At 35.6% G+C, this 72,089-nt stretch overlaps 6 protein-coding genes across 7 annotated transcripts in view; 4 read left to right on the top strand and 2 right to left on the bottom strand.

Moving 5' to 3' along the window:
• The window catches only part of LOC136217906 (uncharacterized), a 6,248-nt gene extending 5,325 nt beyond the window's left edge, over nt 1-923 (top strand). Inside the window, exon 7 of the mRNA XM_066004605.1 lies at nt 428-923. Within this exon, the coding sequence (XP_065860677.1) occupies nt 428-490 (63 nt within the window). The 3' untranslated portion in view covers nt 491-923. The remainder of the gene's footprint in view (nt 1-427) is intronic.
• Nucleotides 924-5,658: 4,735 nt separating this feature from the next.
• On the bottom strand, nt 5,659-9,604 carry LOC136217905 (zinc finger BED domain-containing protein DAYSLEEPER). 2 transcript variants are annotated; one of them, XM_066004603.1, is made up of 6 exons: nt 9,184-9,604; nt 9,025-9,089; nt 8,878-8,950; nt 8,099-8,317; nt 6,997-7,865; nt 5,659-6,836 (listed from the first exon to the last, which is right to left on the bottom strand). In XM_066004603.1, exons 2-6 carry the CDS (start codon nt 9,037-9,039, stop codon nt 5,922-5,924), a joined length of 2,091 nt encoding a protein of 696 aa, XP_065860675.1. In that variant the 5' UTR covers nt 9,040-9,089; nt 9,184-9,604; the 3' UTR covers nt 5,659-5,921. The 2 variants fall into 2 exon arrangements, with proteins under 2 accessions (XP_065860675.1, XP_065860676.1); XM_066004604.1 differs by having other exon boundaries at nt 8,878-8,946.
• Nucleotides 9,605-39,387: 29,783 nt separating this feature from the next.
• Nucleotides 39,388-45,186, top strand: LOC136217904 (protein YELLOW LEAF 1, choloroplastic-like). The gene is made up of 5 exons (XM_066004602.1): nt 39,388-39,546; nt 40,192-40,248; nt 41,598-41,812; nt 43,671-43,749; nt 44,126-45,186. Exons 2-5 carry the CDS (start codon nt 40,200-40,202, stop codon nt 44,317-44,319), a joined length of 537 nt encoding a protein of 178 aa, XP_065860674.1. The 5' UTR covers nt 39,388-39,546; nt 40,192-40,199; the 3' UTR covers nt 44,320-45,186.
• Nucleotides 45,187-46,784: 1,598 nt separating this feature from the next.
• On the bottom strand, nt 46,785-49,801 carry LOC136220335 (uncharacterized). The gene is made up of 4 exons (XM_066008145.1): nt 49,503-49,801; nt 49,281-49,402; nt 47,610-47,777; nt 46,785-47,140 (listed from the first exon to the last, which is right to left on the bottom strand). Exons 1-4 carry the CDS (start codon nt 49,716-49,718, stop codon nt 47,002-47,004), a joined length of 645 nt encoding a protein of 214 aa, XP_065864217.1. The 5' UTR covers nt 49,719-49,801; the 3' UTR covers nt 46,785-47,001.
• Nucleotides 49,802-58,854: 9,053 nt separating this feature from the next.
• Nucleotides 58,855-61,116, top strand: LOC136216882 (uncharacterized). Its single transcript, XM_066003426.1, has 4 exons — nt 58,855-59,307; nt 60,136-60,420; nt 60,514-60,597; nt 60,682-61,116. Exons 1-4 carry the CDS (start codon nt 58,855-58,857, stop codon nt 61,114-61,116), a joined length of 1,257 nt encoding a protein of 418 aa, XP_065859498.1.
• Nucleotides 61,117-64,584: 3,468 nt separating this feature from the next.
• On the top strand, nt 64,585-67,120 carry LOC136216881 (uncharacterized). The gene is made up of 5 exons (XM_066003425.1): nt 64,585-65,548; nt 65,735-65,865; nt 65,953-66,192; nt 66,281-66,634; nt 66,723-67,120. The coding sequence occupies exons 1-5, from the start codon at nt 64,585-64,587 to the stop codon at nt 67,053-67,055; spliced, it is 2,022 nt and encodes a 673-aa protein (XP_065859497.1). The 3' UTR covers nt 67,056-67,120.
• Nucleotides 67,121-72,089: the final 4,969 nt, after the last annotated feature.

The following is a 72,089-nucleotide window of genomic DNA, read 5'->3' as shown; positions in this document are numbered from 1 at the left end:
TTATAAGCATGTTATACATATAAAAATAATTAAATGAAGTGCAAAATAAAATTTTTGGTTTGCTTCTTTTGCAGTGTGTAAGAATGTACTTTTGGTTTTTGTTTGTTTGGCATAATAGTACCTGCATTTTATGTTACATAAACATAGAAAGTACAGGTTAGAGATTTATTACGACTCGAACTCAATATCCTCTTCTTAAAAATGCGAAACACATTGTTTTGTACTGTTCTCTTTTTTTATATATATATATATCTTTACAGCATTTTTGTGCTTATTTACTGTGGGTGATCCCACATTCCATATAGAACTGATTCTTAGGTTTCAACTGGAATGGTTATCTGGTTAAATGGTCAAGTTTTTTGGTTGTAATTCTTTTTTTTTGTTTCTCAAGTAATTTCTTTTCCCCCGTGTATTGATCTTATTATAGATCCCACCTACAAGTGTTCCTGTTATTGTACGAGAGTATCGGAGAGAACACCTGTGGATGTAGTTTCAATGCAGAAGTCTGTTTCATGGTTGAGTTGATTTCAGAATGCAGCTAATGACCTGGGGATTTCATGCATGAGATGATAATATTAATAAGACTTAGAATTGCTACAGCACGCAGATCAAATGTGAACTTTTGGTAATCTCAGCCCTAAATAATAATTTGGTGCCATATTGCAAGTGTCAGTTGTATAATTAATTGACTTGGTAAGTTAAACAGAAGGGTGGTTTTGTTTTGTCACCTTTTCTGACAGTTTTGGAGGTGTTTATCTTGTAACAATTTTGTCATTCCCAGTTGTATATTATATGCTTGCATTTTTTTTTTCTCTAGTCAAAATAACTGTAAAGAATTTTACCCTTAAGTAGCTCAATGGGTAATTATTTGGGAACAGAACAATGTCCATTTTGTGATAAAGAGTTTTTAGTTTATTCATTCATTTTGGTGGTTACATTTGATTTTGTTGATTTCAAGTTTGGGTTAGAATAAGGAATGCCCACTATTCCGAAAAAAAACAAACAAGGAATGCCCATTGCGATCTTATTTTGTTGGCTCGGGTTGACCTGGAATTACAGCTCAAAACGGTTTAATACAAGTAAATAATTTATTACTATATATATATTGAAATCAAAGGAAACTTATATTGAAGAGGCTTAAATGTTCTCATCAATTACAGAAGATAACTAATTTGGCATAATAAAAAACGTTAAACCGCTAGCATTGGAAAGGGCTCGTCTAACTATAAGATGGGTTACTCTATTCGATAGTCTAGAAACATACCGAATATGAATGACGTTGCATTAACTCCTTGCAATCCTCCTACAGATCCTCATATGTATTCAAAATCATTTTTATTAGAGTTGACCCCATCTGCTATAATTTTTGCATCTGTCTCAAAGGTTACTCTCTCCATCTCTTGATCCCGTGGCCACCAAAGGCTTGCCCGTAGTGCAATAGCTTCCACAACTCTAACTTCGTGAACTCCATCAACTATCCCACTTACCTCAGCCATAAATTGTCCCTTCTCACTATGCACCACTGTGCCCCCACCCATTACAATTTTGTTCCTGAAAAATTGCTTCGTCTACATTAACTTTCCACCAACCTCTGGTCGGATAAAGCCACCGTGATCCCTTCTGCTGGCCATCACGACTTCCACTTCCTCCGCCCTACTATAGCTAAGTGCGCTCCCTGTCGCTGGTGTTCTCCCTTCCGGCTCCTTGTTTACGCACATCTCTCTGGTCTGCTACATCATGCCACCGCCCGACCTGCTCCACACTAACGAGCCGCTGCTGTGAGCATCGTTCTGCTGTCGATTCCGACTTCTGCACCAGGACGTTGGACCGTCGCTATCCTTATTTTGTTGTTGTCATTCTCACCTTCTACCGCCGGGTCTTTATTCGAGTACTTGCATCAGCAACACTTCGACTTCCTTCCAAATCCCACCGATTTTCCTCATCTATCATGTGTTGTTGCTCCTCTTCCCTATTATTTATGTTCCCAACCTGCTGCCATTCCAGCAGAAATTGTCTTACCAATCTAAATCCATCACACGCATTTCTCGGCCGATTCTGCCATAACACACCATTCCAATGTTGCCAAATAGTATATAGGACACATACAATAATGACCAACACCTCATCTACTTCTGAGTTACATTTATCAGTAAGCCAAGCAACCACATCCTCAAAATCCCCATCCGGTGCATCCAGACCCGCCTCCTGCCAACAACTTATAGCATATGAACAAGCACAAAACAGATGTCACATCAGTTTCACACACTAAATAATTATTGGGCATGTTTATATGTCGTGATCTCAATAAGGATACCATTAGAAGACACTGAGAACACAACTTCCAAACAAACAATTTAATTTTTAGTGGAATTCTCACATCCATAGCTTACCCCAAGCCACTTTAGGCAACCTATCCCATCAATTTTCTTCCAATGCTCTGTACCCCGATTTAGTGGAATAGGAGCCATTTTTCGTACCTTGGCATACTAATCTATCTGGGATATCGCAAAACGGTAACACAATTTTACTAATAGCTTCCATTTTCTGATCAGAAAACAAACTCTCCAACTTACCCTTGTCCCAAACCTTTGACCCTTCCTTAAATAACTCTTTCACCTTCATCTTTTCCATTCCCACCGGGACCTAGACCTAAGCGATGAAATATTCCCTCCCTCAACCTAAGGGTCCCTCCAAACCCGAATTGTTTCCCTATCACATACCTTCCACCTTATCCCCAAATTCATAACCCCTATCGATTTCCACAATCCCTTCCAAATGAAATTAAGATTATTGCCCAGATTTGAAGTTAAAAAGTTACCTGAAGGAAAATATCTGGCTTTGAACAATCTACTTATTAAGGACTGTGGATTCGAAATCAACTTCCATCCCTGCTTACCCAATAAGGCCGGGTTAAATAATTCTAACTCCCAGTATCCCAACTCTCCCTAGTTTTTAGACCGACATAACTTATCCCACCCAAACCAGTGAATACGATTTTTCCCATCCTCCTTCCAACCCCACCAAAATGAATTCATCATTCTATGCAATTCTTCACAAATAGATTTAGGTAACAAAAATGTACTCATGCAAAACGTAGGTAATGCCTTAACAACAGTCTTAAGTAAAATGTCTTTACATGCACTAGATAGATATTTATACCCCTAACAACTAAATCTCTTCCTCCCAATTAATGATGGTAAACATAAGCATCTACCCGTGTTCAAGGGTGACCAGACTCCAAGCAATGCACACACCCCGTCTCTGATATCTTGTTTGATATTAGTACTGAAAAAGATACCTGGTTTATGAACATTTATTGCCTTACCAGATGCCTACTCGCCGTTAATATCTATTTGTCCTCTGGTCTACTCCTAGGGAAACGACCTCCACTGTCACAGTATTACTATCCCCAACTCTCTCAAAGGCTCTTTGAAAATATCCCCTCGCATGGATGGCCATATCATCATGATCCTCAAGTACACGACCCGTGTCATCCTCTAGTGCTACAATCAAATTGTGATTACGTCTTGCCATCACCGTGAATGAAAGAACTTCGTATTCAAGTCACCACCCTATAATCAGAATTGCTTTGCTTTCGTTGCTTCCAATGTCTATCTTCCTGATCTAGAACTTCGTTCACTTGAATTTGATCTCCCTTACCTGACAAACCGATTCCTCATCGACCCTGTCTCTATCTACCCAGTAGCCTTTAAGTGGTGAACTCTCCCTTTGAATCGGCTATGATAAACCACACCAAACTTTTCCATATCAGCCACACAAGCAACTAGTCGATCCTAGATATTTCTGGCTTTATTCACTACCTAGCTTTGTCTAACCAAACCCTTAAACTCCGGTTCCTTAATCCATGCCTGCCCAAACCGAAATCTCCTCTTGCTCAAATACCTTCAAATGTAATTTCTTATTTCTTTTAAAATTTTAATTATTAATATAAATTATTCAAATATTTAATATATATTATTTTAAGAAATATATAAAAAACTGAAAAATGGGAAATATGAAAGATGAAAAAAACACGAAAAATAGAAAAAACATTAAAAACGAAAAAACAATAAAAACATAACGGAAAAATTGTAAAAATACGAAAAAAGAGGTGGAAAATAGTAAAAACACAAAATGAAAAAAGAACATTAAAAACACAAAAAAAAAACGAAATAAAAGTGAAAAATGGTGAAAACGCGAAAAACATATAAATGAGTCAACATAAAAAAAACACGCAAAACATGAAATCACACAAAAAAAGTGCAAATGGTAAAACGCAAAAATAGGAAAAAATGTAGAAAAAACCCATGAAAACAACGAAATGCAAAAAAAAACACAAATAACGTGAAAAGATGTGGAAAACACGAAAATGTAAAAAACGTTAAAAATACAAAAACTTGAAAAATTATGGAAAACAGAAAAACGGAAAAAAAAAACGTGAAAATTTGTTAAAAACACGAAAATATGAACACAGTGGAAGAATGCAAAAATCATGAAAAGTAAAAAAAAATATTAAAAACGGGAAAACATGAAAACGTGGAAAAACACGAAAATGTGTTTATAACGTTTTTTTCATATTTTCGTGTTTTTGGCATATTTTTTACATTTTTTCTTTTTTTTTTTCAAGTTTTCTTGTTTTCGCGTTTGTTCACATTTTCGTATTTTCACGTTTTGTCACGTTTTCGTGTTATTTACGTTATTGTGTTTTTTGCATTTTTTCTTTTTCGTGTTTTCACGTTTTAGTTTTTCGGTTTTTCGTGTTTTCGTTTTTTTTCGTATTTTGTTACTTTTTCATGTTATTCATGTTTTTCGTATTTTTCACATTTTCGTGTTTTTTACGTTTTCGTGTTTTGTTTGCGTTTTTCGCATTTTCATGTTTTTCACATTTTTCATGAATTGTCACGTTTTTGTGTTTTAGCATTTTTCGCGTTTTCGTATTTTTTCACATGTCGTGTTTTTCGTATTTTCACCTTTTTGTATATTTCGTGTTTTGTCACTTTTTCGTGTTATTCCTGTTTTGTGTTTTTTCGTGTGTTTTTTTTTTTCGTTTTCGTGTTTTTCACGTTTGTTAATGGTTGATTTTTTTTGCGTTTTTTTTTATATTCTCATGTTTTATGACGTTTTCACGTTTATCACATTTTTTTAAATGTTTTCCTCATTTTTCCATTTTTCATGTTTTTTTATGATATACCAAAATTTTTAGGATTTGATTAATTGCCTAGAAAGAAGATTGAGGATTGGGAATAGCTATTCTTTAGGAATAGCTATTGTATTCCTCCATTGTTCGGCGAACCAAACGAACCTTAAGTGTATAGTTATGTATTAATCCAATAATATTAATAAAAAATAACTTATTTGAATTTTTTTGACTAACAGTGGTTTGAAGCCTTAGCTAAAAGAGAGGAAATAAAAACGTTATTATAACAGTCTGGTCCAATACCATGTAGCATATTATCCACTTTGAGCTAAATCCAACATTTTAAGCCTCACGACTTTAATATGCGTTTATATGTATTACAAATCCACCTTACTATAAGCTTCAGTCACTCGTTTTCCATTTCCGATGGAACTCAGTTCATTCCTATGTCATCCTTTAGAATTGCTCCTTACTCGTTACATTAATAGCAGACTAGGCAGGAATTACTTCACATTGTGAGATCTCATCGAAGTCCTAACATATCATGAGATTAAATTGTATGCTTACATGCTATCAACTTGTTAGCATTTCTCAGAATTTTCTTTTTTTTTCTGTACACAAGTAAATACATGGCATACTGTTACAACACTAAGAAGAGAATATCAAAAACAGTTTTCTCTCGCCACAGGTATACATAAATTCTAGATTACAGGCACAATATTGCCCTCTGCTTCCAATCTCTACTTGTTAATATATATCTCAATCTTCTGCCTTGTCTTTGTCATCACTTCTGTTTTTTCTCGGACCCGGCGCTGTTGTTATCTGCTGAAAAAGCAACTGCTAACTCCATCAACCTCTCATAGTCGATTTCGGTTGACTTATACTTCAACTTGATCCCTCCTTGAGTCCATGATCTAATACAAAGAATAGCTTGCATGCTATTGTGAGGCATACAGAACCGTTGCTTATCAATCTCATCGCCTTTACTGCAGAAGAGTTCTTCAGGTGCTACTGAAGTTGGCTGCACGGCCAAATAATCCCGAGCCATCACAGAAAGTCGAGGATAACGTGTGCTATTGACCTTCCACCACTCCAGGACATCTGTTGGTATTGGAGCAGGAGGCTCTGATAGATACTGTGTAAGCTCATCGGTGGCACTACTCAAGCTTGCTCTCCGTTTTTTCCTAGCAATTTCCTCTGCGAATGAAACATTGCCTCCATCTTCGATCTCTTGGCAACCGTACATGCTTGGCATGGATGAAAAATGGCTTGAAGAGTAGTTCCTTATGAAATGGTTTCTGGCTTCTTCTAGGAAATTTCCGGTGCTAAGACACTCAGGAATGAGCTCACATTTTATTCGGGGATCGAGAATTGCAGTCATGTAGGTGAATATATTGCAAACTTGATTGTTGTAGCTTCTTGCCTTCTTGGCCATGTCTTCTGCAGCAATTTTGAGCCAATCTGGATTGTGTCGGGACTCCCTGCATATGGTGATCATCTCGGAAATATGATCCATAAAGAAGAGAACCAATCCAATTGTGAGTAACTTGTTTGTGCATATGTTATTGGTGGTTTTGTAGAAAGGCTCTAAATAACTGTGCACAATTGAAACCGCATTCTTTTCGGCAGAGCTCAACACTATCCGTCCACCTAATGTCTCCTCGTACTTCCTGATAGTGCCATCCATAGACTTGCCAGCCTGCCATTGTAAATAAATTCCAAATTCAGAATGACTGTCTACACCCATTACTAAATGTGACTTAGCGTGCCCGTTTTTTTTTTTTTTTTATGTGTGAGGGTGAGAGTTCAAATAATTCCTTACATTATATGGCAGATGTGTCGGACGAAAGAGAAAGTACCTTGCGCACAATATCAAGCATTTGGTAATTGCCATTCCATCTTGCTGATGTTTCAAGTGGAAATTTCCAACTGCCTTCCTGATAAGCTGTTGCTAACTGGATAAAATCTTCAGCCATTTCGACTGAGGAATTCAACTCCAGCACAAACTCCCTGATCTTGGAAATAACTGGTTTTGTGGATCTTAATGCGTCATCTATTATCAAATTCAATGCGCGGGCAGCACAAGGAATATAGCAGAATGGCCCCACTTTCTGACCATCGAAATCCTCTTTCAGGGTGTGGCAAGCATGAATCACGTTCTGACTGTTATCATGTGTGCATGAAAGGACTCGAGCCTCAATGTTGTACATCTTAAGAACCTTAGTTAGAGAATGATATATCTCAGAACTGCCACAAGGATAAGGTATATGGCAAATGTCGAGAAGAACCTTCTGAAAGGACCAGTTTTCATCAATCCATTGACATGTGACACTCATATAAAAGATTTGCTCATACGAAGTCCAGAAATCCAGAACGATTGAGACCTTAGAAGAACCCTGTTCCAAATATGTCCGTACATCTTCCTGCATGCTCCTGAAAACTTCATGAAAGACTGCTTTATACTTGTCACCTGACCACATTTGTATTGATGGGTTCAGAAATTTAAATGAGTTTGCTAACCACTTTTCCTCCAAGGTTGAAGGAGGAAGAGCAGCTAAGATGAGCCACTTAATGAGCAACCAATTTAGATGATCATAATCCACCTGGGCTTTCCCTTGTGGTTGAGTTTTCTTAGTCACAGTGATTGGCTGAATTGCTGAACAAGTGGCAAAATCCCCAGACTTATCGTATCCAGGATGCCGATTACTGAGATGCCTTCCCAAATTTCCTTAACAAACAAAGAAGAACCATATATTCATAAACAAAAACAAAAGGAACTTATCAACAGATAGCCGACAAACTCAATCTGAAACTGCATTGCAAGGTTGAAATGCAAAAACCAGTTCATAACATAACTAGTTTTCAAATGTTAGGACAACAAAAGGTCAAACTTATGATGCGCGCTGCAACATTTGTATTCATGAGAGACAAGAAAGAGGAGAACAGACACAAGGAATGAACCTGTGGCAGTTGCAATAGAATAGCTTTGTCCACAAAACTTGCACCTCCGAGTCTTGCAATCAGGAGCAGTTTCAAAATACTTGAGATAAACCGAAGTCATTGTCTTCTTCCTTTTTGGTGGAACAACAGCATTTCCTTTCTCTGTAGACCCCAATGCAATATTTATTGGATCAACAGTTTGTATAATGCTCATATCCATCACAGCTTTGGGTTCCACATCTGTCCAGCAGTCAATTGCAGCCAAGGTTTAAGTATATAAAATGGAAACAATTGACTTAGTTAAAAACAATTACCATAATGCAAACACAAAAAGCACAACAAATTAACAGTTCTTCCTGATTCCTTAGCCACGACTAATGAGTTTGAAATCAACGAAGCAAAGATTGTGGCTACTACTTGCATAGTAAAAGGTTCAACCATGAGGACTTGCAGTGAGCAAGAAAAAAGAAAGAAAGAGAGAGATAAAACAAGTGGTTTGCTATAATGAATCATTAATTAATCCAGCACCAAAATAGGGAGAAAAACAGAATACATTTTAAGGCAAACATCCAGCAAATGATAAACAGTTCAAAGTACTCCACATATATGTAAATAAAGTATCTTATGATCTTATGGTTTGAGTGGTCACAGGCAAGGTATTAATAGTTAGAAATGTTTTAATCAAAGACATGCTGCATAAGAACACTGCAGAATTTAAATAATCACTCTTTCAAGAGACAAAATTGAAGTGAGACCCATATTTTTCATATATAATATTGAGTAAGAATAAGGAGGAGTACCTTTGTAAGTTTTAAAGGCGTTATTATTAACATTCCACTCCATTTGATTCACAGGTCTCCCACTAGTTCCTGTCTACAACATTTCCCCATTTAAACAAATTACAGCAAACAATGTAGCATCAGTTACCTAATTAGCAAAGCACTTACCACTCCAAAATTCATGAAAAGAACAAAAGAGTGACACCAAGAAAACCCCTTCCAGCAAGCAGAATCTGAAACCATAAAAAGAAAATTAAACAAGTTGAATTCGAAGTCAGAAAGTAAAATTGGGGAAAGTTTATGGTATTGGCTAGTGATTGTACTAACCACTGATCAACCAAATTGAGTGATTCTCCTTTCTTTCTCTTCCTCCTGGAAACCGAAGAGTTCATAAAGAAGCTGCAGAAACAGAGACGGAGAAAGGAGGCAAAGAAAGAAAAATGGAGGGAGATCAAAAGAAATTTTGGCTGCTCGGATCTAAGTAAGCCGGATCTGAGCCGAGCAAAGGAGTGGAGAGAAAATAATTGGAAAAGAAAAAAGGAAAAAGATGAGCTTTTTTCTGGTTTGGTGAGCCGCGACGCTGTTTGGAGTTGGAGATCTACATCTTAAAATCGTCTATAAAATTTCGTTTTGAAGACGGCTTGTTTTGACGCCATATGTGAGAGAAAGAAAAGGAAAGAGAGAGAAAGAAAGAAGAAAGGCTCGGCTGGTTTTCTCTTTCTGAGTGTTTGAGAAGAAAGTGGGTGAGAAATTCAATGAAATAAAGTAAGCAAAACTCGAGCTGAGTGGCTCAGAATATTACGGTTATAAATATAAATTTAAATTGTGAGCAGTTAAATACCGCACTCAAATTACTATCACCGCCTTCATTTGGACTTTTTTGCCATTCTCATAATTTTGATCAAAAACTAAAAATTCTCTCTCCAAAATCATAAACCCGAAAAACAATAATTGAAATTATGAAAATAATTAATGTGTAACAACCTGAACCACGAAAATGGACGATTACGAGTCGGAAACATTAAAATTTATGTTTTTTTATCAAAGAACTCATGAAAATAATACATATTTTTCATGACGATTTTGTATTTTTTGTCACAAAAAATTGGGGAATTTTAAATTTTTCGTCAACGATTTAGTATTTTTCGTCACTAAAAATTTTACGATTTTGCACATTCAAAATTTGGCCTAAACGGATGCGGCATCCGTTCGGCCCATGGTGGGGGCGGACGTGACACTCCGCCCCACCAATGGTGAGAACGGATGGCGCATCCGCCCGGCCTATGGTGGGGGCGGATGCGCCATCCGTTCTTGCCATGGGTTGGTCGGAGTGCCGCGTCCGCCCCCACCATGGGCCGAACGGATGCCGCATCCGTTTAGGCCAAATTTTAAATTTTTCTCTCAAATTTTGAATCAAAAATTATGCAAAGGGTAAAATTGTCAAAAGATGGCGGTAGTAAGGAATTTAAGGGCGGTAAATAGTAATACCCTTTAAATTACTAAAAAATCAGCAACTCAGGAGAATTTATTAGCCAGCTTTGTCTTAAAATTATAGTATTATATTTTTATTTTATTGCTTTCTAAAATTACACTTTGGCAGGAACACAATAAAAAGAGCGGTTTTGACCAACTTTAACGGTTTGACTACTAAAACCGCTGATTGAAGTGTTTGGTGGAGAGAGTTTTGGGATGAAAACGTTAATTTAGAAAAAGTTTTTTCAATTAGCGTTTTGCAATATTAAAATTAATGGACTTCTTTAACCCTAATAGATAGACTCCTCATCTTCTCCTGCGCCAAAATTAAAAAAGAAATGTCCTTATTCGTCTTTTTGCACAAACCGCTATTATCAATCAGCTAATTTTTACCAAACAGGTCTACACAAACAGCTAGTCAAATCAGCTAACAGCTAATTCCCAAACAGGGCCACAAAATGTTCTATTCAATTAACACAGTAAATTTAAACTTAATTGAATGTCCTAATTAGTGTCTTTTGATATAATTTATTATATAAATTTTGAAACTAATTTTAATTAAGGATTTGTTTAGTGTAGCAATTAATATGTACTAGTATATACTCAAATAGTAGTATAAATTTTGAAACTAATTTTAATTAAGAATTTAAACACACAAAACATGTCGTCCAGGACATATTGGGGGTTGATACACCACTCAATACGGTCCGTTACCGGGGTTTGCCATCTCTAATTGATCGTCGGAAGCGTGCTGTATTTAGCTACTTTAGGGAAAGGCTATGGCAGTGATTACACAGTTGGAGCAGTCGCTTTCTATCTCAGGCAGGACGAGAGGTCCTACTTAAAGCAGTGGCGCAAGCCATTCCCTCCTACTGCATGAGCATTTTCAAGTTGCCTCTTACGCTCTGTGATGAGCTTGATGAATTCTTTCTGGTGGAGATCGATCGGTAATAATTAAGAAATGTATTCACTGGACAACTTAGGAGAAGTTGTGTTCGCGGAAGGAGAATGGGGGGCTTGGTTTCAGACATCTACACTCCTTTAATTTGGCCCTTCAAGCAAGCCTGGAATCTGGTTTCTACTTATAATGCTTTAGCTTGTAAGATCTTTAAGAGCAAATATTTCCATTCAAGGATGTTTTAGACGGCAAATTTGGGCAATAACCCAAGCCTAGTTTGCTGAAGCATCTTAGAAGCTTGACATATCCTTATCGCTGGTTGTAGGTGGCGAATTGGTCAAAGAGTCGGTTGAATGAGTGGCGAGACCTATGGATACCAACTGTTGTGGGTTTCTGACCGGTGACTCCAATCAAGCTCGGATATGAGGAGGTGTGTGCGCGGGATTTGGTTGATATGGGGGGCAGAATGGAGCATGGTAGCCCTTGAAGACCTGTTCGATGGGCCTGATATGGAAAATATATTAAATATAACTATTAATCAGATGACAGAGCAGGACAGTCTGATTTGGCACTTTAAAAAACTAGGTTCTTATTCTGTTCGGTCAGCCTACCATGTTGCGTTTGATCTATAGACGGACCAGAAAGGAATGGACTTCTGCCTAAAATCCAAAACTTTATGTGGAGGGTCTGCTCGAATTTCTTACCATTGCGTACAAATCTATTTTTGAAAGGAATGGTGGTTGAGGGTCAGTGTGTCATCTACAACCAAGCCGATGAGCATACTCTGCACAGCTTTATTGACTACAACTATGTCGCAGCTTGCTGGAGCAGTTCTAGCTTGGATATTTTCAATATTCACATTGATGACTTCTTGCTATGGGTAGGGCAAATGCTTCAGTCCTTGGCGCAAATGGAGTTAAAGGTGCATTTTCGTGCGGTCTTGTGGCAGATCTGGTCACAGCGTAATAATATGTGGTGGAATAAGTAGTTAATACCCGCGAACTTAGTAGTGTGCATGGTCGGTGACCTGGTTCGGGAGTATGCAACTGCAAACTTTATTAGTAAATCATGGTATCGACCTCGTCTAGTGCCTAGTGCGAGATGAACTTGTCCGCCACAGGGGTGTGATGAAGATAAATACGGACATTGCAGTTTAACAAGCGCAGTATTATATCGGTTTCGGGGCGGTCTATCGGGATGAATATGGCCACATCTTTTGATGCTGGTCAACAGTGTCTCATAGGAACTGGGATGTTATAGTGGCTAAGGCAGTATGCATTCGTGAAATCCTCAGATGGGTCAAAGAGAAAGGCTGGAGCAATATTTGCCTTGAGACTGACTCCAATGACATGGTAGATGGCTTTCATAGTAAACAAACATATATCTCTGAACTCCGCTTAATCTTGAGTCAATGTCGTCAATTGCCTTAGGAATGTTAGCCTCTTCAGATTGTCCATATTAGAAGGAAAGCAAATAGGGTGGCTGATGCGTTAGCCAATGCGTCTTTTCATGGCCTAGCCAATCTTTTTGGGATGCAATACATCAATTTGTGAGGATGCTTACTGTATGTGATGTAATGCAATGATTGTATATGATGTAATGCAATGATTTTGAGTTATATAAGAATTCTTCATAAAGATAATATATATCCAAATAGTAAGATACTATATATACTGATATAAATAATATGGAATACGAAAAAGATAATAAATAAGTTGGAATAAATTATCTTTTCAAAAAAAAAAGATTGGAATAAATTAAATAACTTATTATTTATTTATTGAGAAATTATCTCTAAAAACTTATTTGACAAAATAAAGAATATCTTCTTCGTTGTCAAAAAAAAGAATATCTTCTTCTTTTATTAACTAGACACTTTCCTTAAATCTTGTACCGATTGTTTGAAATATCAGGATTATTTATTAACTAGTAGATTTTTTTTTCTTTTGAATAATTGTTTCCGAGTCAATGTTGTTAGACTGGGATCAGATCGGTTAGTCCAACCAGTTAGACTGTGAATCGCTCATGTTTTTAGTCTAAGTAATGTCGAGTTTGTTAATTTTCAACAAATCGACAAGAATCGGGATCAATCTGGAACTCAACGGTCCAACCGAGACCTGACTTGACCGTAGTTTTTATTTTATTTAAAAAGAGTTAATTTAAAAAATTAAAAAGTAAAAAAATAAAATAAAAACCATTACTTTTTAAAAAACTTTAGATCTTAAGATTTATTACTTTCACAATTTATTGACTTTTTTTTCTACCTAAATAATAAAACTTTTTTACGTTGAAATACTGATAGTTTGATATGGAAATTGTTGTAATGAGATTGAAATATGGTAGTGATGAATCCATAGAATTTATTAGGTTACATTTGAATAAAATAGTTCCAATTTCCAAGTGATATAAATTTGATCCCACTAATTTAATTCAAGTCATTTTCAAGTCATTTGATTGAATAAAGTGACTCATGATCCAATTATAAATTTGATTTGATGTTGGATTCAATTATGACAATATTAGTTTTAACTAAACATTTTTATTCTAGTAAGTTATGGAAAAAATAAAAACAAACAGATATTTATTATAAAATAAGAATATAAGAACGGTTTCAAAGAGATTGAAAGAAAGTAAGTGGATTCCCTGGATATCAACTTTTATGAATTGCATGCCAAAAAAGCTATACATATAAATATTTAAGTTACAATATAGAAGTTATACACTTTTCCTTGGATGTCTGTCCATACGAATAAAAATATTGCCTCATTAAAAATCTTACAAAGTAAAATCTAGTGGAACAAAATCATTAGTTAAGAGAAAAATAGTGCAATGTTTACTCCATTTATTTGTAATATTACTAAAAATATTTGAGATGACGCATTCTTATATCATAAGCCAACTTCTTAAAATTGTAAAAAGTAATATCTTTGTGAACAAATCTATCAGATTGTCACTTGATCGAATTTGTTTAATATTGATTTCACTATTCTTTTGAAAGACCATAAGTAATTTTTTTTTTTTTGTGAAATGTGTTTTTTTGTCTCCTTTAATGTATTCTTCATTCGACTAAGCAATACAAGCTGCATTATGTTCTATCGGACTTTAAGACATTAAACCCTAAACCAATCCAATCCAAGTATATCGATTAACTGTATTAATGGTTAATCGTAATTTTTGGTTGGTTTTAACCATTATCTCAACGGCTAACTAAAAACAACCGTTAACTATATTCTTATCCAAACCCAAATATATTGGTTAACCAAACAAGAATAGTTAACTGTAATTTTTTATCTGAATATTTAAACCAAGAGTCTAAGACCAATGATATTCTTTAGTCTTTTATATTCTTTATTTTTTTATTTTTTAAGCTTTTGATATAGAGATCCACGCCTAAGAGTCTAAGACTGTTGATGATTTACTGCTAACCATTTTTTAGTTTACTCCCAACCAGCATAATTTATATTAGTTAAGTATTTTTTTAAAGCACATTAATTAATAAGTAAAGTAAAAATTGTATATATATGTATATAATAATAATAATATAAATACTTCGGTTACCAAAACCGTCGGTTTTTTAAAATACAAAACCTAAACCTAAACTATTAACCGTTAAAATCAATATATACAAACCTAAACTATGTCCATCGATTCAGTTAACTAGATTTTTTTGTTCGAATTTTTGAATTTCGATTCGGATAACAATTTGTTCGGTTTTTTGCCCACTCCTATGTTTATCTAATGATCTACCATATAATTCTCGTATATGCTTGGTTAATGAATGTAGTCAAACACATTCTCGGATTGCTTCATGAATAGCTATTAACTAAGTATGATTTGGAGAATTAGTTGTAATAGTTTGCTTCGAATAGATTCAAGATACATTTGTACTTTCATATATGAATAAATAACTTGTTTGGAATCGAGTTTTATGTGGATCAAATAAGTAACTTGGATGCGCATATCCAACTAATTTAGGTATAGATTCATATGTATAAACAAACTCAAATCAACGGTTCATTGAAGATATCAATATATGATTATCATTCCAATGCCTCCGTATAGGTGCAGAGCTATATAATAAATTGACAGAAAAATAATATCGGGCCTCGTATTGTTTCAATATATATTAGTGCACCTATTTACACTAAAATATGGTACTTCAGGACCAAGAATCTCTTCCCGATCTTCCTGAGGTCGGAAAGGATCTTTATTTACATCAAGTGATCCAAAAATCATTAGGTTACTCAATGGATGTGCTTTATCCATGTAAAATCTTCTAAGGATCTTTTCTAGGTAAGTCAATTGGTGAATAAAAATTCTCTTTTCTAGGTGAGCGATTTGTAAGCCAAGATAAAAAAATTCTTTCTAAGATCTTTCATCTCAAAATCCTTTTTTTAAACAATCTACTAATTTTCGAATCTCTTTATTATTTAGGAGTCCCAATAATATTCAAATCATTTATACAAATACAAATGGTGAAAAATTCAGATCCCAATCTCTTTATGAAAACACATGGACAAATTTGATCATTCTTATAACCATCTTTCAACAAATATTCATTCACATGCGCCAAGATTTTTTAGTCCATATAAAGACCTTTATAACTTTATCGGATAAAACTTTTGTTTTTAATATTTTTCTCATAGTCTGATGAAGGCAAACTCTAGAATCTAGAGGCTTTAAGTTGAGTCGAAGTAAGACAGAATATTTGGAGTGTAAGTTTAGCGGCCGTAGGAGTAGGGAGGCAGGGACAATCACCCTAGATGGGAGAGTTGTTCAGGCCTCGGATTGCTTCCGGTATTTAGGATCTATTATCCAAACGGATGGAGAAGTAGATGGAGATGTTGCCCATAGGATTAAAGCTGGTTGGTCGAAGTGGAAGAGTGCTACGGGTTTCCTTTGTGATCCCGGCATGCCTAATAGATTGAAGGGAAAATTCTACCGGACGGCAATTAGACCAGCATTGTTATATGGTACGGAGTGTTGGGCAGTGAAACACTGCCACATCCATAAGATGTCGGTGGCGGAGATGCGTATGTTGAGATGGATGTGTGGTCACACGAGAAAGGACCGGGTGCGTAATGAAATAATTAGGACAAAAGTAGGGGTTACATCTATTGAGAATAAAATGAGAGAAAACCGACTAAGGTGGTTTGGCCATGTGAGACGTAGAGCGCTTGATGCGCCGGTTAGGAGAACCGAAGAGTGGCAAAGGGATGTAGTGGTGAGGGGTAGGGGAAGACCTAAGCAAACTTGGAGGAGGGTGATCGAGAGTGATATGAGTTTATTGGGAATTGAGGAAAATATGGTAGTGGATAGGACGGAGTGGAGGGAGCGAATCTGTGTCGCTGACACGACTTGATTTTCACGGTTTTATATGATGGTTCATGTTAGCCGACCCCGAATCATTTCGGGACTAAGGCTTTGTTGTTGTTGTTGTTGTTGTAGTCTGATGTCTTCGTGATTCACAAAGAGGATGCAGAGTGCGAGCGAATCTGTATGATTATTTGGTGCATGCGGAACCAGAGAAATAACCATGTCTGCTACACGATTATCAGGCGGCTCGTATTTTTCTGCAGAGGGCTGGTTTTCCTCGAGCGTCTGACCCTTGCTGTGTGGCTCGAACATGCTGATTGTTCCCTGCTGTGGGATGGGTCAAGGTCAATATAGATGCGACAGTGGAATTTGAAGGGAGACGGGTTGGTTTCGGTCATGTGTGTTGTGATTCACTTGGGCGTTTAAGTGCATGTCAGACTCGGGTGCGAAAATGGGCCTCGAATGCTTCCATTGTTGAAGCTATTAGACTTAGGTAGGCTTTGAGTTGGATTCGCTCGCTTGACCTGTTAAGGATATGCCTGGAAATGGACGCTAAAACTATTGTTGATAGTTTCCATTCCAACGTAACTAATATATCTGAGTTTGGGAGTATTATGGAGTCATATCGTGTCTTAGCTAGTAACTTGTTAGACTTTACGTTATTCTTCATTCCTTGTAATGTCAATAAGGTTGCAAACGTGTTGGTAAAGAGAGTTTTCTACTTGACTAGCCCCTCGTTTTGGGACTCAATCCCTGCCCGTATTCATTCTATTATTATTTCTGATGTAAAAGTGCCGATATCTCATTAGTACAATATCAGTTTTGCTTTAAAAAAAGAAGAGGGTTAAATTAGTATCAACCAAAATAAAACAATAATTTATTCGTAAGATATATTGAATTTGTTTTTCGCTTTTAATATCATTTTACTTTTATTTTAATGCTATCTTTTAGTAACTATTTTTTGCGAATTTAATTATAATTTGAATTTAACATGGTTTAGAGGTTCAACACCCCGAACTCGTGTAGCCTGCAGGTTGGATCGGGTTCTAAGCAATTTGGATTGGCGTTATTGTAAGTGTTGTATGCCCTAGGCCATTCCTTTTGTATATTATACAGTGTGAATTTTGTATCCAAATGGCAGTTAATAATATATGTATTAATGTATAATTATTTGTATTATTTAATTACTTAATGAATATATATATTAGTCCAAAGATTATTTACAAAGAGATAATATTATTAAGAGTTAATAATAATGAGATATATTTCTTTGGTAAAATAATAACCTTAAATGTTCATAGTCGGTGGATAATGAATTGGACACTCATCTATCCTTAGACTATCACCTCTGTTTATTTTCTCGATTAGTATGAGATATTAATCAGAAACAGAAAATCTCATTCTGTTTGATATGTTGATATCAGAATAAATATGTGGACATTCAAAGAGGTGAATGGTTCGAACTGTGACGTGAGATAATAATTGCACAAAGGTTTACTCCTAGTCAACATAATTATTATCTAGGTCATAATAGTGCATATAATCCTTTGACTTGAGGAAACTTAGTTGTTCTTGCGCAGGTAATTATAGTTTGTTCCTGCTTTGTACTGTGATCTTAATTCTGGTAATCCGGCAGTGAATCGCTATAGTTAGTTGAGTAGTGTAACAAGAGTTTGCTAATAGAGGATTCATTACTCTAAGTAAATAGAGATAAATCCTAAGATAGTTATTGATTAGTTTTTTGATGGAATGAGTTCCTGGTCAGGACAATAAGACTCATCTTATGAGATAAGTATCAAAGAATGATTCTTTGATAAGAGTCTTATTTTATCAAAGACTTAATCAATATTTCTTAGTATCTTGACGTTTAGAGCTTGACACTTTGTGACTCTAGTCAAGATTGGGATTTTTAATGAAAGGACTTTAGTGCATGGAAATTATGATCGATGGTTCATAATTAGTTTAATTATGAATTTACTTCAAGTAACTTCATTCTTTAATTGGGACGTCATGGCGCAGTGTGTTAGCTGGAGATCATGACCTTTAGAGGACTATAAGTATATATAAGCTGAGCTTATATAGGATACACTTATAGTACACGGAATTGGATTCCTAACATAATTAATAAGTGTTATTATTATGCCTCTAATGCCAGTTAAAGATGAACCTAGAAAGTCACACACATACAAGTTGTTTATATCATGCTTTAGTTAAATTGATTAATTAAAAGTGTTTTAATTAATTAATTGACACAATTGAATATGTCAATGGGATTGACAAAACATTCTAACATTGTTTGATATTCAATTGAAATGAGGAAATTATAAATAATTATTCTTGCTCAATTTAAGTTGATGGCTTTTTAAAATACAATAGTCAAGTGTTGATTGTTGGAATTGAGAGGTGTTTTAATTTAACGCCTCTAAGATTTTGTTAAAGGATATAATAGTAATTAATTATTATTATATTATATATATTTATTATAATAATAAATAATATAATTAATTATTAATATTTAATAATAAAATTTATTTTATTATTATATTTATTAATAATAATAATAATATTATTATATTATATATATAAGAAAGATGAAGTAGGACACTCATCATTCACATTATATATATATAGTTTTTGTAAGTTATCTTTAGAGATAACATTTCGCAAAAACTTATATATATATATAGGGGAGGGTTCAAGTGAGAACCCTCCCCTAAGTGAGAACTCACCTTAGGTGAGAACCACTCAAAACTACGTAGTTTTGAGTAGGAAAATTAAGAAAAAATGTTGTTGCTTATTAGGGGGTTCGAACCTAGGACATGTTCACCCACACTCCATGTTGTTTACCACTAAGTCAATTGCTTTTTTTGTATATTATTTCGCACGCTGATTTTTTTTTTTTTGGGTAAGAAAGGAAAGGAAAAAAACAAAACCAACAAAAAACCTACACTGGGATCAGTCTAGGAAGGCTGACCCCAATCATATCCTCTAGGAGAGAAGGCAAAAGAAAAGAAGGAGGAACAGAGAGGGTAGAAACACCTAACATTCTCCTATGCCCAGCAGCTGCTAAGCGATCCGCCACGCGGTTTTGCTCCCTAAAAATATGGGAGAAATTAAGATACTCAAAGGCAGGACGAAGCCTTAAAATAGCTTTGATGAGATTCTGGCTCTTCAGACAAACAACCTGGCTATCTGAAATCCTGTTAATAGCCTCCAGATTATCAGATTCCACCGAGAGCTTTTTAACACCCATGCGAATGGCGAGTTTAATACCTGACAAGATACCCCAGAGCTCCGCAGAAAAGGAGGAGCCCGTCCCCAAGTTATGGGTAAACCCCGCCATCCAATTGCCACCAGCATCCCGAAGAACTCCTCCAGCAGCAATTCTGCCATTGCTAAGGCATGAGCCATCAATATTCAACTTAGCAAACCCTTCTCTAGGCTTACTCCAGCCAACTAGCAGGATCTCTTTATCCGAGGAGGGGCGAACAAGGGAATCTCTTTCAAAGCTTTTAGTAATAACAAAGAGTTTCTTCGAGAAGAAAAACAGTAAATTAGGAATAAGGACAGCCTTACCCGCAAATAATTCTTCATTCCTCCACTTCCAGATTTGGTGACAAGTAATAGCAAAGAGGATGGCACCGTGCTCCATGTTGGCCAGCAAGTTCCCCTTGGCTCCTTGAGAGAACCAGTCCCCTTCAGAAAAGGCCATGAAGGAAGGGAGGATGTGATGAGGGAGGATCCCTTCCCAGATCTTCTTACTATTTGGGCAATCCCTCAAGGCATGGCACAAGGTTTCCACATTGCCTCTGCATCTACTACAGGCATTAGACTCAGTCAAGTGCCTTCTGTGCCTATCCGCATTCATAAGGAGCCTGTCTTTGATACCCAGCCAAAGGAAGCTCCTGATACGGTAAGGGATCTTGAGGGACCATATGGACTTCCAAATCTCCAAGGGAGGATCAGCCCTATTAGGGGTAAAAGCTTCATAGGCCGATTTACAAGAATAAGTACCATTATTCGTCAAGGCCCAGCAATGTCTATCCTTATCCTCCTCTTGATTGCTAATCTTCACTCCTCTAATGTTAAGAAGGGTCTCCAGACTAAAGAAAGAGTCGAACTTTGACCAGATCCAGTCTCCCTCCGAGTCCACCACATCAGCAATTTTCCAGGAAAGGAGATCAGCCGACGGAGGGGCATTACACACATCAATCAGCGGTTTATCACCAATCCAGGTGTCATACCAGAAGCTAATAGATCTACCATTACCCACCTCCAGGCCAATCCCCGTACAGAATTCAGCAAACACGGCACTGAGCCCTTTCCAGAGGAAGGAACAGCTAACAACCCTCTCCTTCGGGCCACCAAAGATTCTATCTTTCCGATACTTCCCGCACAAGAGACGGACCCAAAAGGAGGAGGGGCATTGCCACATTCTCCAAAGAAGATTCATTAACAGGACTTTATTATTGTCCTTTGCCTGCCTAATACCAAGACCCCCTGTTTTTAGGCTGGCAAGCTTCCTTCCACGGGACCAGGTGAACCTTTCTCCCATCTCCAGACTCACCCCACGGGAAACGCCGATTTATCTTATCCAGGTCACTAAGGACAGGCTCAGGAAGCTTACAGGCCTGCATGATGTAGTTCGGAGCAGCGCAGTTAACTGACTGGATCAAGGTAAGGCGACCTGCAAGGGAAAGAGAATTAGCTTTCCAGCTAGCACACAAACCATTAGTTTTGTCCAAAATATCCTTGAAAGAGGCTTTGGAAACCCTGTCACTGTGAAGAGGAACCCCAAGATACTTTCCCAAAGAGTTCGTCAGAGGTATGCCAAAGAGCTCACTTAGTCTTCTGCACAAGCTATTGTCCATATTTTTGGAACAAAGCATACGGGACTTTTGGATGTTAACCTTCTGGCCAGAAGCCTCGCAAAAACAATCAAGGATATCCATAACTGTTTTAATTTGCTCCTCATTACCCTCAACGAAAAGCATGACGTCATCAGCAAAGAGTAAATGGGTAATAGGGGGGCAATGTCTGTTGATAGAAACAGGGTGGAGAGTCCCTTTGCACACCGCCTCTTGGATCAGGTGAGACAGTCTTTCCATGGCAATAACAAAGAGGAAGGGACTCATAGGATCTCCTTGACGAATTCCTCTGGAGGGAGAAAACTCATCCGACATGTCCCCATTGATCATGACCTGGAAAATAGGAGAGGAGATACACTTCTCAATCAAAATCCTCCAGTTCTCCGGGATGCCAGCTTTGGCTAAACTATCCAGAAGAAAGCTCCAGTTCAATCTATCATAGGCTTTCTCCAGATCCAGTTTGAGGGCCACAATCCCTTTCTTACCTTTCTTAATCTTCATAGAATGGACAACCTCCTGGGCAATAACAACGTTATCCATCAATTGTCTACCAGGAACAAAGCTCCCTTGGTTCTGGCTAATTATATCCGGAAGGATCTTCCGGATTCTATTAGCCACAATCTTAGTAATAGCTTTATACAAAACATTACAAAGACTGATGGGTCTCATCTGGAGGAAGGAGGAAGGCTTAACAACCTTAGGAATCAAGACAATGAGGGTTTTATTAACCGACCTGATATCGTTAGAGCCACCAAAAACACCTAACACAAAACTGTATATGCCCTCCTTAACAGTATCCCAGTGTTTATGATAGAAACTAACGGGGATACCATCAATCCCAGGAGCCTTAGTGGACCCTATGCTAGAGAAGGCCAGATCAATCTCTTTAAAGTCAATAGGATGGAAAGCATCTTTAATAGCCTCCTCCCCCAAACGAGGAAAGGAAATACCAGAGTGGGCACTCTCCAAGTCCACAGCTTCCTCTCTAAACAGGTCCTTGTAGAAATCAAGGGCTGAGCGACGAATGTCTTCCTCCTCAAAAATCCACTCGCCACTAGCGTCCTTGATAGCATCAATCCTATTCCTCTGTCTCCTAATGATCGTAGAGAGATGAAAAAACCTGGTATTCCAATCCCCGTCTTGAATCCAGGCCTTCCTAGACTTCTGGAACCAAAGAAGCTCTTCCTGTCTAAGCACAGCTTCCAACTCGTTCTGGAGAGCTCTAAGGTGACCATTTAACCTATGGTCGAAACGAGCCTCCAAGCAACGCTGAACGCCTTCATCCTCCTCAAGAGTTTATTCTTCCTCCTGATAATATGGCCAAAGATGTTTTTATTCCAAACAACCACCTTCCTTCTGAATTCCTCAGCAGCGAGGAGAACATCAGAGTGGGGATGCCAATTGGTTTTCACGAAATTCCTAAAGTCGGGATGAGAATCCCAAGCCACAAGATATCTAAAGGGTCTGTTACCTTTCAGCCGGTTACCTTTGACCAAATTAATGAGGATAGGGCAATGGTCAGAGTGACGGAAGGGGAGATTCAGCACCTTGACCTCAGGAAATCTACAGATAGCCGCAACATTAGCATACACCTTATCCAACCTCACAAACAAGCTATTTCTTTTCCAGGTAAATTTGTGGCCAGCAGCACCCAGGTCTGAAAGCCCACACAGATCCATACTACGCTTGTGGTTAAGGCACGCTGATTAATATACCATCTCCCTTTTAGCTTCTATTGTTTTTTTTTTGTTTAATATTTGACGCATGCACTTATTAATATCGATTAAATATGCATAATAATGAATTATTAATAGAAAAAAGGAAATGTGCATAATAATGAATTATTAATAGAAAAAAAGAGAAATGTGCATAATAATGAATTATTAATAAAAAAAAAATCCAAGAACATGCTCTAATTTCTTATTTATTTAATTCCTTTATATTTTTATAATTTATGTTACATAGGAAAATATATTTTTTTAAACATACGTTAGGACATATATTTTAACTTTTAAAACACGAACTATGAAGTTTAGAACGTACGACATATTTTTTAGAACATACGTTATGTTTTTTAGAACATGTGTTATGTTTTTTCGAACATGAGTTATAAATTATATTATAGAACAAATGAAAAAACGATCCAGATATCTACTGATTTTTTAGAACATTATACTTAATTTTTAGAACACAAACTATATATTTTTTAAAACATACGTTATAACATATATTTTAACTTTTAAAGCACGAACTATGAAGTTAGAACGTACGACATATTTTTTAGAACATACGTTATGTTTTTTAGAACACGTGTTATGTTTTTTCGAACATGAGTTATAAATTATATTATAGAACAAGTGAAAAAACGATCGAAATATCTACTGATTTTTTTAGAACATTATACTTAATTTTTGGAACACAAACTATATATTTTTTTAAAACATACGTTATAACATATATTTTAACTTTTAAAACACGAACTATGAAGTTTAGAACGTACGACATATTTTTTAGAACATACGTTATGTTTTTTAGAACACGTGTTATGTTTTTTCGAACATGAGTTATAAATTATATTATAGAACAAATGAAAAACCGATCGAGATATCTACTGATTTTTTTAGAACATTATACTTAATTTTTGGAACACAAAATATAAACTTTAGAACATGCGTTATGTTTTTTAGAACATACATTATGTTATTTAGAATATGAGTGTTATAAATTATATTATAGAACAAATGTAAAAATGGTCCATATATTTACTATTTTTTAAAAAATTATACTTAATTTTTAGAACACAAATTATAAAGTTTAGAATATATGTAACAATATTTAGAAAATCGTCCTTAACATTTTAAAATATAAATTACAAAAATATAGAGGAATTAAATAAATAAGAAATTAGAGCATGTTTTTACATTTTTTTTCTATTAATAATTCATTATTATGCATATTTATTTTTTTATTAATAATTTATTATTATGCACATTTAATTGATATTAATAAGTGCATGCATCAAATATTAAACAATGGAAGCTAAAAGGGTCGTAATATATTAAGCAGCGCGACACATAGTACACAAGAAAGACAATTGGCTCAATGGTAAGTAGTGTAAAGTATAGATGTAGGGTCCCAGGTTTGATCCCCCTAGATAGTAGTGTTTTTTTTTTAAATTTTCTTACCCAAAACTACGTAGTTTTGGGTGGTTCTCACCTAAGGTGAGTTCTCACCTAGGAAAGGGTTCTCACAAGAGCCCTCTCCTATATATATATATATATATATATATCAATCAAAAGGATTTTGATTGTGTGGGTTCGTTAAATATTTGAGCAAGATTAATCAGTTTCTTCGAGACTTGATCTAATCGACTTAGTGGACTGACTAGAGGCTTCACCACTAGAGAAGCTTTAATACCGGATTGGAATCTACAAGAGGTATTTTTCCAATCTCGTAGTATAAATATCAATTTGATTATTGAAGAACTTAATGATCTTGGTTAAGGATTTGATGTCAGACATCGGGTGTTTGACTGTTTATCAGAGTGATTGAATCACACTGATTGTTTGTTTAGGGGAAATTTTTGAAATTCGTTCCTAAATACCAACATGCTTCCGCTTCAAATCCTTCAAGTGGTATCAGAGCCATCTAAGTTCTTTTATAGTTAATTGATGTTGTGTTCTCTTGATTGATATAATTATGGATTGTTGGGGCTTTGCTTTTATTATTTTGCTCTTGTTGTAATTTTGGAGCAAAATTGAAGAAACAGCGAAATTGACAGATTGTAGAATTTATGGCGCGGGCACACTGTAGGCAATTTTTAGTTGTCTAGTTTATATGTTGTCTAATGTTATAAAATTGAAATGTCATTAAAATTATATATTGGCCTTAAATGTAAGTGTTACATTTAGGAACAATTGATGGTCAATTGTACGAAAAGGGTCAATTATGTAATAAAATCAAGTTTGATTTTACTACATAAAAAATATGTAATTTTATTAATTACATGTTCAATTTTATCCAATCCATAATTATACCAATAAGACTAGATGAATGCTAAGTTTACACCACAAGGCATGTTATTGGATAATGTGCAAACATTAACTAATAAATTGAATTAAGTGTTAATTCAAGATAAATTTCTTTTATGCAAAAGTGCATGTTAGAAATTGAAATTGGTTAATGTGCAAAGTGAGACCTTAAGTTAAATTTAATTTAACTGCAAGACCGGAAATCTTCCAAATAAATATTAAATCCGATAAAGATTAGGGATGTAAACGGGGCGGGGCGGGGATTTGGTTTCCCATCCCCGTCCCCGCCTAAACGGGGATTCCCCGTCCCCGTCTAAACGGGGATTCCCCGTCCCCGTCCCCGCCAACTAAATGGGGACAAAAACTGTCCCCGTCCCCGCCCCACGGGGATCCCCGCGGGTACGGGGAATCCCCGTTTACCTATTTAGCTGAATTTTATGTTTAAAGTTGATTTTTTTTCTCATTAGAGACTTAATGTGACCTAAATTAAAAGTTAAAAACTTAATGTGTTTTAATAAAACAAATCAAGGTTTCATGAAACAAAAAAAATAAAAAATAAAAATGTATCAGGATGCTTTTTGCCTGATATTAATTATATTTTAACAATGTTTTAAATTTACAAACTAAATATGGTAGTGAAATTCATATTCCATTCAAGTATATTACAATTTTGATTCTATTGCATATTTCATTACATTATATTTTATGACACCCAGCCACTTTATTTTCTAACACGAATGATTTCCGATTGAATGGTATGCATTCTGTTTTCTTTAGTTAGATCTATTACTCCGATCACTAAGCTTTCATTTCCTTCACCGTCCATAAAAATTTTGTGTTGCCTTTCTGCTGCTGCTGTACTATATATGTCCAGATTTCTGGTTCAGATCTAAACGGGGTTTAAACGGGGAATCCCCGTCGGGGCATTATTGGTACGGGTACGGGGATCCCTGCGGGGCGGGGATACCATTTCCCGTCCCTGCCCCGTACCCGCCTACGGGGACCATATTGGTCCCCATCCCCGTCCCTGCCAAAAAACGGGACGGGGAATCCCCGCCCCATTGGGGCGGGGCCCCGACGGGTACCAGTATTCCCCGCCCCAGTTGCATCCCTAATAAAGATACAAGAATTGTATCGAGGCTCTCCACTGGTGCATTAATACACAAATAGTTTGTGTGATTAGTGTGAAAGTTAATTCCCATTGAATTAATTTGTGGGTTACATTAGGCAATTAACATTGTAAGAATGCCAATGTGAAGCTGAACAATGTTAATTCGGGCTTAATATAATCTGCTGATCTAGTGGGTTGGATTTATCTAGTGTTGAAATCCAAGAACGTCAAAGGAAAACTGAGGATTAAAACACTAGGAGCTAGAAAAGTGTTAAATTGAATTTCACAGCATAATGCAAGGTGATTGACAAGTGTTGTCAACTTATGAATTTATTAGTTATCCCAAGAATACCAATGTGAAGTTGAGGGAGAACCTAATAGAATTTATAAGAATTCGATTTACCCACTAGTAATTCATTCCAAAGAATTATCGTTTCCTATTTGGAAGTATAGGATTCGCCAAATTAGTGGGAAACCATTATGATAAAAGTCCATGTCATATTGGTTCGTTTAATTCACCTTAAATATATAACTAACTATCAATCTTTATTTTCTACGGTTACTCTTTGATTCCAAACATGTTATCAACACCTCTCCAATCGATATTAGACCGTAATAGGCTCACAGGGCCGAATTATGTGGACTGGCTGAGAAACCTTAAGGTTGTGTTAACTCATCAACGTTTATTATATGTAATTCTAAAGCCTAAGCCTGAATCCCCTAAAAAGGATGCAGAAAAGGCTTTACATGAGGCATATGATAAATGGGTAGATGATGATACCCATGCCAAATGCTATACTATTGCTTCTATGGATAATGAATTACAGAAGCATTATGAGAATATAGCAACATCTTATGAAATCTTATCGGGCTTAAAAGACCTGTATGGTGAGACCAGCAGGACTATTAGATATAAGATATCAAGTAAGCTCTTTAGGATGAAGATGAAAGAAAGCCAAAATGTTTCTGATCATGTTGGAGAAATGATCCATTTAATCCACTCTTTGAAAAATTTCGATTTTGCAATGGCTCATGAACTTCAAATTGATCTTGTGCTTTCTTCGCTCCCACGTTCATATGGAGGTTTTGTTTCAAACTTCCATTTAAACAAAGTGGAGTGTACTTTGGCTCAGTTGCTGCAGAATCTGGTTGTTCACCAACAGAATGTGGTGGACCTAGATAAAAAGAAAGATGACGTTGTGGTAGTGGTTGCATCTTCTTTTAAAAGGAAGGGTAAGACCCAACCTAAAAAGAAGAAAAAGAAAGTTCAAAAGACCACTAATACAAGTCCATCATTTGTGAGGCCAAAAGCCTCAACACAACTTAAGAGTGTTGTTAAGCAGGGATGTTTCCAATGTGGAATGGAAGGTCACTTTAAGAGAAATTGCCCAATCTTTCTGAAAAGTTTAGAGAAGGGTAAGGGTGCAGCTTCTGCATCAGGTATTTCTCTTAATAATTATTTAAATGTTGATTTAAATAATGATCTTTCTTATAACTCATCTAATGCCTGGATTTTAGACACTAGAGCAACTTCTCATATTTGTTCCTATGTTCAGGATCTGGCAAATAAAAGGTTGTTGGAAGATGGTGAAGTGGAACTCACACTGGGAAATGGTGCAAGGGTTGTAACCAGGGCAGTGGGAGATATTTCACTTATGTTAGACCATCATGTTTTGCTATTGAAAGATGTATTGTATATACCAGGAGCATATAAAAATGTAATATTTGTATCTAGTTTGACAAAAAGGAATTATGAATTCCGATTTTGTAATAAAGCTTGTACAGTATATTTTGATAATGTAATTATCGGTTCTGGTGTTTTACATCGTGGTTTATTTTATGTTGATAAAAATATACCAAATAACAAAAATGAAAATAAGCAAGTTTTGCTTGGCAACCTAAAAGAGATGAATAATAATTCCACCGATAAACAATCAGAATTTAATTCCAAATATTTGTGGCATCTCCGTCTAGGACATATTTCTAGTAATAGACTCACTAAGTTGGATAAGATGGGAATTTTGAAAAATCTAAATTCTCAATCTGATTATCCAACATGTGAATCATGTTTATAAGGAAAAATGACTAGAAAACCATTTGTGGGACAAATGAAGAGAGCCAATGAAATATTAGAATTAATACATTCTGATGTTTGCGGGCCATTTAGTGAAATAGCTCGTGGAGGTTATCACTACTTCGTAACCTTTATTGATGATAAATCAAGATATGGTTATTTGTATTTAATGAAATACAAATATGAAGTTTTTGAAAAATTCAAAGAATTCAAAGCCGAAGTAGAAAATCAAATTGGGAAAAATATTAAATCACTAAGGTCAGACCGAGGTGGTGAATATGTGAGTACTGAATTTGATGATTTCCTCAAGGAAAATGGAATTATCTCTGAACTCACTCCTCCTTACACACCACAACTAAATGGAGTGTCTGAAAGGAGGAATCAGACTTTGTTGGACATGGTTCGATCGATGATGAGTTACACTGATTTGCCTATCTCATTCTGGGGATATGCAATTGAGACAACACTTTACATTCTCAATCGTGTTCCTTCTAAATCTGTTTCTACCACACCATATGAAATATGGGCTGGAAGGGCACCAATTTTGAATCATATTAAAATTTGGGATTGCCCTGCTTATATAAAAAAGCAGAAAACAGAAAAATTAGAGGAACGGTCTACTAAAGGCCGATTTGTTGGATACCCTAAATCAAAAGGATATATGGGTTATTATTTCTATCTCCCTGATGAACAAATTGTTACTATCAGTAGGGATGCCATTTTTCTTGAGAAAGAGTTTCTGCAAGAAGGTGGTAAAGGTAGAAAGATTTTATTGGATGAGGAATCATCTAATAAAGAAATCCAACAAGCTGAACCAATACAAATTGATCAGCCAGATGAGCCTACCAAAACAACAGATATCATCACTCCAACTCTTAGGAGGTCTGAAAGGGTTTCACATCCTCCTGATAGGTATGGTTTAATTACTGACCACGAACAAGAGTTATTTGTTTTTGGTAGTACTGACCATCCTAATGATCCAGTTACTTATGAAGAAGCAGTATGTGATGCTGAATCTTCTAAGTGGTTGGAAGCAATGCAAAGTGAGATTGATTCCATGTATAAGAATGAAGTTTGGGAACTTGTTACTCCACCTGAAGGAATTGTTCTTATAGGTTGTAAGTGGGTATTCAAACGCAAACTGAATTCTGAAGGAATTGTGGATACTTATAAAGCAAGGCTTGTGGCAAAAGGTTATCGTCAACGGGAGGGAATTGATTTTGAAGAAACATTCTCACCCGTAGCTATGTTTAAAAGTATTCGAATAATCTTATCTATTGCAACACACTTTGATTTTGAGATTTGGCAAATGGATGTTAAAACTGCATTTCTCAATGGATTTCTTGAAGAAGAAATCTACATGGAACAACCGAAGGGTTTTATATCCAAGGAAAGTTCTCAAGTGCGTAAGCTTAAGAGATCCATTTATGGACTTAAGCAAGCTTCAAGGAGTTGGAATAAAAGATTTGATGAAGCCATATAGAGTTATGAGTTTGTCAAAAATCTTGATGAGCCATGTGTTTACAAGAAGGTTAGTGGGAGAGCGATCACTTTCCTTATCTTGTATGTTGATGATATTCTGTTAATTGGGAATGACATTGGTATGTTAACTAATGTTAAGGTCTGGTTATCCTTTACATTCTCTATGAAAGATTTGGGAGAAGCCGCCTATATTCTTGGTATTAAGCTTTATAGAAATAGAGCTAAAAGAATATTAGGGCTATCTCAAAAACTCTATTTGGAGAAAATTCTAAAGAGATTTAGAATGGAAGACTCTAAAAGAGGATTGATACCTGTTAGACATGGTTTGCAACTCTCCACGGAGCAATCACCTAAGACTCCAGCGGAGAGAGCAGAAATGGCCAAGATTCCTTATGCTTCTGCTATAGGAAGTCTAATGTATGCTATGTTGTGTACAAGGCCAGACATTGCATTTGCTGTCAGTTTAACAAGCAGATATCAATCAAATCCAGGTATGGCTCACTGGATTGCTGTTAAGGCTATCTTTAAGTACTTGAGAAGAACTAAAGATATGATCTTAACATATGGAGGAGGTGATCTGTTAATTGAAGGCTTTACAGATTCTAGCTTTCAATCAGATAAGGAGAAGCTTATATCCACTTCAGGATATGTGTTTACATATAATGGAGCTGCAGTTGTTTGGAAGAGTTCTAAATAAGATACTGTAGCTGATTCCACTACTGAGGCTGAATATATTGCTGCCTCAAGTGCCGCTAAAGAAGCAGTGTGGTTGAAGAACTTTATCACCGAACTTGGTGTGGTTCCTTCTATTGTTAGTCCAATCCCTTTGTATTGTGATAACAATGGAGCGATTGCACAATCCAAGGAACCAAGGTCTCACAAGAACTTCAAACACGTGCTTAGGTGGTATCACTTAATTAGAGAGATTGTTGGACGAGGAGATATCTCGGTGCAGAAAATAGCGTCAGCTGATCCATTTACTAAGCCAATGACTCAGTCACAGTTAGACCATCATCTTGAGAAGATAGGTCTTAAATATTATACTGAATGGCTCTAGTGCTAGTGGGAGATTGTAAGTGTTGTATGCCCTAGGCCATTCCTTTTGTATATTATACAATTTGAATTTTGTATCTAAATGGCAGTTAATAATATATGTATTCATGTATAATTATTTGTATTATTTAATTACTTAATGAATATATATATTAGTCCAAAGATTATTTACAAAGAGATAATATTATTAAGAGTTAATAATAATGAGATATATTTCTTTGGTAAAATAATAACCTTAAATGTTCATAGTCGGTGGATAATGAATTGGATACTCATCTATCCTTAGACTATCACCTCTGTTTATTTTCTCGATTAGTATGAGATATTAATCAGAAACAGAAAATCTCATTCTATTTGATATGTTGATATCAGAATAAATATGTGGACATTCAAAGAGGTGAATGGTTCGAACTGTGACGTGAGATAATAATTGCACAAAGGTTTACTCCTAGTCAACATAATTATTATCTACGTCATAATAGTGCATATAGTCCTTTGACTTGAAGAAACTTAGTTGTTCTTGCGCAGGTAATTATAGTTTGTTCCTGCTTTGTACTGGGATCTTAATTCTGGTAATCCGGCAGTGAATCGCTATAGTTAGTTGAGTAGTGTAACAAGAGTTTGCTAATAGAGGATTCATTACTCTAAGTAAATAGAGATAAATCCTAAGATAGTTATTGATTAGTTTTTTGATGGAATGAGTTCCTGGCCAGGACAATAAGACTCATCTTATGAGATAAGTATCAAAGAATGGTTCTTTGATAAGAGTCTTATTTTATCAAAGACTTAATCAATATTTCTTAGTATCTTGACGGTTAGAGCTTGACACTTTGTGACTCTAGTCAAGATTGGGATTTTTAATGAAAGGACTTTAGTGCATGGAAATTATGATCGATGGTTCATAATTAGTTTAATTATGAATTTACTTCAAGTAACTTCATTCTTTAATTGGGACGTCATGGCGCAGTGTGTTAGCTGGAGATCATGACCTTTAGAAGACTATAAGTATATATAAGCTAAACTTATATAGGATACACTTATAGTACACGGAATTGGATTCCTAACATAATTAATAAGTGTTATTATTATACCTCTAATGCCAGTTAAAGATGAACCTAGAAAGTTACACACATACAAGTTGTTTATATCATGTTTTAGTTAAATTGATTAGTTAAAAGTGTTTTAATTAATTAATTGACACAATTGAATATGTCAATGGGATTGACAAAACATTCTAACACTGTTTGATATTCAATTGAAATGAGGAAATTATAAATAATTATTCTTGCTCAATTTAAGTTGATGGCTTTTTCAAAATACATTAGTCAAGTGTTGACTGTTGGAATTGAGAGGTGTTTTAATTTAACGCCTCTAAGATTTTGTTAAAATATATAATAGTAATTAATTAATTATTATTATATTATATATATTTATTATAATAATAAATAATATAATTAATTATTAATATTTAATAATAAAATTTATTTTATTATTATATTTAATAATAATAATATTATTATTATTATATTATATTATATATCTATATATATAAGAAAGATGGAGTAGGACACTCATTCACATTATATATATATATAGTTTTTGTAAGTTATCTTTAGAGATAACATTTCGCAAACACTGATATATATATATATATATATATCAAAAGGATTTTGATTGTGTGGGTTCGTTAAATATTTGAGCAAGATTAATCAGTTTCTTCGAGGCTTGATCTAATCGACTTAGTGGACTGACTAGAGGCTTCACCACTAGAGAAGCTTTAATACCGGATTGGAATCTACAAGAGGTATTTTTCCAATCTCGTAGTATAAATATCAATTTGATTATTGAAGAACTTAATGATATTGGTTAAGGATTTGATGTCAGACATCGGATGTTTGACTGTTTATTAGAGTGATTGAATCACACTGATTGTTTGTTTAGGGAAAATTTTTGAAATTCGTTCCTAAATACCAACATGCTTCCGCTTCAAATCCTTCACTTCTTTCCCTGAGGCAAGTGTCCGACATCTTCCACGACTGAAATCTGACCACTGCTCGATCCTCCTGGATTTTTGGCCTTCAACTACACAGATTGCCAATAAATCATTCCGTTTTCATGCTGCATGGTTCGAACATTCTGATTTTCATAAGTTCTTTGATGCATACTGGAGTCTCACAGACACTGTTGGCAACTGCTTAGCTGCTCTTACCCCTTCTATTCAGGATTGGAATCACCATGTGTTTGGTAACATCTTTTATAAGAAACAGAGCCTCTACAAGAGAATTGATGGGATTCAAAGGTACCTAAGTAACAATGTTAACACGGGTTTGCTGCAGCTTGAATCTAAACTGACCTTTGAGCTTAATATGGTGCTTTACCAAGAAGAAATTCTGTGGTATCAAAAATCAAGGGTTAATTGACTGCAATTTGGTGATAGAAATTCTACCTTTTTTATGTTGCCACTGTGATTCATCGATGATGGAATAAATTGAAGGGCTTCGAGACAGCAACAGAATTTGGGTGTGGGAAGCTTCTGAGTTAAAGCAGTTGGCTCGAATTTTTTTTGCTAATCTGTACATGAAGGAACTATCCGCCTGACCCCCCCTTAATCACTCACTCCTCCTTTCCTTCTTGGGAGCCTCATTGCTTAACATATTTGGCTAAAGATTTTGAAGATTGGAAAGTAAGGACATCTCTTTTTTCAATGGCTCCTTATAAGGCTCCTGGTCCTGATGGATATCAAGTGGATTTTTTTCAAAAACTTTGGAGAAAAGTGGGAGAACAAGTTAGCAAAGCGGTCCTTATTACTCTGAATTCTGGGACCCTTGATCCTGCTTGGAATGAAACCTTAGTCACTTTAATCCCAAAGATCACTTGCCCGAAGTCTATCACACAATTCCAACCTATCAGCCTCTGCAACGTTCTTTATAAGTTGGTTACCAAATGCATCATGAACAGATTAAAACCATTCCTACGTACTATTGTTAGCCCCACCCAAAGCAGCTTCGTCCTAGGCAGACAAATTTCCGACAACATTATTTTGCTCCAAGAAACAATTCACTTGATGAGGAGTAAGAAAGGTCGAAAGGGCCTAATGGTGATGAAACTTGAATTAGAAAAAGCCTACGATCGTATCAGTTTGGATTTTCTGCAAGATACCCTGATTTTGCTCGGGCTTGACTCTCGGTTGATTCAGCTTATTATGAAGTGTATCTCGAATTCTGACATGCAATTGCTCTGGAACGGGGAAAAAATTACCAGGATTCACACCCTCTCGTGGTCTCTGCCGAGGCGATCCTCTCTCCCCCTATCTTTTTGTTCTCTGTTTAGAAAGGCTTAGTCATGTCATTTCTGATGTAATGAGCTCTAAGGCCTGGAAACCTATATACCTCTCTAGGGGTGGCCCTTAGTTGTCCCATATGTTTTTCGCCAATGACATCGTGCTCATAGCTGAAGCTAGTGTTGAATAAGCTTTGATCATAAGTGGTGTACTCCAGCATTTCTGCTCAAGCTTAAGTCAACGAGTCAGTAAAGACAAGTCCCGAATTTTCTTCTCCAAGAATGTCCCCGTAACTGTTTGCCAAAGCATCTGTGAGGCCCTTGGTTTCTAAAAAACCACTGACCTGGGTAAGTATCTCGGTATGCCCCTCCTCCATAAACGGGTCAATAAAGAAACCTACAGTTTTCTGGTTAATCAAGTCTGTAACGACTTCTATCCCAAGTTACACAATGCAAACCACTGCTCTTCCTCTGAGTATTTGTTGAAACACCTTTCCACATAATTTTGATTTGACAAAATTATTTAAGTGTAATTAAAAAATATTCTAAACACACTAAGTTTAAATGCTTTGATTTATTCTACTAATGTGTTTGTTCAATTTTGAGTTAAATTGTTTATAAGACACAAAGATTAAAAGGCCCAAAGCTCAATACGGAAGTCAAAGCCCAAGTCAAACAATTTAAGGCAACTCGGCCCGCGTATGTCAAAACGATGTCGTTATGTACAAAACGCAGCTCAGCGGAAGAAGGATCTAGAAGACCTTCGTGGAACAACTTCAGGACGAAGCTGCTGAGTTGATTCGACAAAGAGTACAAGACAGCAGCTGGCAAGAACAACTTCCAGACAAAGTGTTTCCACTTTGGGTAAAGTTCAGAAGAGACAGAATGCTGTCTAGTTGACCTTACCATAAATGGAGATACATTCTGCCGACCTGACCAAAAGCTGACCGAGGACAGAAGATACTCAAATCTGATTGGTCGAGAGCTCTGAGCAAGACAAGATGACAACGACAGGAAGTCGTTTCCCTTCAACGGTTATTTCGAAATTCGAAATGACCGATGCCTCAGACGTCTCTATAAATAGAGCCCTTCAGTTGCTTCATTTAATACAGAACTTGATCAAGCCATTACGCTGACCAAATCTCTACGTAAAGTTCTGCAAGAAAAAGCAAAGCAATCTTACACTAAATTTCATATCTTTTGTGTAAAAGTCTAGAGTGATTATTCAATCATTTAAGGTGTCTTAGCAATCGTTGTTTAAGACAAACACTTATCATTTCTAGAGATTAGAAAGGAGAGGCTGAGTACTCGGTTATAGTACTCAGCGAGAGATTAGGATTGAGTAGAGGTATAGAGGAAGATACTCTTGTTATACTCAGTTTCTAAGATTGTAAAAGGTTTGATGCTCTACCGTTAAAGAGCTCAGTAGAGAATTCGAAATCTCGGAACGTGTTCCGGGGACAGGACGTAGGCTTGGAGGCCAAACCTGGATAAATCTGCTGAGTAATATCTTTCTAACCTTAAACTCCTTTATTTATATATTGATTGCTTAAACAAAAACTGACCAAGTAAAGAGGTCAAGCTGAGTTGTGCGCATTGGATATCTGAGCTCATGAATAGACTCTAAGTGCTATCTCCTGACTCAAGTGGAGAAACTGACCTAGTCACCAGTTGACTAAGCCAGTATCTTGCTATTCACTCAGCGCCGCTGTTAAAACCTTTTTCTCACGAAAAAGAAGTCTGCCCTAACTTAAAATTTTTAAATAGTTCCTAACCCCCCCTTGGAACTATACTTGTAACGTTATAAGGGACCAACAAGTGGTATCAGAGCTTAAAAGCTCACTGTAAAAGGTTTAACCACCTTGAGCTGATCCCCACTATGGGCAAAAACAGCACTCGGTTTCTCCCAGGAAACCAAACAACTCAGATCTTACCTGAGGGGCTGTCCATTACTCGGCCTCCCCTATTCTTCGGGTCTAACTATACCTTCTGGAAGAATAGGATGAAAAATTTCATTCAGGCTACAAATATGAGTGCCTGGCTATCCATAGTCCAAGGCCCATTTATACCTGTTGAAGTTGTGGCTGGCCAAACAGTTGTTAAAGCTGAAGGCAAATGGACAGAGGATGATCTCAAGAAGCTACAAAATCATGCTTCGGCTATAAACATGCTTCACTGTGCGCTCGATGCTGCAGAATATAATAAAATCTCAGGTTGTGAGTCGGCGCAAGAGATCTGGAAGAAGCTGGAGGTCACATACGAAGGAACCAATAAAGTAAAGGAGTCCAAGGTGAACCAGCAGATGAGACTGTACGAGCTGTTCGAAATGAACAATGATGAGGGAATATCTGACATGAATGCAAGGTTTACCAATATCATCAATGAGCTCAAGAGACTTGGGAAGATCTTCACTGAGGAAGAACAAGTCAAGAAGATACTCAGGAGCCTTCCCAAAGACTGGCAAGCAAAAAAGACCGCTGTTGAGGAAGCTCAGGACTTAACCACCTACAAATATGATGAGCTCATCGGCTCGCTGCTGACCCATGAGATCCCGATGAAGAATTTCAAGGTAAAGGAAAAGTCTGAAGACAAGAAGCAAAAATCTCTTGTCATGAAAGTTGACTCCACTGATGGGAGCTCAACAGATGATGAGGAGATGGCTATGTTCACAAGGAAGATGAAAAGGCTGTTCAGAAAGAATGACAAATATTCTAAGAAGCCTTACAGAAAGTTTGATAAGTATAAAGCTGAGTCCAGCGACAGCAAATACAAGAAGGACAACTTAAAGCCCATTACATGCTTTGAATGTCATCAAACTGGCCATATCAAGTCAGGCTGCCCCACGCCGAGGAAAGAAAAGAAGAACGGCAAAAAGGCAATGGTGGCAACATGGAGCGACAGTGATGAGTCTTCATCAACAGAAGCTGAGGCAACCGAGTCAGCAAAGATATGCTTCAAGGCAATGGTGGCAACATGCCGGCTAATGCTATTCTCAATATTTCTTCAATTGTCCTCTTCCCTGGCATAGCAGATAGTGACAGTTGGTTCTGGGTTCGGAATCTAACTGGTCAGTTTTCCATCTCCTCAGGGTACGACCTTCTTCGTGGGACAGATGGTTGTGATGGGGATGAGAACCCGAGTTTATAAAAGTGTATTTGGGCATTGCAGGTCCAAGAGCGAGTCCCTTGCTTTCTTTGGTTGGTTGCAAATGGCGGTCTGATGTGTAATGATGTGCGTAGGAACAGACATCTTTGCACGGACGGAAACTGCAAGTTATGCGGCCAGAATGAGACGATTCTTCATGCCCTTCGTGACTGCACCCGGGCACGTAAGGTTTTGTCCTCTTTTATCCCAGGTAATGTCCAACCTTTCTTCTACTCCTTGTCGCTCTCTGCATGGCTGGAAATTAACTTAACTGCTAAAGTTTCTATCTGTATGGTCAATTGGACCCCTTTGTTTGCTGTTAGTTTGTGGTTTATTTGGAAACAACGGAATGACCATGTCTTTAATAACTCTTGTCAATTCCCCATCCGACCCAATCTTCTGATTTCACAAGTTTCTGACTATGTGAAAGCCTCTAAGAACCATGGTTTCAAAATGAATACACCTCGAACTATTTGGGTAAAGTGGCATCCCCCTGACCAAGGCTGGTCAAATTGAATACAGATGGAGCCTCAAAGGGTAACCCGGGGTTGATTTCGATCGGTGGTCTGATGCGGAATGCTAATAGTATGTGGATAGGAGGTTTTGTTGTGAAAACTAGGGTTGGTAATGCCTTCCTTGCTGAACTGTGGGGCTTATTTTTTGGATTCAAACTTGCTTGGGATACAGGTTATAGGAAGGTTTTAGTTGAGATGGATTCTCGTCTGGTTATAAGTTTCATGACACGAAGAAATGTCGTAACTCATCCGTATTTCTGGCTTATCAAAGGGTGTCAACAGTCGTGGGACCGTGATTGGGAGATTATCTTCTAACATACATATAGAGAAGGTAATCCCGCTGCTAACTGGATGACAAATTCCGCAGTATAGTCTTTCTTTTTGCTTCTGGGCGAATGCCCTCCTTTGTAACAAAAAAAAAAAAAAAATTAAAATAGTTTTACATATTCATTAAGTACATTATTCCCAAATTATTCTAAAATTTCTCTTTTTTTATCATTCAATATATTAGAAATTAAAATCTAAAAGTATTTTTTTTTGAAAGAGAGAAATAGTGTTAAAGTTTAAATTAGTAGTATTCGATTTCCCACTCCGTTAAAATTTAGCCCTCATTGGTAGATGCAGGGGCGGAACCAATGGGGGGTTAGGGGGGCTCGAGCCCCGACAGGCGGTCGGAGAATTGAGAATTTTTTTTTTAGCAATGGTGTCTGGTAATATTTTGGAGAGAATTATATTGACTCTATGTAGTATTATTTCAATGTTTAAAGGTAGATGAGATGGTTAGGGATGCTTACTTTTATTTGAGAGGTCCTATGTTTGACTCCCTTCAACCTTATTTTTTTTAAAAGTTTTAATTTTTTATTAGTTCAATGATAGTTTCTAAAAAAATTATAATATTTTTACAGTTTTAATGCGTTGGAGGCTAAAAAAATTCCGAATTTTTTTTTGACGTTTTGAATTTTTTTTACTGATATGTTTGAACCCCGGGTCATCCGGGGTCCTGGTTCCGCCACTGGATAGGTGATCTGTAAATTCCATTGTAAACACTCATCAAGGTCTGTGGTTTACTCTGACCTTGGAAGTTGGTAGACCTACCCTTAACAATTTCGATTTATTTTTTTTTTTTGAAACCAAGCAATTTCGATTTTTAATTGTACACTTTTTTTCATCAAATATTCATATGAAAATTTAGAAGAAATTAATCAAACGGTGTCGTTTCACTAGAAGCTCTTTAACCGACTTTCTTTTTAAACGTCAGGCCACCAGATATGTTAGCCGCCACATCCGTTCTCTTCTTTTTAAATGGTTCTCCTCTTGTTTCCTTCTTTTCACGGCCATTCCCTGGTTCGGTAGGGCAATTTTACGCTATCGTCAATTCTTTCTCTTTCCGGCGATTATTACAGTCCGGCGAGTTTCAACCTCATCATACTTGCCTCTCAATAATTTGTAATTTCATGGATCCCTATTTCTATTTACTTTCGGCATATTTCATTTTGTGGATGATTAAGATAAAACTGCACTTTTTTTTTTGGGGGGGGGGGGGGGGGGTTAATGTTTGGATGAACTTACTGAGAATTGTATGATTCTCTTTGTCTTCTGGCATTTCTTTGTCTCTAACTAATTCCTACCTTGAAACAATGTAAAAGTAAATGGATTGAAATTGATAGATGTCCCTTAATTGTTTTCATATCAATTATGTACTGTTCATTCTGATTGAATATGCTACTTACTAATGATCATTGCAACACCTGTCCAGCTGGTTCACTAATCAAAACGAGTTCGTAACTGCTTTTTTTCACGGTCTTCAGAATGGAACCAATGAACCTAAACTTTGATATGTTTTATATATTCTTGATCAGCTTTCACACTCCAATTTTGAATTGAATTTTGAGTGGATTGTGAAATATGTGTTGAGATTGTAGGGGTTCTATGTTTTGTTTGCAAGCCAGTGGTTTACGGTAGCATTGAAATTATATTTGAATATATTCTCCTTTCTGGATGTGTTTGTTAGTTTTTCAGGGAGAAAATTTTATAAAAAAATTTCTCCTGAGCATTGATTTCTTAATTTTCATGTTATTTATTTTCTTACAGTTGAGATTATGACATTCACTGCAAGTACTGCTGGTGCCTTACCTTTACTTACACCAGGTATTTTTCCTCCTGACATAGCTTTGGAAACTATTACATTTATGTGACAATGACTTGCATTTCCCTAAACCATAGAGTTCGGGGCTGGTTTGATGCTGTAAAATGTTTTTGGACAGGCATTGTATGGATTTGAATAGGTGAAAGGCAAATAATTATAAGCTTGGAAATTTTGTACTGCTGAGGATTATTTTTGGAGTATTATGCTTGAATGTTGCCTAAATGGATTGATGAAAGTATTTTGACTTGTTTGCTTTCATAAAATAAATCATAGGAATTGAGAATACAGATGTCTAATCGGTCATATTTATTATCTTCTCAGTCAGTGTTGTTAAAAGTGCTCAAGGCGCTTGCATAGGCGCCCAAGCGAGGCGAGATAGGAGAACCTTACATTCCCCTGGACAAGGCGCCTTCAAAGAGGCATTTCCTAGATGATCACCTTAATCCAGGTGCAAGGTGCTGAGAAAGGCATGCCTTTTTATTTTTGGACCCTTTTCAGATATATAAATACTGTTTTGAGAAGAGATGCAGTAATTTTTCATTAACTTTGATGTTGTTACCTTACACTTCAAATACAATTTTGACAGGGAATATATAAATTTAAGGAGCCTTGGCGCAACAGTAAATGTTGTTGTCGAGTGACCGAGAGGTCACGGGTTTGAGTCTTAGGAGCGACCTCTTGCCAAAAAAAAAAAAAAAAAAATTGGCAGAGGAAGCCTTGCCCCAGTACACCCTTGTGGTGGACCCCTCCCCGGACCCTCGCTTAGCGGGGACGCGTAGTGCACCGGGCCACCCTTTAAGGAACAATATAAAAGTTAACAATTTAGGTTTGGAAACCAAATTTTTATTCTCCTAAACCAAAAAGAAGAAGATATGACTTTTGTGGGATTAATTTATTTTCTGAAACTTCAACGTTGTTTATACCCTTTTTTAGTATACAACTTCACTCCACTTTAGCAATGGCCTAAGGTGGCGCCTAGTGCCTTCGTCGTTTTGAGGTCTCATCACCTTAACGTTATCTAGCACTTTTAACAACACTTGTGCAATTATTTGGCAAGACAAATCTCAGAGGAATTTGTATTTCTAACTACACTGATATTTAGACATGCTTGCTTGGCTGATACTTCTTTTTTCTATTAATTGCTTGTACAAGCTTCTCCTTCCAAGAAAGTCTCATATTTTAGGTGATGACTACTTGTATGTGACCTATCAAGAAGCTGGTGTCAATATTCCTTGCCATAAAATCCTTTAATGTTTATTCTTGATATGCTGATAATAACTATGATCAATCAATTCACTACTTTGCATTTTTATTACTTTTGTTTGTTTTTTTTTTTTAATTAATTATGCAGCCGAAACAAGAATTAGATTCAAGGATCGAACTAACCAACCAAGCTGTAGTCTAGTCAGTTTTCATACACAGTTTGGACCTTCTAATATCCAGAGTAGGTGTTACAAGCTTGCTGCATCAGGTCCAATTGGGCTTGGGAAGAAATTACAGCATATTAATGGAAGAAAAAATTGCCATAGAAAGCTATCTGCTTCTGTTACCTGTTCTGCAGCTATGGTGAGGTTTTATGTACGCTTATTTCTATAATACTTATTCTTGTTAGATTGTGGTTATTGTGTTTATTTATTCCTCCATACATGTTCCTTACTTTTTAGACATATGATGTTATAGTTCCCTTCCATCAATTTTTAAGAACAATTCGTGCTTCTGCATGTTGCAGTTGTCAGTGAGATTTTAGCAAGGAAATGAGTAAAACAATTGACACTTGATATACTTAATTTGACTTCTTTTGCTATAGTTAACAAAAATCGATGATATGAAACCATGCTTTGAGAGTTTCTTAAAGCAATAAGCTTTTATTTGCAGTAACTGCTGAACTCTTGATTCTTTAGTTGGTGAAATTTGGAATATAACAAGGGGAATTTACAATTTCCACCTTGTGGAATAGTAGGCAAGAGTTGATCTGTTGGTGGTCCAGTATCTTAAGATTTTTGAACGAAGCCAATTATTGGGGTCAGATTCAGAAAAAGCAATGGGATTGTGAGCTGCATATATATTTATGCACTCATAGGATACAGAGTACTTCCAGAGTTTCTCTAATAATTTAGTTTTATGACTGTTTGTTCTAAACAGTGTTGCTAAAGGCGTTCAAAGTGCTTTCCTAGATGCTGATGGAAACTCAAACACAAACACAGATCAACAAACTCTAATTAAAGAAATTAGAACCTTTTATAAAAAAAAAAAAAAAAAAAAAGAGATTAGAACTTATATTACTGATAATAGAGTAATTGAAGACTACAAAACAAAGAAAAGGATAATCTAATGCGGGAAGAACCTTATCCTGCACTAGCCTGAGGAGAGAGCCTCTCCTCCCAAGCAAAGGCCGATTCCCAAAATGAATTCCAGAATACCCTTCCACTCCCCCTAACGTCTCTATATACGTTCTCTAATATAACAAACTCCAGCTAACCCTATATATGTGTCACTTTTGTATTCCATTATTGCCCTTAATACACCTTAAGCATTGTCTATCACGTTCGCTATCAGGCGCCCAGGCAATTCAAGGCAGCACTGCCTCCCAACATCCTGAAAAAGGCACCTCTTAGGCAGGTGCTAGGCTATAAAAGGCATGCAATGAGTATATTCTTGCCTTTTGGGTTTTTAAATGCTACTTCTGAGAGGAAACATAAGAAATTAGTGGGGTCCTTGGGAAAAAATGATAAGCTTTAAGGTAACATCAGTAGTTAGGGAAGTTTGGGAGCAGAAGATTGAGTGTAAGTCAACATCAGAATAATTGGGGTTTCTGGAAAAGGAAAATTTGATTTAATGTAACATCATAAATACTACTTTGGTATTCCTCAAAACCAAAAACAAATATCGAACCTATTTAAGAGAAGCGTATGAAGAGTCTGGATGCAAATTGCAGAGGACTGATTGGATCTCAGACAGCAATTGAGGGAGGAAAAATAAAAAAAAAATTAAAAGAAAGATCCATATTGTTTTAAGAAAAAGGAGACTGCAGATACCTTGGAGCTTCAACACTGCTTCATGTGCCATAGAGAATTGTAGAACACAGAAAAAAAAAAAAAGTGCAGCTATTATAAGAAAAAAATGTTTTAACATTGGATGAAGCTTTATTGGAGAAGAATACTACTTGATAGCTAATTCTGATTTAAATTTTTCTATAGTCATTCTGGAGAACTTCCATGCTGTTCCTCTATGTATATTTATTTTTATGTTTGAAATAATGCCTCACTTTGCTTGACACGCGCCTAGCCACTTGGGCAATTTGGGGTCTCGTCGTCTCAAGGATGCCTAGTGCTTTTAATTGCACTGGTTTTAATGATGTTTGGATTCATTGTGTTAGAGAGAGATAGATATTTGAGTTTTGAACACGCTTTCTCTTTTCCTGCAGAATGCGAGATGCTCTGCTTCTGGGCAAAGTCAAACCGTCACACTCGAGGCACCAACAATTACCAATGCTCCTGTACGAGGTAATTTGCATGTGTAATTGAGCTCACAAGCTGTGTAGCAGTGCAAGCTTATGTACAGCTGGTGCTGGAGCAGTGGCTCCATAATCTGCTGTGTGTCATAATGAGGGTGGATTAATTAACCATATGCTGATATGCATTAGGCAATATCATGCATTAGATTATCAATAGACTCTCTTGGTATTGTTATCGGCTGTGTCATAAGCACTATGGTGGTTTAGATTTTTATTTTGAGTTGCACATGTAGATACAATTGTCATTTTTGTCCTGCTGCAGGTTATATATCACTTTATGCAGTCAATGCATTTTTAATAATTAATTTTGCTGGCTTTACATTGATTCCTTTTAAGATGGCTTACACTGGTCAATGATATTTCAGAACCAGCGCAAACACCGAAAATTGATGATAGTGGGCCTGGACTACCTCCTCGCGACGATGGTGGCGGAGGTGGTGGGGGTGGTGGTGGAGGAAACTGGTCAGGTGGATTCTTCCTCTTCGGGTTTCTTGCATTCCTAGGGTTCTTAAAAGATAAAGAGACTGAGGAGGATTACCGTGGCAGTAGGAGAAGATAAAAGGAGAGTGAATATATAATTACTATTTTCTCTTTTGGACGCTTAGACTATTGTGCTTGATCTTTTGACTGATAAGTAGTTTTGAATTTGAATGACGACGACGAATAACATTTTGTTTTTAGATGAAAATCATAAGTTGACATCCCAGCCCAGCATTGTGATACGGGACAACAACCGGCTAAAAAGGGAATGACTTTAGTAAGAAAATCGGGTAAATTACACCCTTGGCCACTGAACTTTATCCATTTTAATATTTTGGTCACCGAACTTCAATTCTTAATAGTATGACCATTGAATTTAACACTTTTTAACTTTGGTCGCCACTCAACTTTAACTAACTCCTTAAAATGATCATTAACGATCTCAAAATGAAAATGTTTTCAAAATTGTTTAGAATGACATTTATTATGAAACCATATTTTTTATTTTTCAAAATAGTATTTTTTGGAGATTTATCTCTCTGAAAATTCACTCTCTCCTTTCTAACTAAACACCTAAATGACTTTAAACGAAATTTTTGAAGAATTAAAGTTCCTTAGAATATTATTAACTCTTCGTATTTTTTATTTTGAGGCCGTCAATAATCGTTTTGAGGCGTTGAGTGGCTATCGGTGTTAAAAATTGTAAAGTTCATTGGTCGTACCGTTAATAATTGAAGTTCGGTGGCAATAATGTTAAAATGGGTAAAGTTCAGTGGTTATGGATATAATTTACCCAATAGAAAATCCACCATAGCTGATCCAAAGCTGTGAAACTTGGGTGTGGATCTTTTGTAATGTTCACTTTTTTCTTATTATTATCATCATTATTTATATGGTTAATGTAAAACTTCTACATACAGTATGTCTTATGCTTTTTTTTAACCAATTTCTAGAGCTGTCTAAGTTTAGTGGTTGGAGAAAAAAAAAAAAAAATTCTTATGCGATTCTCGTGAAAAATGGTTGTGATAGAATACAATGCAATAAAGTGTATTTATACAAAAAACTTAAAAAGAAGAATTATAAAAAAATAGATCTGGTTTAAACTGAAAACTTTATAATTCTTTTGTACAAAAAAATTTACTGTTTGTCCATTTATCTATTTTCCAAATATTATCGTTTTGTGTATTTAATTTTTTTGGTCAAACTGAAAAAGAGTTTCGGATGGGTTCACATGTTCTGCCATCTTAAGTGTAATTCTGGTTCATTAAAGCATGGCTAGTGGCGGTTTCTCTCAAATGGTACCACTTAGACGCAAGTTACACTTCGTGTTATAATTTATAATTTTAAGGGGTCAAAAAATAAAATCGAACTAATCAAGGACTGGAAAGGAAAAAGGGTGGTATAAAAAAATGTTAAACTCGTTTAAAGCATATTTTTCCACTCCTTGAGACGCCAGATGCAGTTTACCAAAATTTACTGTTTGTCATCACAGAAAGTAACAAGCTATAATTAGAAACAATTTTTGTAATGGTTGGTTACTACTTTGGATACAATCTTTGTAGTGGTTGGTCACTACTCTTTCATCCAAAGTAACAAGTAAATTATATCCAATATGAATACTGTACACACAAATCGGAACGCATATGATACCATACCGTGTCTCGATGAAAAGATGAACATGAAAATTATAGACATATTTAGTTTTCTATAAGTTCAACGCTAATTACCTAAAACATAATCCCTAAACAAGTATATTATTCTTTATAAATTGAATATTTAGATTGACATTTTGATTAAGAAAAATTAATTAATTAATAATAATAATTAAAAAAATAATTAAATTAGGTAATAATATTGATGTTTTTAAAGGGAATGAGGTTTAAAGGAAAAAATGATTTAAGAGGAAAAATTAGGAGAAGGGGATTTGAACATGGAACCAATTGATTGTGGAAGTATTTTTAACTACAACTAAAACCAACTATGCAAACTTAATTTTATATTATATAATCACATCCTATATTATAACTACTAATTTAACTATTTTGAGACTATTCGGGGCTGAACTACTATTTCTTAAGGGTGTTCTGGCGGGCCGCAGGGTCGGCTGACCCTCCCCGCCCCCTCTGGCAACGCCCCTTCATCCAAATAACTCTTATTATTTGCTAATGAATCTCTCGGAAAACACTACTGCTCTTAACAACATAGTAAAATGCGTTGTTCGTAATTGAATTTTCACAGTTTACATTTTTTTATGAAGGCATACTACCAGCTTGGTAATTATGAAACCTTCGGACCAACTCAGGGTGAACTTTTCTTTTCTACTGCTTTTTCCCTCTTAAAATGTCACTTTTATTGATGCAATTTTTAAATCTTCATTCTGACTCTATTAGTATTTTGATATATTACCCAAAATTGTTATAGAATTGTTCAATCAAATAATGTTTTAGGTAACCTGCTCTACCCAATCCATTGTCTATAACAAGTGACCACATCATTAAATAAATTATTCACCATATAATATAATCATCATCGGACAATTCAGACTTGAGAGAATCTAAATTCGCATGATACTTATTTAATCTGAAATATGCCATGATAGATAGATCACTCAAAAAACGACCCTAATTTTGTATGGATAAATCAAAAATATATAACTTGTTGATTTCACTATTCATTTGTGTATGGTTCCTTTTTTTTTTTTTTTTTTTTTGATGAAACAATCTTAAATCTAGAGAAAAAATTCCAAGCCATCCCCAAAATCTTAGAAGCTAAGAGAATCCAATTGAGAAATATTAGAGCAGGAGTCATTTTTCCTTCTTGACTTCCTCCATCTCCAAATAATTGCATATGGATCCGGGCAGATTTTGTATGGAATTTTTGGTGGACTTATATAAGGTACCCTGCAAAAATCTTATATTAACCTTAAAAAATGGCAGACTGAATAAACTTTACTTCTCATACCAATATAATATAGTCTATTAAAATACAATAAATCTTGTTTTTAGTTGTGGGGTAGGTAAATAGTGCATGTGAAATGGGGACATAGCTTTGGGACTCATCACCCAAAATTATATAAGAAATTCAAAAGGGCAGATACATGAACAAGAATGTAATATAAAAATATGTTTTAGATATCTCTGCATTAGATCAAAATACGTATATCTTTCAACTTTTTTCTTTCCTACTCATGTTCGTGTTTTTGATATGTTGCTGGTGAGTGAAATCATGATATACATATAAAGTGGAGATAATAAAATTCATGATAATTAATTGTATCATTAATTACGTCGAAGATATTTTTGCATTGTATCATTAATTACGTCGAAGATATTTTTGCACCGTTGAGAAAGAGAGGGGGAAGAATCTTACTCAAGTGTAGCAATCTGGATTTGAGAAAGGTCCATGATGGGTGTTGAAGTGTGTAGAAGAAGAGCAGGTTTGGGTCTGGTCCTGGTGACTGAATCTGAATCTGGCTGTTTGATTGCAAGTACTTTGCAATTCAATTTCTTTACTATATCATTGTGGGCCATCACCAACCTATTCTTCCATTTTTCCAAATAAACAAACACTGCTTTGAGTTCTTTCCTTGCCCAATATAATATAAATACTATACTATTTCACGTCAGAAAGATAAATTAAGAATAAATTAAGTTCTATTTTTTTGTCCAAAACTAATGTATTGTATTAATTTTTTTTATGTTTGTTTTATTAGTAAAATAGAAAAATATATAAAAAAAAGTGGGAACAATGTTTTATCCATTTTTGTAAAACATTTTACTAAGTTATTTAGAACCTCATTTTATTTCTTCTTACTCTTTTGAAAATAGTAATCACTTAACACTTCTTCCCGTTTTTAGGTATTGTCGCCAAACATCCAAAAATGCTCTTACCCAATATTTTTGGATAAAAAAAACATCCATTGAGATGTCGAATTGTTTCTTTTTCCCGAAAAGAATGAATTGAATCTGAAAAAACTAAGTATTTTTCATTGTTTTGGCTGGATAATTAGAAATGAATTTGTAATTGGAATAATTAAATTGAAATTCATTATTTCTTGTACAAATAATGATTTTTTTTTAAACAACTAATGAATTGATCTATAATTTATAAAACTGAAATTAAAAGATTTTTTTTTAGAGTATTATGATTCTAGTTTGGATTTGACTGAAACAATAAAACCATCAATTAAAAACTTGGTCAAACATTCTAAGGAACATGAAAAGTGTGTGAAGTTAGTTGGAAAAAACTAACTTTTAACAATTTATCATTTTACAACATCAATTTTTTTAATTTTATCTTTCTATACATTACATAGAGTGATTAAATTATTATGCAAAATATTGTTTGGTTGAGGTCTAATAAAAATTATTAGATTTAAGAATTTATTTTCTCTGAAATTAGCAAGCACTTCTAGAATTAATTTCTAAGATGCAATTGAAAATTAAATACTAGCATTGTGGATAGTTTTTTGGAACTTTATAATCGAGTTAATATGAATTTGTTGACTATGAAGAACAAAGTTCATATTAATAAACTTTATATGCAGAGAAAATCTGCTGATATATGAACTTTATAGGTGAGAAAAATCAGCAAAGATATAAGTGAATGCTGCTGATTTTTTGGCTGGACTTTTGTTGTGCTTAACAAAAGTCCAGCCAAAAAATCAGCAGCATTTACATATATCCTTGCTGATTTTTCTCACCTATAAAGTTCATATATTGAGCATATTTGTTTTCCCATGAAATTAGCACCTACTGCATAATATTGTTCTATTCTCAGCCTATTCCCGAACCAAATCAGCAGTAATTGTTTTATTTTTTTGTCAGCTGTATTCAGAGCCACTTGCTATGGTCTTTTCAGCATTACGGACTTCATCGGACATGTCACATGCTTCTTAATTTATGCCCAACTCAATAATGGCATTCCTGAATTGATACACAAAACCTTATTTCCAACTACAATCCCTCATTACCTAATTAAAATCTCAACCACTTCACCATTAAGAAACTAAGTGAAATTAGGTGAAATTAAGAAACTTACTTGTACAGAAAACTCCGATCATGGAGTCCGACGACAAGAGCAAAAGCCCCAATCTCTCTCACCATATCTGCAATTCTTCCACCTTCTTCATCTCCTTCTGTCACAACGATCTCTATATTCGTCTAAAACAACAGAACAAATCGAATCAATTCAATTCTCCATAGAAAATAGATTGAATCGATTCAAAGAATTGAAATCAAATGAAAATAAGATTGAGATTACATTGAAGAAGGAGTTACATATATCTTTGAAAGAAAGAGCTAATTGATATCCTTTCAATCGAAGAAGCCTCATCTTCTTCATACTTTTTCTTCCAGAGAACACATGAAGAAGAGTTATGAAATCGCCGTACCGAAGGTAATTCTGGAGAGCCCATTGAAGAGCTGTTCTTGCTGCCTCTACATCTTCGACTACTACCACTATTTTCCGAGCTTCCATTTCTGTTTTCTCTCTAAAATTGATGGAGAGAATTCATGTTTCTCTCTCTAGCTAAGTAATTGGGTTTGATAACAAAATAATGAGTTCGGTTGAGAATTAAGAGGCTGTTTTTGTATGCATATACACTTTTTATCTTGACTTTCATCATGGGGACCAATTTGTCTATTTTTGTATTCATTGTTACCTTATTTTAATTACTTCATTTTTAGTATATTAATAATTATGATATCATCCTTTCAAACCAAAACAAAAAGAAATTAACACATCATACCTCTTAAAATAGTTGATTCAATCAGGACCTATTGCCACTGGATAAGAGCTAAACTTGATCACCAACCTATAATAAAATGGTATAATTTAATCCAATCAGTGATGGAGTCAGGACTCATATATCAGAGGCAAGGCCAGCTTTAGAATCAGGCTGCATAGACAGCCATCTAGGGCTTTCTTTTTAAGAGGACGTCCGATTGAAATTTCTTTTAAATTTGATAATTATTAAGATTGTTATAGTTAAAAAGTAGGGTTAATACACATATTTACCCTTGTATTATTACAAAAAAACAGATATGCCTTTATATCAAATAAACCCATAAAATTATCCCTAAATTTTTCACAAACCTGCAATTATGCCCTAAACTAACAGACCTATGATGTGGCATAAACGGTGTTCTCTTCCATTTAATATAAGGGCATATCCCTAATTGATAAACTAAGAAAAACCATATAATAAATTAAATTAAGAACTAATTTAATCTAATCCTATAAATAATACCCAGAACTCCATATTTTCATCCCAAATCAAACCCAAAAAAAATCAGCAGCAAAAGTTTAAACAAAGATGGTGAGATTAAGCTTGAATGAAGATAGTGAGATTAGAATCAAAAACTTAAACAGAGCTTTATCAAACTCGTTAATGGTAAAGGAAACTCTTTCTCTCTCTACATATTCTTCAGTTTCTCTCTCTATATATACTTCGGTTTCTCTCTCTAAAATTCTGCTTAAGCTTTACTCCAAATAATCAAAATTCTTCAAAGATTTTGGCCTGTAAATGGATATTGATACTTGTAGCTTCAAAAATTGGAAGTTGTTCACGTTTTCATTGAAAACAAGGAGATATTTAATGGTGAAATGGAGGAGCTTTGATGCAATCAAAAAGCTTTGCTGCCATTTTTTTATTTGAAATCGAAAAGCTTTGCTGCAATGGAGTTGATTTGAGATGAGAAGCTTTTGGTTTGAAATTGAGTCGTGGGTCTGCAATGATGGTGTGGGTTTAATTTTGGTAATAAAATGGAGATATTTAATGGGTTTAAGGTGCTGCTGCCTTTTTTTGTGTGGATGGGTTGCGGATATTATTTGTAGGATTAGATTAAATTAGTTTTTGATTTAATTTATTATATAGTTTTTATTAGTTTACCAATTAGTTATATCAAATAAAGGCATACTGTTTATGCCATATCACATATCTGTTAGATCTGTTAGTTTAGGGTATAATTGCAGGTTTGTGAAAAAATCAGGAATAATTTTGTAGGTTTATTTGATATAAGGGCATATCTGTTTTTCCGTGATAATACAAGGGCAAATATGTGTATTAACCCTAAAAAGTATGTAAATTTGGCTTTATAACAAAATGTAGTGTAAAACTGAATGCTAAAGTCATAGTGAAGTTGTTTATGAGAGTGGAAGGTTGATCAATGAATTTGTATATTTTAATTCTCATTTTCTTTTATTCTTATTTTTCTTCGTAATAAGAAAAATGTGTTTCTTATTATTATTATATAAAGTTCTTTTATTTTTCTATTTTTCATATATATTTTGCTTTTATTTTTATTTATTTTTATTATGATTATTATTCTTATATAATTTTAATAATTATTTTTTATAATCTTAATTTTTTTCTTAAATTAAAATATTAATATATATTCAATCTAAAAAATATATTATATATTGATTTACTTGTACATAATTAATTTTCACTAATTTATTCATACTATTGAATATAACTACATAACAACCTGTATCGATTGAATTTTTATAAAATCAAAATGAAAATTATAACCTAGAAGGCCTGAATATTTATGGACCACAACAGAACGTTATAGATCAACGCAAACCATTTATTATCCTTAAAAACAATATATGTGTTTTTTTGTGGTTGTGCTCAGGGCCGGCTCTAGGGGGAGGCCGCCTAGGCTAGGACCTCCGATCAGAATTTGTTTTAAATTTGATAATTATTAAAATTTCTATGGTTAAAAACTATATAGACTTAGATTTATAATAAAAAAAAATAGTGATAGGCTGAATGGTAAAAACATAGTGGATGTGTACTGATTTTTTTTAACTGTCTTTTATATTTGGAAAAAATTTATAAACTATTATTTTGTTATTGTAGTGATTTTTAAATTTTTTTATTTTTTATAAATTACAAGATGAAATTCACTTATGAATTACAATTTGTAATTTGGTGTAAAATGTTATTTAGACTTTATCTATTTAAAATTTTAATAGTGGACCACTAATTTATTATTTGGTCACATTTAGACCATAAACTAATTAAATTGATGAAATTTCACTCAAATTTGATGATTCCTTAGATCATCATTTTTAATACACTAATTTATTATTTGGTCACATTTGGACCATAAACTATTCAAATTGATGAAATTCCACTTAATTTTGATGACGTCTTTATAAAATCGTTTCCTTATAATATGTGGTGATATTTTGACATATGGACTTGACATGTCGTACGTTTTAAAGTTTATTTATCCAAATAATTAATGAGATTAAAACAAGAAAACAAACCTCTAAACTAAAATTTATCAAGTCTAGTTGTTAAAATATCATCATATGTCAATAATTCTATTAGGGATAAGGTACCAAAATAGGCCTAAGGTTTTTTGAAAAGTACCAATTTAGGCTCAACGTTCAAAATAGCACCAATGTAGGCTTAACGTTTACAACATAATATCAATTTAGGCTTAACGTTTACAATATAACATCAATTTAGGCCTCACGTACAAAATAGCACAAATATAGACTTAACGTTTACAAAATAATACGAATTTAAGCTTAACGTTTTACAAAATATATACAATTTAAGCTAAACGTCACAATTAAATTAACCATATTATATTCAAAATATCCATGACTCCTAAATTTCATGGCTCATGTAATATATGCAAACTAAAAGTAATTTAAAATTGTGACGTTTAGCTTAAATTGTATATATTTTGTAAAACGTTAAGCTTAAATTCGTATTATTTTGTAAATGTTAGGCCTATATTGGTGCTATTTTGTACGTGAGGTCTAAATTGATGCTATATTGTAAACGTTAAACCTAAATTGATATTATGTTATAAACGTTAAGCCTACATTGGTGCTATTTTGAACGTTGGGCCTAAATTGGTACTTTTCAAAAAACCTTAGGCCTATTTTGGTACTTTATCCCATTCTATTAAGTTTCCATCCAAATTGGATGAAATTTCACCAATTGGGATAGTTCAGTGGCCAAATGATAAAATTTTAGATAGATCAAGCGCCAAATGACAAGATTCCTTGGATTAATCGATGTCCAAAGAGTGATTTAAGCCAGTGTTTCATAATAAAGACGTGACTCAACCAAATCACCAAGATAAATTCTTCTCTTTCTTTTCATAAAATCTTGCGATTAGATTCGAGTTCAGCCGTCCAAGGTTAATTTTCAGGAATTAATACTTTGTTGTCTGCTTACTTCTCTGAGAGAAGAGACTTGGTTTTACATATATAAAAGAAAACTCGATTTTACATATACAAAAACAAGAAGGATAATAATTTCTTAGTTTTAGATTATTATTATTATATGACTTGAATTGTAGTTAATAATATATTGGTTTTACTATTTACTATTTATTATTTCTAAAATAGTATTAAATTTAGATATGAAAAAAGTACACAATGTGCCTAAGGCTTCTTGTGCTCGGTATTTTTTTGTGAGCTTATATAGGTTGTGCTCGGAATGGGAATGTGATTCCCCTAAACAAGGGAATGACTCATTCCATCCTAATACATGTTAATCAAAATTGATTCCTAAGACCAACTCTAGTGGGATGATTTTTGTTGTTACAACCATATGTGGGGTTATAACAAACCACTAAAGTGGTTATAACAAAATTTTGTTTGTTACAGAATGTAGTAACACACAGTTTTGACATCCCTAAAATCTAAATGCTAAAGGTTTGAAAGCCACACACGACTCTAGATTTGGCATGTGGCTAGTGGCGGATCCAGGATTTGAGGCAGAGGGGGAGGCAAAACTCTATGTAATTTTTTTTGCAAGGTTGAAGCCTAAAAAGGAACAAGGTTTTGCAAAAGGACTTACAGGAATAGTGTACTTACCAGTGTAATTAGAGCTTGAAAGCTCATAAAGATCTCTTATACTCTTTGCCCCATTCAAAATATTAGGGTGAGCTTCTGGTTCCTCTGTATTTAAAGAGAAAATTCACAAACAACATGAAACAATCTACATCAACTAAACAAAATGATAAATTAAAAGAAGTATGTGAATCCCAAAACTCATTCATGGCTAAAAAGTAAGTTAAAGTTGAACTGAACCACAAAAGGATAAACTATGTAACTCCAATATACTTCGTAATGCAGATATTTTGGGAGGAAAGCAAGATGAGAATGATAAAATCAATCAGATCTCTTCAAAACATTTGCAGATCATGAGGCTACTCTTTTCAGAAATCTTAAAGCACTTAAACTTTCATGTAAAATGGTTTTTTTTGTTGGTGAATGACAGTGTAAAATAAAGTGTAAACTTTTACAAATTCAGCATCATATTGATCATTCCTTTAGGGGAAAAAAGGGAATTCTATGAAAACGACTTAATAGAAGCATCTAACTGTGCATTCATGCAACAGTCTTGAGCATCACTACGTGTTGTTGCAAGACATTGTAAAATAAAGTGTAAACTTTTACAAATTCAACATCATATTTATTATTCCTTTAGGGGGGGGGGGGGAGGGCATTCTATGAAAATGACTCATTAGAATACTGTCTAACTACTTCCCAAATTATCACTCAAAATCAGAAGACATGGCAACACATTGGCACTCTAATAGTAACAGAACAATATAAGAAAATTTTGAGAAAAGGTATGATACTTCATCAAATTTCATAAAGTTCCGAGTGTCTAGCTCCCCATTGACTGAGGCAAAACAAACACATTGTAATAAAATTTTCTTACTTTAACTTGGTGTGCCCTCCAGTACCCAACCTATGATCAACATCACATAGTAATCTACAAATGAGATCCTTTGCCTCAGCTGATAATCTAGCATCTTCTAGGAATTTAATGTGATTTCTCCAATGAACAATCTGAAAGAAATTAATGACCAGAATGTCAGTAAAAAACAGTGAATAACTCATTTCATATTAAAATAATTGAATTGAAATTAAAGGGTAAAAGTTAAGTTAACCTAACCTAAACCAAACCTGAAATTGATTGAGGTGTATTGGAGATGGTGGCCGGTTGGAGGGAGAAGGAAGACGGCCGGACGGAAAAGGAAGACGGCCGGACGGAGAGAGAGGAGGAGTTCAAATGGAAGCTTGGAGATGGAGAGAAGGGAGCGTCCGCTGCTGCTGGAGAGGAGGAATCGCGATTCGTACACCTGCTGATGCGGTTTGTTTTTAATTAAAACACACAAAACAAAACGACGTCATTTTGGAGGAATTTTTTTTTCCCGGGATGAGGGGGGGCAAATGCCCCTTTGACCCTCCTTCCGCCCCTGCATGTGGCTTACACACGCAAGATCTGGTGCATATGACACCATCTGTGGCTGTTGTTTTCATATCCTCATATATGAAAAATTATTTATTCAGTACGCGGTAAACTAAAGTTTTAGTACCTATTTGTAATTAATAATGCTTTTTTACCACACAAAATTTTAAAAAACTCATCTCTTCTAGTAGATTACTAAATATTATTATTTCCCCCTTTAAAGTCACAATGGTTGTTACCAACCATTGTGGATACTCTAAGGGAATGAAATAAAAAATAGTTTTTTTTTTGTTTCCCTAACTTCCACAATCTCTATATGGTGATTGAGTTTTTTTTTATAATTTAATTCATTTTTTATATGTGAATTAGGTTTTTTTTATATATAGTTTTATTTCTATTTCTTAGATACAGGAATTTTCACATGCACCTTAATGAGCATGTAGAATTTGCTCATGCACCTTAGATATGAGATATCACTATAAATTTATATTACTAACATATTGTGAAGGATTATTTTATTAATAATAACTTTTTAATATTTCATATAACAAAAATTAATTTTAATTTTTTAGGTTTATTAATTATTAATTCTTTTATTTTTATTTACATGTTAAATATATTATTATTATCTAATTAATTTTAATTTTATCGTATTCTGATTTACACTTGTAAAAGTAATTGAATTTTGATTCTGATTCCAATTTTAATTCTGAGAGAATTCCTATATATGTTCCTATAATATATATTAATAATATTATAGCGATGAACAATACATACATGTAATTATTAATTGGTTTTTCTAAATTCTCAATAGTATTGTATTTTATGGATAAAAAATTTATAATATAGAAAAATGAATAAATTAATTAGGATAAAGTCCAAGTAAAAGCTCACGTGTGTTTAGGGTAAATTTCATTTGTGGTGTACAATCTTGAGCCCATTTCACACTTTGGTGTACAACCTTCAATTTGTCTCACGAATATATATGAACTTATAGGTGACCTCTCACTTTGGTGTACAACAGGTAAAATGGACTGGTCAACGCAAAGTCAACGCACCACGTCAGCACTTTGACTGGTCAAAAAGGCAAAATTTGACCCACCTAATATAAAATTACTATTATACCCTCATCTTCTTCCTTCTTCTTCCCTTTTCCCCTCCATTTCCCTCTCTAACTCTCTCTATCTTATTTCTTTTCTTAATAATAGATTTTGATCTTAATAATGGATTTTGATCTTACTCAATAATAGACTTGTAGTTTTTGTAATTGGAAATTTCTTTACATTTCAATAAAAAACTGAAAAAAGAAATTCAAGGAAATTTGTAAAAAAAGCAAATTGATTCAGTAATAGTGTGGTGGGTGAGCCTCTGTATCTAAAAATCTCAACACTCAAACAGTTAGAGAATAATATCATAAGGTGCTTGATGAATTGCCACAAAAATAAATGGAGCAAGGATTAATCAAATGATGTTGCACCGCCTGATTCAGAGTTTCACCGATTCCGTCGACAACACTAGTGATGGACTCGCTTCAGGTGAGTTTGCAAATGTATATGTTTACGTTGGCAGATCTAGAGAAATTGCAGGAAATGATGTTTGAAGATTAATCAAATGGGTCGTTCATTCCGTTGATACTACAATTTCTGCCGCCACCACCATTTCAGTTTCGAATTTTTGGTGCTTAGTGGCTCTTCAATTTTATCAAATGGGTTCTGTTAGAGAGAGAGAAAATTAGAGAGAGAAATGAGGAGTTTAAAAGTTAGAGAGAGAAATGTAGAGAGTATGATGAAGGAGAGGGTATGGTGGTAAATGAATATAAGGTGGGTCCTAATTTTCTAAGAAATTAGTTGAAAAAGGATGATATGGCAGGTTTGACCGGTCATTTTTACCTGCTGTGTACCAAAGTGAGATGTCACCTATAAGTTCACATATATTAGTGAGATAAATTGAAGGTTGTACACCAAAATGTGAAATATAGCAAATGTTGTACACTATTGATGAAATTTATCCGTGTTTTCACGTACCGTCATACTATTACCTGGATTTTTTTTTGTCCAAATGGTGACTAAACTTTTTTGTTTTGCTAAAAAAGATGATCTTTTAGTTTAACACTATAAAAATGAGCATTAACGACCTCAAAATTGAAAATATCAAGAATTAAAATTATTTAGTATCACATTTATTATGGAAGTAAATTTTTTATTTTTCAAAATCATTATGAATAATGAATCATATGGAGACATGTAATTATTAAATGGTCTTTTTAAATTTTCAAATATGGATAGGAATTTATAATATAAAAAAAGTAAATAAATTAATTTTACTTTGATTTAAAGAATAAATAAATTTAAAATATGTGAGATTCTTAGCATTTAATTTATCCTATTTGAGATTCTAGTGGATACAAAAATAGGAATTTGGACACTTAAGTCAAATTTTATAAAGACTCAAATTTAAAATAAAACCAATATAAAACTTTTATAAATTTATAATATAGGAATAATATTTTCTTATTAATTCAATGTCATATAAATATAAAAGGCAAATTAATATTTATCTAAAATTATAGCATGATTTAAGGCAATCAACAATCAATATTATAACTTTATTTAGGACGCTCATTATTATAATTGATCTTTCCTTTTATCATCGACTTCTCCATCTATAAATAAAGAATGACTTCTTCACACAAAAAAATCATATAATAATGAATAATGGATCTTATATTTCTATATATAATACTATAATAATGAAAAATGGATCTTATATATACTTGTATTATTTAAAAAGTGGAAGTTTTATAATACAAGAATTCCTATAATATAATTGCAGCGATGAACAACGGATTATATACAAACGTGTAATGATTAAATGTTTTTCTAAATTCTCACAATAATGTTGCATTTCATGGATAGGAATTTATAATATTAAGGAATAAGTAAATTTTATTGTTTGTTTTTCTATGTGAAATTCTTAACACTTATTTTATTTTATTATTGTATTTGAAATTCTAATGGATATAAAAATAGAAAGAAATTTAAACATTTAGTCAAATTTTATAAAGACTCAAATTTAAATAAAAACCAACATAAAACTTTTATAAAATAGGAATAATATTTTCTTCACAAAAGATAAAAAGAAAATTACCTAAAATTATAATATAGGAATAATATTTTTTTATTAAATCAATGTCATATAAATATAAAAAGAAAATTACCTAAAATTATAGCATGATTTAGGGCAATCAACAATTAATATTGTAACGTTTATTTTATGATAATTGATCTTTTCTTTTATCGTTGTCTCCTCTATCTATAAATAAAGAACGATTTCTTCACAAAAGATTATATGATTTTTTTTAGTATTGAATTAAAAATGGCTAAGAGAAGAAATTCAGAAATTGAAAATTGTTGGACTACAAATAATAACAAAAAGGCCCGCCACAGTTTCATTTCAAACTGTGATATTGGACTCAAGTCGTTGATTCAGATAGACAACGATAATCGTACACCGTACACGTACAATCCCAGAATCATTTCTGGTCTACCCAAACCCCAGCATGGCAGACGTAGTCGTACACCGCCTGCTACTCCTTACGGTGGTGGTGGTGGTGGTGGTCTGCCTGCTACTCCCTCACAGAACCAGAACCAGGCACACGGTGGTGCTGCTGGTGGTCTTCTCTCCAAGCTTTTGGATCCTGCTCTCCGTCTTGCTTACTCTGGAGCCAACCTGCTATTCGGTTCCTTCTTCTCCAAATCTCAATCTTCTACCAATCTCAATCATGGTGGAAGTTTCAGTCCACAACTGGCTCCTCTTGTGGATGCGGTGGTAATAATTAGTCACCAGAAAATTCTAATTATCATAGGAAGGTTTTTTAATTGCATTTTATGCCTATTTCACAACTCACTTTGGTGTGATTGAAATGTACTTCTGTTAATTTGCTACCATATCTTCTTTTCTTTTAGTTTAATTAACGAATAGATACAGACAAAGCTATTTTCTCCTATAGATAGAGACAAAATGTAGTGTAGTGACATATCCATTCTCCCATTTAAGATTCTATTATTTTTCATTGATGTTTTGGTGGAGTTGGAATGTGTACTTGTAAATTGTTGTTATCTATTCGCTCTTATACTAAGATTGTTTTCAAGAAGTTGCATCTGTTTATTCTGTGTATTTGATTAAGATCAGTCTTAGAAGAAGAAAAGAGTTCATCTCACTGCATAGTAAATAAACTTAGTTGGAGATCCTCAACCCCTATCCTGCCCTGCAGTCATTACCACTATTATCAGGCTTTTTGTGTCCTAGGCCATGTTTAAGCCACTGGCTTGATAATTTCTGTATTCTTGAAGAATGGAACATATAATTGACCTTATTTTTTAGCCAAATCCTAGTATGTGAGAAATCCAATCCAGCATGTGTACCTCAAAATCTAAAATATGTATAAACACCTTGACATTGGGAACCAAATTGGGTTCAGTTGGGAGTTTCTTAATATTGTATGTTGCTGTTTCTCCTTTGTTTGGATTGGAGGGCTTGTGAAAGAAGTAGTAATATATTTTTTATGTATTGTATTGTATGGATGATAAATGCATTCAATTTTAATGGTATTTCTTTTTCACCTACTTTCTATCCATTTACATTTTGTTTCAACAGATGCAAGATGATATTGGCTCTTCACCAATTGAAATTGCTAGAGCCTATATGGCACATCGAACATCAGGAGTAGGCTTTGGTACTACCAGCTCAATGTCAAGAGATAGCAATGAGCTTGTGGGAAAGCCATCGCAAGCACTTAGGTCTACCCTACGCTGGCCTGGTGCCTTAGTGCAGGATCAGCATGGTTATATGATCCCACAAACTCAGAGAAAGAGATTTGGGTTTCATAATTTTCCCCGAACCCCATATTCTAGAACCAATCATTCGACGACCAAGTTTAGGGTATGTGAAATTATGGTTTCCTTTTATGCTATGATGCTTTAAAAATGAATTATTGCTCTTATCCTTAATAGTTTTGTTCTTCTGTCTCATCAGTTGATCCAGTTACAGGGAAATCATGGTACGCACCCTAGCATAATGACAAATCCGTTTGAGCAGACTACAACTCCATTAAAACAGGTAAATTTTGTGTCTGTTATGAAATTTTGTTGATCAAGTTTCTGGGTTGATTCTTATTGTCCGAGTCTTTGTTGTACTGCATAGGTACATTCAAAGACCAATGCAATAAAAGCTTACCAAAGATATGTGGGACCCATTCATAGGCTGCGGCACAAGTTTAATGTTGAAACTCCCGCTGGAGGATCAGTGAATTTTAACGGTGCTAAAAGCGGGTACTGGTGTAACTTAGAGGGCTTATCTTCTGCTCCAAAGCAAAATGTGGAAAATGGACGAATAGATAGTCAGTGTACTAAGCCACAAAACACTGAACTATTTAGTCTAGGAGTCCCTGCTCAATCTAGTCGGATGGCTCGAAAAATATTAGAGCACCTTGATAGAAAGCCACCTACTCGTATAGATAAGTCTGCTATGCTGCGGATAGCCTCGTCATGGAAGAAACAGCAACAGGAACCTGGTAACAAGGTGAATGCAGTGGCAACTATTAGATATGGATATTTCTGCTGTAATTTAGGAATATAATTGATTTGTAATTATCATGTTCACACATATATCTTGTGTATATATATCACATTATCAATGAATGGAAAGGCAAGGATTCTACATTATCATGGTATCATGAGCCTAATTTCTTTCCTAAAAACTCTCTCCTAAAATTTCTCTCCCTAATCCCACCCAAATCTCTTCTTTCTCTCTTCCTCATTCTGCCGTTCTTCATCCCTAAAAACTCTACTGCCACCATGCCAAACAATGAACAAAACAATGGTGCCGCCGCCGCACCAACTCATCCGGCCCTCTCCATTATCAACATTACCTCCTTTATTCGTGATCCTCTCGAATCCGGCAAAGGCCTCTATACCACTTGGGCTGAACTTTTTAAAACACATGCCCGTGCTTTTCAAGTTCTTGATCATATCCTTCCTGAAACCGACGATAAATCGGAAACCTCTTCTTCGGTTATGAAAGCAAAGAATCCAGGTTTATGGTCTCGTGTTGATGCCATCGTGTTGCAATGGATTTATGGAACCATATCTTCAGACCTTCTCAACAGTATCATCGGACCAAATTTAACAGCCGCCGACGCTTGGAAACTCCTAGAACAACAATTCTCCGATAATAAAAATTCAAGAGCCCTTTATTTACAACAAGAACTGTCCAATGCTAGACTTGAAAATTTTGATGATATCTCTGCCTACTGCCAACATTTGAAGTCCCTCTCGGACCAATTAAGCAACGTCGGGGCTGCCGTATCCAACGATCGTCTCGTTCTTCAATTAATTTCGGGGCTCACTGACGCCTACGAGACAATCGGAACACAAATTCGCCACAATGACATTCTGCCCAATTTCACAAAGGCAAGGTCCATGTTATTATTGGAAGAATCTGCCCGTAAAAAACGCATAGCCGCCACCGTCGGATCTGAAATTGCCGCCGTTACTATCGCCCAACAGTCCCCGTCGAATCAAGCTCCTCCATATTCAAATCACGTTCGGCCTTCTTTCCCTCAAAATTCTGGCGCTGCTCGCGGTGGCCGGGGTTATTATCGCCGTGGCAGAGGCGGACGGGGCAGAGGCGGACGATGGCAGCAAAATAGCGGTCCTCGCTGGTCAGGGGCTGTTTCTTTACAACAGCCATGAGGGTACGGGCCATGGACTGGACAGGCGCCCCAATGGGCCTATCCCCCATGTCCTTATCCTTCTTGGCCCAATTCTTCACATGGTGCAACTCGCGGGCCTGTTTTTAATAACAATTCTTCTGCAGTCCAGCCAGGCATATTGGGAGCCCATCCGCAGGCCCATCTGGCCCAGTATTACACTCCAACAAACATTGAGGCGGCTATGCACACCTTGACAATCACACCACCTGCAGAACCTTGGCATATGGACACCGGCGCCACTTCTCACATGAGCGGGGATGGAGGTAAACTCACATCTTATTTAAATAAGAGTCCTAACACGAGTATCGTAGTAGGTAATGGCACTTGTATTCCTGTTATCGGTCTTGGTAATGCATCCTTAAAAACAAACAACAAAACCCTAGAATTGAACAATGTTTTACATGCCCCTAGATTAATCAAAAACCTTATATCTGTGCGGAAATTTGCTATTGATAATAATGTGTCCGTTGAATTTGATCCTGTTGGTTTCTCTGTGAAGGACTTGCGCACGGGGATCCCTATTATGAGATGTAATAGCACCGGTGATTTATATCCAGTCACATCCTCCTCTTCAGAGTCTTCTTATGCTTTAAATGCTTCTGTTTTATCTCCTTCAGTTTGGCACAATAGATTGGGCCATCCTGGTCCTCAAATTTTAGACAATCTTCGAACTAATAATTTTATTTCTTGTCCTAAAAATGTTGATTTTTCTATTTGCAATTCTTGTGTGCTTGGGAAACATATTAAATTGCCTTTTTATGCTTCTAAAAATATGTCATCAATGCCGTTTGATATTATTCATAGTGATATATGGACATCTCCTGTTCTAAGTTCTAGTGGCTATAGATATTATGTTCTTTTCCTAGATGATTATTCTAATTTTCTGTGGACTTTTCCCTTAGCAAATAAATCTCAAGTTTTTTCTGTGTTCCTCACATTCCGAAATTACGTACGTACTCAATTTGAAAAAGATATCAAAACTTTTCAGTGTGATAATGGTGGTGAGTATAACAATAGTCATTTTCATGATTTTTTTAACAATAATGGTATGCAATTCCGTTTTTCATGTCCACATACTTCCTCCCAAAACGGTAAATCTGAACGAACGATTCGAACAATCAATAATATAATTCGCACTCTTCTAACACATGCTTCTTGCTCTCATTCTTTCTGGCCTCATGCTCTTGCTCATGCGACCTATCTTTTAAATATTCTCCCTCACAAAAATCTTAGTCTTCTTTCACCGACTCAAATTCTCTACAATCGTACTCCTTCTTATACTCACTTACGCACTTTCGGTTGTCTTTGTTACCCACTTGTCCCTTCTTCCTCTAGAAATAAACTTCAACCTAGGTCCTCTCCATGTGTGTTTCTTGGATATCCATCCAATCATCGAGGCTATAAGTGTTACGACATCTCCGCGCGGAAAATAATTATATCTCGTCACGTTATTTTCAATGAAAGCAAATTTCCATTTTCCACTCAACATGTCTCGGCCTCCCCTCCCATTTCTTCTATTTCCAACTCACCTACACAAACAACCCAACCCATTATTCCCTTCCCCACTAATGCGTCCACTCCTAACCAAAGCCCAGTTTCACCACGGCCCAACAGTCCCAACCCATCTTCCCAAAACAGCCCAGCACTTCCCCCTTCTCCTCTCGACAGTCCCTTTCCTTCTCCAATTCAACACGGCCCAAACACAAATTCCCCACAACAGCTCACCTCCCCACAACAGCCCACTTCCCCGCCTTCTCCCGATCCTATACACGCCAACCCAACCCAACCGACTCACCCTATGACAACCCGAGCTAAACTTGGAATTTTCAAACCCCAAAGAAAGCTCAACTTACACACCACCACTATTTCTCCTATTCCTTCTAATCCCTCACTTGCTTTACAAGACCCTAATTGGAAACAAGCCATGACTGAAGAATATAAGGCTCTTATTGAAAATAAGACGTGGGTCCTCGTACCCCGTCCTTCTAATGCTAATGTTCTTCGTAGTTGGTGGATTCTCAGGCACAAATTTAATGCAGATGGATCTTTTGAAAGATACAAAGCAAGACTTGTTGGAAATGGGGCGAATCAACTTGTTGGGGTAGACTGTGGTGATACTTTCAGTCCAGTTGTTAAGCCAGCAACAATTCGAGCTGGATGTAAAAAATGCTTTTCTTCATGGGGATCTTCATGAGACTGTTTATATGCATCAACCACTGGGATTTCGGGATCCCAACTATCCAGATCATGTATGCCTTCTTCAAAAGTCTCTTTATGGTCTCAAACAGGCACCACGGGCGTGGTACCAACGGTTTGCCTCTTTCTTGTCTACCATGGGTTTTTCTCACAGTAAATCTGATCATTCACTGTTTGTATTTCGTCGGGGAGCAGAGATGGCATATCTACTCTTATATGTGGATGACATCGTTCTAGCTACTTCTTCCACTGCTCTACGAGAGTCAATTATCAACAAATTGAGTTCCGAATTTGCTATGAAAGATCTTGGCCCATTGAGTTATTTTTTAGGGATATCTGTCACTCGGAGCGCCGGCTCTCTTTTTCTGTCTCAAAAGAAGTATGCTACTGAGATCATTTCTAAAGCCGGTCTTTCTTCAGCAAATTCCTGTACAACACCTGTTGACACTAAGCAAAAACTGAGTGCTTCATCTGGTTCTGCTTATCATGATCCATCTGAGTATCGAAGTTTAGCTGGTGCATTACAGTATTTGACTCTCACTCGCCCAGACATCAGTTATGCTGTTCAGCAAGTCTGTTTATTCATGCACGATCCCAAAACGTCTCATATGGCAGCTATCAAGCGGATTCTTCGATATGTTAAAGGAACCCTGGAGTTCGGACTTACATTCACAACCTCTTCACTAGATTCCTTGGTCTCCTATACAGATGCAGATTGGGGGGGATGTCCTGACACTCGACGTTCTACTTCAGGATATTGTGTTTTCCTTGGTGACAATCTTCTGTCTTGGTCTGCTAAGCGGCAACCCACTTTATCTCGTTCTAGTGCTGAAGCAGAGTATCGTGGTGTTGCTAATGTCGTATCTGAAACTTGCTGGATTAGAAATCTTCTTCTTGAACTTCATTGCCCTATTAGTAAATCCACCTTGGTATATTGTGACAATGTGAGTGCAGTTTACCTCACTGGTAATCCTGTACAACACCAACGTACCAAGCATATTGAGATGGATATACATTTTGTTCGAGAAAAGGTTGCTAAAGGAGAGGTTAGGGTACTTCATGTTCCTTCTCGTCATCAAATTGCAGATATTTTCACCAAAGGTCTACCACAAATTCTTTTCGACGACTTTCGCTCTAGTCTCAACGTTCGACCACCTCCCGTTTCGACTACGGGGGTGTATTAGATATGGATATTTCTGCTGTAATTTAGGAATATAATTGATTTGTAATTATCATGTTCACACATATATCTTGTGTATATATATCACATTATCAATGAATGGAAAGGCAAGGATTCTACATTATCAGCAACAGCTTCAGATATAAAAGTTGCCACTGCTTTAACATATGGAGATTATGCTGGGCCTTCACAAGATTTGACAAAAACCGAGAATGCTCAACACAAGGGTGCCAGCGAGGTTTTTATCTCCTGTTTATTATTTATGCATAGTATCTTTTAGAATTTGTTTATACTCAAATTTTGATCCTGACTAATTATGGTACAGGATGTTTTGAAGGTGTCATCGGACGCTTCTGCTTCTGCTTCGGAACAGAAGTCTGCTGAGTTGCCGTTAGCCTCGTCATGGAAGAAACAGCAGCAGGAGTCTGGTAATAAGGTGAATGCAGTGGCAACAGCTTCAGCTTCGGATATAAAAGTTGCCACTGCTTTAACACATGGCAATTATGCTTGGCCTTCACAGGATTTGACAAAAACCCAGAAAGCTCAACACAAGGGTGCCAATGAGGTTTATATTTCTTGTTTTATAATTTATGTATAGCATCTTTTGGAATTTGTTTATACTCAAGTTTTGATCTTGACTAATTATGGTACAGGGTGTTTTGAAGGTGCCATCTGACACATCTGCTTCGGAACAGAAGATTCCGCCTACAACTTCCAGTGCAAAGCCAATGTTACCTAACATTGCCATTGATACTAGCATGGAATTTAGCTTCCCTGTTTCTGCTCCCTCATCTGAGCCACCGACACCCACATTCAAGTCTGCTGAGTTGCCGTTAGCCTCGTCATGGAAGAAACAGCTGCAGGAGTCTGGTAATAAGGTGAATGCAGTGGCAACAGCTTCAGCTTCGGGTATAAAAGTTGCCACTGCTTTAACGCATGGCAATTATGCTTGGCCTTCACAGGATTTGACAAAAACCCAGAAAGCTCAACACAAGGGTGCCAATGAGGTTTATATTTCTTGTTTTATTATTTATGTATAGCATCTTTCGGAATTTGTTTATACTCAAGTTTTGATCTTGACTAATTACGGTACAGGGTGTTTTGAAGGTGCCATCCGACGCATCTGCTTCGGAACAGAAGATTCTGCCTAGAACTTGCAGTGAAAAGCCAATGTTACCTGACATTGCCATTGATAATAGCATGGGATTTAGCTTCCCTGTTATTGCACCTTCATCTGATCCACCGACACCCACATTCAAGTCAACTTTCTCGGTGGTTGGTCAGAGCGAGGGATCATCAGTCCCGTCTTGCAGTTTCCCTTGGACGAGCAGTGGCTCCATACAACACATCCCACCTGTGCCAGATATAGTAGTATGTTTACTTAAAAAAAGCCAAGTGTTCAAATGTCTCATATGCACAATTGCATGAAAAAACAGTTTATCTGATAACCCTTTCTTTCCATTGAGCAGTTGTAATCCATTCTGTAGAGCAAGCCAAATACATCTTCCAAGAAAATCTCAACAGTTTGCCATTTATTGAGTGTTATATCATCACTAGGATCAAGACCATAAACCACCAAACCTTTGCATCTTTAGGAACATCAGTATCTCCCATACAAAAAAATCTGCTCTTTGAAATCTTATGGATGCAATACTAGTTCCAATTGGCATTAAAAACTAAGTCTTTTGAGTTTATTATGCAAGGACTTTTGAGATCGTATAAGGATCTTTTCATATAACAAACAACATTCTAAGCCATAAGAGCACTAGAAGAAATCAATTCTACTATCAAAAGGAATCTGACTCAAAAATAGTTTGTTTAAATTCTATTAGATACCAATCATTTCCAAAACAAAACCAACATTCCCTTTACATAATAAAAATAAATTTTTACAGGCCCAATGACACTAGCTAGTGACAATTCTTGAGAGCCAGGAAAAAAACCTTGTTACTTTTCATTGATCGTAATAAAAAAAACTGGTTGATAAAGAATCTCTCTCTTCCAAAAGTTTAATAGCATAATTAGTAACAAGCTCATTAGTCATCTAAACATTTTCAACAATTTGTCTCCTAAGGATAAAAACAGATTTAGAAGCTCCTTGTTTTTTAGAAGCTACATATATAGTGATTTTTTTACTACTGAAATTAATTACAACAATAATACATACTTCCGTAGGATCTTTTAGAATTTGTTTTTACTCAAACTAGTTTTGATTCTGATTAATTGTTTTGAAGGTACCATCTGACGCTTCTAAGCCACCGACACCATCTTTCTTGCTCACAGTCCCATCTTTCTCTTTCTCTTCGACGAGTAGTGAAGAAGAAGAAGAAGATGATGATGTAGCTGGCGGTCGTCGCGACAGTTTTATTTCCTGGAAAAAGAGGAAAATGAATTAGATAGAGAAAACATGTAAATATTTAGGAAATCAGCAAATCCAATCCAAACCATATTTATAATGTTCATCATATATATAATATACATTTTTTTTAGCTTATTTAGCTTTTCAAAAACCTATCTACTTATGCAACAACAAAAGATTTCACATAATAAGCCAAGAGTGCACGAGAGACAAAACAATTTTAATAGCTTAAGTAGAAGAGATATAGCGATAAAAATATGAATAAAAATTATACTAACAATAATATTTCTTTAATTGGTAAATTTATTAAAATTCAATAAATATAAAAATTAAAATTAAAGAAGAGATACACTTTTAAACTAAATGGTTGTTTCTTTATTAATAATAATAACACATAAATATGATAAAATAATAAATTTATAATTCAATTTAAAATATATAATTTATTATATTTCTAAATTTTAATTGTATGTATTTAAAGTTTAAATGGTAATTAAATTTTTTTTTTTTTTTTGGTAAACAAGGAAAGGAAAAACAAAACGAAACAAGCACAACTTAGCCTGGGATCAGCCTAGGAAAGCTGACCCCGATCCTGTCTTCAAGCAGAAGGGGTAAGAGAAAGGAAGGAGGACTAGAAAGAATGGAGACACCCAGCATCCTCTCATGGCCAGCAGCAGCCTGACGGTCCGCAATACGGTTTTGCTCTCTGTAAATATGTCTGAACTCAACAGATTCAAAATCGGAGACAAGCCTCCTAATGGCTTTAATAAGGTTTTGGCTAATAAAACAGATAACATGATTGTCGGAGATCATATCAATGGCCTCCTTATTATCAGACTCCACTGAGAGCCTCTTGACACCCAGACTCTTGGCAAGCTTAATCCCAGAGAGGATACCCCACAGCTCCGCCGAGAAGGATGAACCCATACCAATGTTATGAGAGAAACCAGACATCCAGGCACCCCCTCCATCCCTTAAAACCCCTCCGGCCGCAATTCTCCCACTAGCCAGACAAGAACCATCTGTATTGAGCTTCACCACCCTTTCCTTGGGCCTACACCAACCGACAAGATGCTCCTCCTTATTCTGAGAAGCTCTAACCAAAGAATCCCCTTTAAAACTTTCAATAACTGAAGAGAGCTTCCTCGAGAAAAACTCAGGTAAGTTATGAACATACATCTCCTTACCACCAAAGATTTCTTCATTTCTCCACTTCCATATTTGGTGACAAATGATAGCAAAGATAACCTCCCCATGCTCAACCTTAGCCAGAAGCTTCCCACTCACCCCAGATTGGAACCAATCAGCCTCAGGATAGGCAAGGAAGGACGGAAGAATGTGAGGAGGAAGGACTTCCTTCCAAACCTTCATACTTTTAGAACAATCCCTCAGAGCATGGCAAAGGGACTCAACATGGCCAGAACACCTACTACAAGCACCAGAGATAGCAAGATGCCTTCTGTGCCTATCGACATTGGTCAGCAATCTGTCTTTCATTCCCAGCCAAATGAAGCTCCTGATTCTGTAAGGGATCTTCAAAGCCCAAATGGACTTCCAAGAAAAGGAGGGCTGACCGGACACATTACAAGAGAAGGCTTCAAAAGCAGACTTACAAGAATACATACCATTATTGGAAAGCGCCCAACAGTGCTTGTCCATATCTTCCTCCTGAGTACTAACCTTGACTCCCCTAATCTTAAGGAGAATATCCAGACCAAAGAAGGACTCAAACATAGGCCACTTCCAATCACCCTCAGCGTCAACCACATCCGCAATCCTCCAATGGTGGATACTGGAAGGCGGGGGAACGCAACAGATATCTATAAGAGGTCTATCCCCAATCCAGGAGTCATACCAAAAACTGATAGATTTGCCATTCCCCACATCCAGACCAACGCCTGAACAGAACTCAGCAAAGACAGCACTAAGACCTTTCCAAGTAAAAGAGCAATTAGCAACCCTATCTTTCGGACCACCAAAGATCTTATCCTTTCTGTATTTACCACGAAGCAGCCGAACCCAAAGAGAAGAGGGAGACTGCCACATACGCCAAAGGAGCTTCATCAAAAGGACTTTATTATTATCCTTAGCCTGTCTTATACCGAGCCCTCCCATAGATTTAGGCTGGCAAACCTCCTTCCAGGGAACCAGGTGGATTTTCTTCCCTTCTCCAGACTCCCCCCAAAGAAAGCGCTGATTAATCTTGTCAAGGTCATTAAGAACCGGCACGGGCAGATTACAGGCCTGCATGATATGATTCGGAGCTGCACAATTGACAGACTGAATTAAGGTAAGGCGCCCAGCAAAGGAGAGAGAATTAGCTTTCCAGCTAGCACATAACCCATTTGTCCTATCCAGAATCTCCTTAAAAGAGGCGTTGGTCACTCTTTCACTATGGAGCTGAACCCCCAAATACTTCCCTAAGGATTGGGTAAGAGGAATACCCGACAAATCGCTAAGCCTCTTACACACACTTCTATCCATATTTTTAGAACAAAGCATTCGAGACTTATGGATGTTAATCTTTTGACCAGAGGCAGCACAGAAATTATCCAGAATATTCATGATAACACCAATTTGCTCCTCATTCCCATCCACAAACAGCATCACATCATCTGCAAAAAATAAATGGGAAATAGGAGGGCAAAACCTATTAATAGACACAGGATGAAGGGAGCCGTTATCCACCGCTTCTTGAATAAGGAGGGCCAGCCGCTCCATAGCTATCACGAAGAGAAAAGGGCTCATCGGATCCCCTTGCCTAATACCCCTAGACGGAGAGAATTCCTCAGACATATCCCCATTAATCAGGACTTGGAAGACAGGAGAAGAGATACAATCTTCAATTAGCTTCCTCCAGTTCTCAGGGATTCCCACTCTATATAAGCTATCCATAATTTATTAATATTGAGAAGATAAAATAATTTTTTACGAAATTTATCTAAGTATAAAATAAAATAATATTTTAATTTATAACGTAACTATATATTTTTAAATAGTTAATAATAATCATAATTGAAATAATGGTGTAGTGTTGGTGAGTTTTAGTGTTTAAAGTCCAATGTTTGAATCCCATTTTTGCTAAAATTTACATTTAAAATAAAAATAAAAATGCATGACTTTAATGCGGGTTGTGGTGCTTGTACGAAGACTAGTTTATCTCTTTAAACAATGCTTTGTCAGGATTTCAATAGTTTCGTTTTTGATTTTCCCTTCATTTTGGATATTTGATTCATAACCTTTTTTCTTCAACAAGGATTTCTATTGTTGTGAACATTAAGGATAGTAGCACTTTTTTTTGTTCTCGCGGGGTTCGATAGGGAAATCCGCTTTCTCAGTTACTTTTCTTTATTGTAGATGATTAGATTTTCCTGCCCATTTCTTTTATGTTGATGTTGTCTTACTTTTTATGCACAATGTCATGGAGCTTACTTCGATCTTTTTAAGCATAAGTCTACCTTCTATGTGAACAACTCCACTCATACCCTGCTGCATTTTTGACAATAGAGTATTCTTCAATGGTTATAGTGAGGGACAATTTTGCATTTTTTTCCTTTGAAAAATACAATGTCCAACCAGTATAAATGTCAAAAGAGTTGATTGGCTAAATCTGGATAGTGTCCGTAGATGGACATTGTTATCAATTCTACATAGTTGACCCACAGTTACAATTTTAAGAAAACAATGGGTTGCTGTTATTTTGTATATTGATTTATATATTTTTACTTGGTTTTATTATTTGTTACTTTGTTTTTTCTTTTAATTTTGTACACGAACAGATAGTATTTACACTAGTATTTAAATTTAATATTCAAACTAATATTTTTTTTGGTAATTATACTGTGTTTTTAATAGTGTTTAAATTTAATATCCAAAAGACGACTGTTCATCTGATAGGTTGGGATAGATCAGATGAAGGGATGGTAAAGTTGAACACGGATGGGTCGCGTAAAGAGGATGTAAGAATTGTTGCCGATGGTGTATTGAGAGATGCAGGAGGTGCTTGGTTAACAGGTTTTGCTCAGAATCTGGGTTTGAGCTTCTCTTTTATTGCTGAGCTCCGGGGTATCTTTTCTGGGCTTAGGGTGGCAGAGGATCTGGGG

The sequence above is a fragment of the Euphorbia lathyris genome, chromosome 2, assembly GCF_963576675.1.
Source record: "Euphorbia lathyris chromosome 2, ddEupLath1.1, whole genome shotgun sequence".
NCBI classification, from domain to species: Eukaryota; Viridiplantae; Streptophyta; class Magnoliopsida; order Malpighiales; family Euphorbiaceae; genus Euphorbia; species Euphorbia lathyris.
This window is presented reverse-complemented; position numbering and strand designations above follow the sequence as displayed.

Excerpts from the sequence above, each read along its gene's own strand:
- LOC136217905 (XM_066004603.1), bottom strand. Across the intron at positions 8,318-8,877 it reads CGCCTTTAAAACTTACAAAG|ATGTGGAACCCAAAGCTGTG; the intron begins GTACTCCTCCTT and ends ACTGCTGGACAG. Across the intron at positions 6,837-6,996 it reads TGCTTGATATTGTGCGCAAG|GCTGGCAAGTCTATGGATGG; the intron begins GTACTTTCTCTT and ends TTACAATGGCAG.
- LOC136217904 (XM_066004602.1), top strand. The coding sequence starts at position 40,200 with ATGACATTCACTGCAAGTACTGCTGGTGCCTTACCTTTACTTACACCA. Across the intron at positions 40,249-41,597 it reads CTTACCTTTACTTACACCAG|CCGAAACAAGAATTAGATTC; the intron begins GTATTTTTCCTC and ends TTAATTATGCAG. Across the intron at positions 41,813-43,670 it reads TTACCTGTTCTGCAGCTATG|AATGCGAGATGCTCTGCTTC; the intron begins GTGAGGTTTTAT and ends CTTTTCCTGCAG.
- LOC136220335 (XM_066008145.1), bottom strand. The coding sequence starts at position 49,718 with ATGGAAGCTCGGAAAATAGTGGTAGTAGTCGAAGATGTAGAGGCAGCA. Across the intron at positions 47,778-49,280 it reads GATCGGAGTTTTCTGTACAA|GTTGGTGATGGCCCACAATG; the intron begins GTAAGTTTCTTA and ends ATGGAAGAATAG. Across the intron at positions 47,141-47,609 it reads ATCCAGATTGCTACACTTGA|GGTACCTTATATAAGTCCAC; the intron begins GTAAGATTCTTC and ends AGATTTTTGCAG.
- LOC136216882 (XM_066003426.1), top strand. The coding sequence starts at position 58,855 with ATGGCTAAGAGAAGAAATTCAGAAATTGAAAATTGTTGGACTACAAAT. Across the intron at positions 60,421-60,513 it reads ATTCGACGACCAAGTTTAGG|TTGATCCAGTTACAGGGAAA; the intron begins GTATGTGAAATT and ends CTGTCTCATCAG. Across the intron at positions 60,598-60,681 it reads CTACAACTCCATTAAAACAG|GTACATTCAAAGACCAATGC; the intron begins GTAAATTTTGTG and ends TGTACTGCATAG.
- LOC136216881 (XM_066003425.1), top strand. The coding sequence starts at position 64,585 with ATGGGTTTTTCTCACAGTAAATCTGATCATTCACTGTTTGTATTTCGT. Across the intron at positions 65,549-65,734 it reads TGCAGATATTTTCACCAAAG|GCAAGGATTCTACATTATCA; the intron begins GTCTACCACAAA and ends ATGAATGGAAAG. Across the intron at positions 66,193-66,280 it reads AACACAAGGGTGCCAATGAG|GGTGTTTTGAAGGTGCCATC; the intron begins GTTTATATTTCT and ends ATTATGGTACAG.